The 72,089-nt window shown below is 42.3% G+C and overlaps 1 protein-coding gene across 4 annotated transcripts; it reads right to left on the reverse strand.

Annotated features, from left to right (window-relative positions):
* Positions 1–7,634: 7,634 nt before the first annotated feature.
* LOC110538282 (protein shisa-9B) lies at positions 7,635–53,859 on the reverse strand. Of its 4 annotated transcripts, XM_090193364.1 has the most exons (5): positions 53,542–53,859; positions 53,112–53,173; positions 43,875–43,990; positions 22,688–22,846; positions 7,635–11,759 (listed from the first exon to the last, which is right to left on the reverse strand). In XM_090193364.1, exons 3-5 carry the CDS (start codon positions 43,972–43,974, stop codon positions 11,341–11,343), a joined length of 678 nt encoding a protein of 225 aa, XP_090049490.1. In that variant the 5' UTR covers positions 43,975–43,990; positions 53,112–53,173; positions 53,542–53,859; the 3' UTR covers positions 7,635–11,340. The 4 variants fall into 4 exon arrangements, with proteins under 4 accessions (XP_090049490.1, XP_090049489.1, XP_021480675.2 ...); XM_090193363.1 differs by lacking the exon at positions 53,112–53,173; XM_021625000.3 differs by lacking the exons at positions 53,112–53,173; positions 53,542–53,859 and adding an exon at positions 45,966–47,092.
* Between the last annotated feature and the right edge of the window lie 18,230 nt (positions 53,860–72,089).

Below are 72,089 nucleotides of genomic sequence, written 5' to 3' on the forward strand. Positions count from 1 at the left end.
AGTCTTATGGCTTGGGGGTAGAAGCTATTTAGAAGCCTCTTGGACCTAGACTTGGCTCTCCGGTACCACTTGCCGTGCAGTAGCAGAGAGAACAGTCTATGACTAGGGTGGCTGGAGTCTTTGACAATTTTTAGGGCCTTCCTCTGACACCGCCTGGTATGGAAGTCCTGGATGCAGGAAGCTTGGCCCCTGTGATGTACAGAGCCGTACGCACTACGGCACAGTACCTTGCGGTCGCAGGCCGAGTGCCTAGCGGGCGGAGGCCGAGCAGTTGCAATACCAGGCAGTGATGCAACCCGTCAGGATGCTCTCGATGGTGCAGCTGTAAAAACATTTGAGGATCTGAGGACCCTCGGACAATGTTAATTTGTTGGTGATGTGGACACCAAGGAACTTGAAACTCTCAACCTGCTCCACTACAGCCCCGTCGATGAGAATGGGGGTGTGCTCGGTCCTCCTTTTCCTGTAGTTGAGGGAGAGGTTGTTGTCCTTGCACCAAACGGTCAGGTCTTTGACCTCCTCCCTATAGGCTGTCTCATCGTCGTCAGTGATCAGGCCAACCGCTGTTGTGTCATCAGCAAACTTAATGATGGTCTTGGAGTTGTGCCTTGCTGTGCAGTCATGAGTGAACAGGGAGTACAGGAGGGGACTGAGCACGCACCACTGAGGGGCCCCCATGTTGAGGATCAGCGTGGTGGATGTGTTGTTACCTACCCTTACCACCTGAGGGCGGCCCGTCAGGAAGTCCAGGATCCAGTTGCAGAGGGAGGTGTTTAGTCCCAGGGTCTTTAACTTAGTGAAGACCTTTGAGGGCACTATGGTGTTGAACGCTGAGCTGTAGTCAATGAATAGCATTCTCACATACAGTGGGGAGAACAAGTATTTGATACACTGCCGATTTTGCAGGTTTTCCTACTTACAAAGCATGTAGAGGTCTGTCATTTTTATCATAGGTACACTTCAACTGTGAGAGACGGAATCCAGAAAATCACATTGTATGATTTTTAAGTAATTAATTTGCATTTTATTGCATGACATAAATGTTTGATCACCTACCAACCAGTAAGAATTCCGGCTCTCACAGACCTGTTAGGTTTTCTTTAAGAAGCCCTCCTGTTCTCCACTCATTACCTGTATTAACTGAACCTGTTTGAACTCGTTACCTGTATAAAAGACACCTGTCCACACACTCAATCAAACAGACTCCAACCTCTCCACAATGGCCAAGACCAGAGGGCTGTGTAAGGACATCAGGGATAAAATTGTAGACCTGCACAAGGCTGGGATGGGCTACAGGACAATAGGCAAGCAACTTGGTGAGAAGGCAACAACTGTTGGCTCAATTATTAGAAAATGGAAGAAGTTCAAGATGACGGCCAATCACCCTCGGTCTGGGGCTCCATGCAAGATCTCACCTCGTGGGGCATCAATGATCATGAGGAAGGTGAGGGATCAGCCCAGAACTACACGGCAGGACCTGGTCAATAACCTGAAAAGAGCTGGGATCACAGTCTCAAAGAAAACCATTAGTAACACACTACGCCGTCATGGATTAAAATCCTGCATTTTCGGTTTAAACTCTACTCGCCGTGTTTGGAGGAAGAAGAAGGATGAGTACAACCCCAACAACACCATCCCAACCGTGAAGCATGGAGGTGGAAACATCATTCTTTGGGGATGCTTTTCTGCAAAGGGAACAGGACGACTGCATCGTATTGAGGGGAGGATGAATGGGGCCATGTATCGCGAGATCTTGGCCAACAACCTCCTTCCCTCAGTAAGAGCATTGAAGATGGGTCGTGGCTGGGTTTTCCAGCATGACAATGACCCGAAACACACAGCCAGGGCAACTAAGGAGTGGCTTAGCCAGTCTCCAGACCTGAACCCAATAGAACATCTTTGGAGGGAGCTGAAAGTCCGTATTGCCCAGCGACAGCCCCGAAACCTGAAAGATCTGGAGAAGGTCTGTATGGAGGAGTGGGCCAAAATCCCTGCTGCAGTGAGTAAAAACCTGGTCTAGAACTACAGGAAACATATGATCTCTGTAATTGCAAACAAAGGTTTCTGTACCAAATATTAAGTTCTGTTTTTCTGATGTATCAAATACTTATGTCATACAATAAAATGCTAATTAATTACTTAAAAATCATACAATGTGATTTTCTGGATTTTTGTTTTAGATTCCGTCTCTCACGGTTGAAGTGTACCTATGATAAAAATGAGTGACCTCTACATGATTTGTAAGTAGGAAAACCTGCAAAATCGGCAGTGTATCAAATACTTGTTCTCCCCACTGTAGGTGTTCCTTTTGTCCAGGTGTGAAAGGGCAGTGTGTAGTGCAATAGATATTGCATCATCTGTGGATCTGTTGGGGAGATATGCAATTTTGAGTGGGTCTAGGGTTTCTGGGATAATGGTGTTGATGTGAGCCATGACCAGCCTCTCAAATCATTTTTATGGCTACAGAAATGAGTGCTACAGGTTGGTAGTCATTTAGGCAGGTTACCTTACTGTTCTTGGGCACAGGGACTATGGTGGTCTGCTTGAAACATGTTGATATTACAGATCAGACAGGGAGAGATTGAAATTGTCAGTCTAGACACTTGCCAGTTGGTCAAGCGCATGTTCGGAGTACATGTCCTGGTAGTCCGTCTGGCCCTGCGGGCTTGTGAATGTTGATCTGTTTAAAGGTCTTACTCACATCGGCTGTGGAGAGCGTGATCACACAGCTGAACAGCTGATGTGCTCATGCATGTTTCAGTGTTACTTGCCTCGAAGCGAGCATAGAAGTTATTTAGCTCGTCTGGTAGGCTCGTGTCACTGGACAGCTCTCAGCTGTGCTTCCCATTGTAGTCTGTAATAGTTTGCAAGTCCTGCCACCGGTGTAGTACGATCTTAGTCCTGTATTGACACTTTGCCTGTTTAATGGTTTGTTGGAAGGCATAGTGGAATTTCTTATAAGCTTCCGGGCAAGAGTCCCGCTCCTTGAAAGCGGCAGCTCTACCCTTTAGCTCAGTGCGAATGTTGCCTGTAATCCATGGCTTCTCGTTGGGGTATGTACGTACAGTCACTGTGGGGACAACGTCATCGATTAACTTATTGATGAAGCCAGTGACTGATGTGGTATACTCCTCAATGCCATCGGAAGAATCCCGGAACATTTTCCAGTCTGTGCAAGCAAAACAGTCCTGTAGTTTAGCATCTGCTTCATCTGACCACTTATTTATAGACATATAGACACTGATACTTCCTGCTTTAATTTTTGCTTGTAAGCAGGAATCAGGACGATAGAATTATGGTCAGATTTGCCAAATGGAGAGCGAGGGAGAGCTGCGTTCACGTCTTTGTGTGTGGAGTACAGGTGGTCTAGAGTTTTTTTCCCTTTGGTTGCACATTTAACATGCTGACAGAAATTAGGTAAGACTGATTTAAGTTTCCCTGCATTAAATTCCCCGGCCACTAGGAGAGCCGACTCTGGATAAACGTTTTCCTGTTTGCTTATGGCGGTATACAGCTCCTTGAGTGCGGTTTTAGTGCAAGCGTCGGTCTGTGGTGGTATATAGACAGCTACGAAAAATACAGATGAAAACTCTCTAGGTAGATAGTGTGGTCTACAGCTTATCATTTCATACTCTCAGGCGAGCAAAACCTTGAGACTTCCTTAGATATCGTGCACCAGCTGTTGTTTACAAATATACATAGGCCCCCGCCCCGTGTCTTACCAGAGGCTGCTGTTCTATCCTGCCGAAATAGTGTATAACCCGCCAGCTGTATGTTATTAACGTCGTCGTTCAGCCACGACTCGGTGAAACACAAGATATTACAGTTTTTAATGTCCCGTTGATAGGATATACGTGCTTTCAGTTCGTGCCATTTATTTTCCAGCGATTGAGCGTTAGCTAAAAGTACGGATGGCACAGAGAGATTAGCCACTCGTCGCCTGATCCTCGCAAGGCACCCCGATCTCCTTCCGCGAATGACGGGGATGAGGGCCTGTTCGTGTGTTTGGAGTATGTCCTTCCCGTCCAACTCATTAAAGAAATATTATTTGTCCAATTTGAGGTGAGTAATCGCTGTTTTGATGTCCAGAAGCTCTTTTCGGTCATAAGAGACGATAGCAGCAACATTATGTACAAAATAAGTTACAAACAATGCAAAAAAACGAATACGGTTGGTTTAGTGCAAATAAAACGGCAGCCATTCTCTCCGGCGCCATCTTTCTAAGAGCAAACAGGGATTTGACTTTGAAGTCTGTAAATTTAAAACAACTCATGATGGAGAATGAGTTGCAGTGTAGCATCCAGTTGGACTTTCCCTCTGCGGACAAATTTTTGCCATACAATGGAAATTATGTTAAATGTTGGAAAGTGGAGTAAATTGCTTTTCTTTGACAGCCTACTGGGAGTGCAAACCTTAGACCGTTAGCTGTTATGAATTACATTGGCCTATTTAAATGAACTTTCTGTTGAATCCATCAGCACTTAGGTGCTTTTGTTTGAACATTTTTCTGTCCAAAATAGTGAGTGGCCCACTTCCTCTCACTGAAAGGCTGTCCTTTTATTAGACTGGACGTTCAGATCTGGAATGCTGCTTTGGCCTACATACAGTACATTCAAGCATACACACACACACACACACACACACACACACATATATACATATACACACACACACACGTTTGTGCTGGGTCACTATATTATTTCAAGAATAGTTTTTCTTGGAAACACATGCCTTTCATCTATGTTCTTTCTCTCTCTCTCTCTCTCTCTCTCTCTCTCTCTCTCTCTCTGCAGTCAAATGAAACACGTCAGTCTTTCTTCCACTTCTGACGTGAGATGTCATGAAGGTTATCCTGCACCTGCAGAGCCTGAGATCAATGAACAAACAACCAGAGAGATGCACTTCCTTTCTTTTTCCAGAACGACATATTTTTATTCTTTGGAGCAGATAGTTCTAGCAGAAAAAGTTGAATACTTTACCAAGATCAATAATAAGATGTCTGTGCTAAGGTTGTTGTTGGAATGTTATATCATAGAAGATATTTTAAACTATGAAGTTTAATCCAAAGTTGGAACCTCAGTTTTGGTCAGTGAACCTATAACCTACCCACTATACACAGACGTCAGTTCAACTTCTAGTTTTGATTTACATTTGGTTGAGTTGTTGAATTCAACGTGAAATCAACAACCATAAAATCACCATGTCATTGGATATAGGTTAAACGTTGAGTGAAAAAAAATACTAAATTCCCTTATGTTCATGACTTTTTTCAAATCCAATTCGTTTTCCATGTTGATTCAGCGTTATCACATTGACTTTTTTGTTTGAAATGACGTGGACATAACGTTGATTCAACCAGTTTTTTCCCAGTATCTTCACTCCGAGGCTAGAAGATATGAAATACAATGGGAAGCCTGGGTGTCAGCATCACAACTGAAGCGGTACATTATAATACAGTAACACCTGCTTCAGTGTGGCCTTAATTACTAGAACATTAACTGTAGTAATAAGGCCAAGCCCACAGCAGGTGAGACAAGGGCAGTTGGAAGGTTGTCTGGTGTCGCGTCATTGTCATTGTCATTAAAGAGGGTTTGTTTAAGAAATGATAACAGGCTGTCACACTGTTGATATACAATGTCTTACTGGGTTTCTAGGTTAATACTCAAGTGTTCTGCAAAATGAAACGAAAATAGCATGGCTTTAGAACAAAAACATCCTTTACACATGGAAAATCATATTTGAGGAAAGAGAGACATCCAGCTCTATTTCATTTGCTTAGCTTTTGAGCGAGGTCGGTTCTTTGAATGTAGTTCCATGATAAATCAGTTTCACCTAATAAGAATCAATGACACAGCCTCATTACCCTTTATGACCCTTAACACCTCTCAGCGAATTACACTTGACCTTAGTGGGACGTTTGTCAGCAGCAGACATTTTAAAGTAAAAGGGATGACAAACAAATGTGCCAAATTCTAAAATTGAGCATAGATGTGTGGACATGAGTCACGGATGCCAAAGTAGTTCTGTGAACAGTGAAGTTTCATTGCGACATGATTAATCAGATGAGCCGTCTGGATTAGTCTGAGTCGGGTCTCTGTTGGCAGCATCTGTGGTCTTGCTGAGACCAGATAATGGTTCTTGAGCAGATGTCCTTGTTTCATAAGCACAGATAGCAAAACAAGGTATTCCAGATGGTCTCAGAACACAACCACTCATAGCATTAGAATGACTGTGCAACCACTTGCTAGTCTCAGCAAGCCTCTTCCAACATATGGGTGCTAAAGGGATGTTTCAGCCAAATTATGAAATTTCATATTTGTTTCCTTACTTTGAAAGCAGTCTACGGACAAGGAGGGACTGCAAAAGAATCCACGCTATGGGTTTGTTTACCTAGCCACTGCCACCAACTGCTAATAGTTACTGGGAGTCCTGTCCTGCACAATGGCATCCCGTTAAAGATAAGACATGGAAAGATTTTCTTTGACTAATTTGACTAATTGCCGTCCAGGTGCCGACTACTCAAGACTGAAGTGCACTTGCGCTAGTCAGTCACACTCGGATCCAGCCATTTAAACAACTACATTGTGACATCCACAGGCTCATTGTCTGCTGGGAGCCACAGGAACGATTCCAGTTCTATATTTATCCAAGCTGAAGCAGGAGATTAGCTCGTACTGACCACTTCACATGAGAGTGACATAGGCACTTCAACAGCTGCCATCTCCATCTGTAATAAGACTGCAGTCAATATTGGCTAATCTCCTATATGACTGGCTGGATGGTGGAGAATTTAAGAGGCCAATGGTAATGACTCAGTCAGGGGAGTTAAGTCTGCAACTGTTTCGAAAATCATCAGTTAAACGTCTCAAAATGTTGCTCACTGTCTTAGAACATTTTTAAAAAGCAAAACTTTACTCCAAATAACTTTATTGTAAAAAGTCCAATTTAATCTGATTAGCTAGATAAACTGGGTTAAATTCGGTAGAAGAAAAACAATTCTAAACTTACCCCACTCAATGGCCAATTTGAAGATGGAAAAGAATGAAGCTGAGTGTCCTAATGGTACATCTAAAGTACCTGTAAAGACCTTCTGTTTGAGCGAACATTTAATGTGGCGCTGACACCATCGCCTCGCTGCTAATGGATGGTGTCGAAGGAGAACAATCTCCATAGAAAGGTCAGCAGAGTTTTGTGTGTTAATAAAAACGTCCAGGGACAGATTGGGCTTTAATGAAGAGCCATCTCAACATGAAGAGAAAGGCAGGGCTCTTCTCCTGCTGATAGATGAGCTAACAGAGCTGCTAAATGATCACGCTAGACAGCCAGGTTAACTCTCACTACAGGGAACAAGGTGTGGCGTAGGACGACTAGGGTTTTATTAGTTAAGTTGAATGCATGGGAACACAATCAGTCTACACTGAATGGTGCAAGTGGATGCTGTTCAAAGGAATTTCTGCAAGTTTACGATGATCTATGCAGCCTCCTGTATGTTCTCTAGAAACGTTAACTGGATGAATGACCGATTGGGTTCTACGTGTTTAGCCCTCTAAGCTAAAGCCTAATCATAGTAAGATCAAGAGAAATGCAACATTCAAATAATGCAACCATGGATATACTGTACCTCACCACAAAAATCTTGTAAAGAAACATATTTATTGTAAATATGATTTTAGATGTGTACAATACAATGGAGTTTCCTCTTCCCAACTTGCACATACATATATGACAAGTAATATTTCATTTTGTTAGAATACAAAATCAGTTGTGCTTCACGAATAACATGATCCACTGACAAAGAGCACCATCGTCTTCCCACTCCTAAAGGGTGGAACCAAGACCACTAGCTGCATCATGAATGCAATTCAGCCTCAGCCAGGGGCACAATTTAGTTCAATGCGGATTAGGTAAATAATGTTTTTATTTAGATTGAGAAATGAGCAAAGTTTGAATGTAAATAGTTAAATAATTTAATAGGGCATGATTTAGAATCAATGGCCATTGTGTTATTACTTTACAGTATGCCATTATGTAGCATGAGGACCAATCAGCTGAAATGTTAATCTACACGTCATGTACATGTTTTATGCTATTATATCAGTGGAAGCTATTTGAGTGAGGGAGTTATACTTCACTACTACACATACAAGTGTTACTGTAGGTTCCCTCCGTGACTAAAATTATGACAAAATATCTTATTCAATGCACTGTGGATGCATACAGTATAATAGGTGCACTCTATCTACAATCAATGGAGCTGTGGACTTCTGCACATGTTTTAACACTGAGAAACCAGATACATTATCTGGTGATTATAGTTTTTTTTAAATGAGCTCTTGTTGGATATGATATTGTTATTGAGAGGGTCCTCTGAAGTGGAACAGTGATTTCATATCATGCTATACAGTATAATATTATGCATCAATCTGTTCATAGACCAGTCAGTATTTGGACAATTAAATCAGGTGCACATTTAATTTGGACACAAGGCACAGACTTATTCTATGGCCCTACCAAAACATCACCTTAACTATGTACTGGACAGCCATACTAAATATGTCTCTATATTTATGACCTAAAGAATCAGCCCTTTTGCAGTCAATGCAAATTTGCAGTACTTTTCCTTGCCATTTTCATTGTCGGACATTGTTTTGTATAGACAAATGTCATACCCAAATACATGCATGTGTACCTTTTTTTTGCATCACTTCACACACATTGGTATTCTGAAGTCTTCTGTCTTATTGGTGCAAATGTTGAACTGATATGCGTTGCATATATGCCAAAAACGGCATATATGACAAGTCTAGTCTAGACAATTCTACATACAAGTGGCTTGCGTGATGAAACAATAATACAACGTGTTGCAGTTTGTGTGACTGTGAGTTACGTCAAGCAATAGCAAAATAAAGATTTGAACATATTCATTATGAGAAATGGTTGTTAGCATATAGCAGCAATCTATAGTATTGGTGCATTACGTTTCACTGACAATGTGATAACACACTCAAAACATATAGTTGTGTGCCTGACTATACAATACATATCTGGTTCAAATGTGGTTAAAAATACAAGCACTTATCGTATAGTAGGCCTTAGCAAATCAGTATTGAGGATTGTTCCCTTAGTCTAATCCAAAAATGTCGACTTGTGTTTTTCCATACTGTACCAACCACAAAATAAAAACTTTTTGTCCACCTCTAATGCTTTCCAAAGTTCTAAGAGTAGGGAATGTGACTCACGTCTATTCTGACCAGATCTCATGTGGTGAGTAAGAGAATGAACGTCAAGCTGCTGGCTGTCACTCCTCCAGCCATTAGAGCCACTTTGTCACTAGTAGACAGACAAATGGACAGTGGAAAGCCATGGAAAGTTGAGAGACATGATTAAGACATACGGACAAAGTGTGGGCTGCTCTTGAATCAGTGGGCAGTGACAAACGCAACACATGGCAAATTGCATCAGAAGCCCTTTATTTAAAAAGCTTTTTTTGGTAAGTGTGGCATGCTAATGCACTGTGTTGCTCGTGTGGGCTCCCAAGAATGGAGTGTTGGGAGAAAAATGTACTATTTTTCATCTGATGACGCACAACTAGCCCAATGGAAAAGACAGGCACATCTTGACCTGTGTGTTTGTTCATGTGTACTCTGAGATGTTTTAGTAGGCTACTCCAGATATTCAAAATGAACACATTTTATTTTTATGTGTATATCTTCTAAAGTTGATGAAAATTTAGATTTTCTTTTTTAAATAATAATAAGAAAAATAAGAAACAAAATAATACTTTTTTAAAAATCAATAATTTGTACATAACGTATTGCAATTTCTCTTTTACAGATGGTTAAAGTTTGATTTGTGCATGCAATGACATCAACTCATGGTGATTTCAGAGGACCTTCTCTGTCTTAATCCAGGGGTTGATCTCATACTAAATGAAATCCATCCACTCTATTTACCCAGGCTTTACCTTTCATGGCTGTTTCAGGAACATCCACAACCCTTTACGGGTAGCCGTAAAGGAGCCCTCAGTAGTTTTCTACTGCCACAACAGTCTGAGCTTGGGGCCTGGCTCTAGGCCATGTAAAGATTTGGTAGTATTGATGGAGGTGGGTGAGAAACAGGTACCACTGCACAATATTAATCCCATACTAATCAATTTTGGAATTATAGGCAATATATTCACTCATTTATTGGCAGTGACGTTACATGTATGGAAAGGACACAATTCCTTCTGTGTTTTCTCTATCATTGTTCTAAGGTACCAAGGTAAACACACACACACACACACACACACACACACAATGCATTGTCGAATGGAAACAGAAATAAAGAATGTTAAGTGATAGATGCAACTCACCATTTTCAACTGACCGCTGTGGACCTGTTTGCAAGATTAAGACATTTAAATAAATTCCACAACTTATGCAGTGGTTTATAAGACGAGCTCTTTGATTTGAACAGTATTTCATAGTTTTCTCAGAGAAAGGCACAGCCCTAACACCAGAGAGAGCAGAGTAGGGTGTGTATAACGTTGTGGCTACAGAACTGGTTTGGTGCAGTCTCATCTACCTCATGCTCTGTAGGCTATGAAGGAGAATATACAGTCCATATCTGAAATGGTTACTGTTTCTCTATAGATGTAATCATGAGCCTGAGGTTCCCGAGCATGAGCATTACCAACAAGTCCCCGCACAGTATATACACTACACAACATCTGAGGAAATGTCAATCAATGTTGAGGAGAACAATGTATCCCGTTACTATCGGCTGCTCCACTCATCTGCTCCACTGCGTCTAGTTCAAACCCACTGGCTTATCCAAGGTGGATTCAGTGGAAACTACATGAGATGATACACATTTTCAGGCCCTTTGAGATCTCAGTTAATACTGACAATAGGAAAAGTCTATTGCCACTGGGCTTTTGTCCAGTTCCAGTCTCTTCCACCACTGCATGGCTCCAGACACATCCTGGCTCATCTGTCCATCAGAGGTCAATCAATGCTATGCTCTGCTCACTGATGTTAGTCTGACTTGCAGTATATGATTTGTTTGTATTAGTTGCAATATAATCATCAATATAGTGATGACCGAAAACTTGGAGGTTTGGAGTATGTTGTTCGGGTCACTCTCCTCCCACTGGCAGGAGTCCCACACATGCCTGTCACATGCACAGTCAGCCACACGCATTAGTAGACACACAGCACCCATAGAGAGGTGCACTCAATCTAGGACCGCTGTCTTACTTCAGCCTCTCTCTCTCTCTCGCTCTCTCTCTCTCTCGCTCTCTCTCTCTTTCTTACAGCTGGGGTTATAGTGGTTATGATGGTGGGGTGGGTTCTCAGATCAGACAGTCACTTCTGTCTTGCTGTTGCTGACAAAGTAGGGCTGCGGAGGCATGTAGTGCTGGCTGCGCGAGGTGCTGTGCATCTCGTTCACCTGCTCTATGGTGCAGTGTTTCTTAGTGCCGTGGCTCTGCCGGCGGCCCACCGTCTCTGAGCAGTCCCAGTTCTTTTGCATCCCCGGGTTGGCGATGGTGTTGGAGCCATAGGCCAGGGTATGGGAGCTGCTGCTGTGGCTGCTGTGGCCCTTGTTGCTTTTGGACTTGTGTCCGTTCTGCTTCAGGGAAGGCTGTAAGGGAGGGCTGTAGGGGTTGCTGGGCTCCTGCTCTATGCGATGCATCGGGTGCATAGGGAGACTGCCCTTGGCTGCCATCTCTACCATGTGCCGCCGGTTGGTGTAGAAGTTGTCATTAACCTTCTCCGCTGGAAACAGACATACACACATACACAAGAGCAAAAAAACATAAATTAAAAAATATTGGAATGACAGCCATTTTGTTAATGTCATGCACAGGCAATAGCAAATGTTCCGGTCTTTGCTTTGGTGAGATTTATTTAGATTAGTTGAGATATTGAAGTATTTGAGGATTTTGGACTGTTTACAAATCTATATTTATGTAAATGCAATATTAATGCCATATTAATCCTAAACTGGGGTAGATGACATATTGGCATGTGGGGTGAAGAACAGTTGAGAAAATGGTAGCTAAAGGTTTTTTAAAGGATACCGAGGTGAATAATGCATTTTGCCTGAGCCGTGTTGAATGTTGTTGATATGGACTGTATATCATCAAGCCATTCGAATATAAATGTAAATGATTTTCCCAACATTGCCATTATCATCTGGAAACATTTAGGCTTTAGCTAATAGTAAACAACCCCCTCCAGATTGGTTGGGGAGTTTGCTCTTTTCAAAGCTGGTTGTGTGCACCATTGTATTGTAATATGCAAATGAATATGTACCTGAGCATTCTGGAATGTTTACTTGATTGCTATAGTATATTTTATGCTATGTGTATAGTATATAATTTAACTATCGGACATAATTTGCCCATAACAGCCACTGACATTGTTACATGGTGTCATTTGACATGTCCAATCTGGTGCAGACCTGTTCTGTAAACATTATCCCCTCACTAATTGTGGAGCAACACCATACTCTACAGCATTAGTCATTTCCCTGTGTGACATTTCAGACTTTCTAATTAAATGTCCTGCCGTTGACCTTTAATCTGTTATGATACCCCGGACGGGGCGGAGGCAGAGGCAGACGGCCTCAGCCTCAATGTTCTGGATCAGACACCGCCACATTAGAGTGAGACTCGTCTCAAACAAGGGAGGAGCAGTACAGAGCTCCCTCTGAACAATGTGCTTTCATAGCATACACATCAATGGCCCACAGCTTAATACATATCAGAGAATCAGAGAGGAGGGAGGGGACCACATTGGTTCTCATAGACTAGACTCAACTCAAACAGTTTGATAAGTATCCCCACCGGCACTCATTCCTCTGTTCTCCCTCCCATCCCCTAGTCACCGGGCAGCTCTCATTAGATACACTACCGTTCAAAAGTTTGGGGTCACTTAGAAATGTCCTTGTTTTTGAAAGAAAAACACATTTTTGTCCATTAAAATAACATAAAATTGATCAGAAATACAGTGTAGAAATTGTTAATGTTTTAAATGACTATTGTAGCTGGAAGTGGGCAGATTTTTTATGGAATATCTGCATGGGGGTAGCTAATCCAAGTGTGTTAGCTAATCCAAGTTTATCATTATAAAAGGCTAATTGATCATTAGAAAACCCTTTTGCAATTATGTTAGCACAGCGGAAAACTGTTGTCCTGATTTAAGAACCAATAAAACTGCCGTTTTTAGACTAGTTGAGTATCTGGAGCATCAGCATTTGTGGGTTCGATCACAGGCTCAAAATGGCCAGAAACAAATAGCTTTCTTCTGAAACTCATCTGTCTATTCTTGTTCTGAGAAATGAAGGCTATTCCATGCGAGAAATTGCCAAGAAACGGAAGATCTCGTACAACGCTGTGTGCTACTCCCTTCACAGAACAGAGCAAACTGTCTCTAACCAGAATTAAAAGAGGAGTGGGATACCCCAGGGCACCACTGAGCAAGAGGACAAGTACAGTAGAGTGTCTAGTTTGAGAAACAGACACCTCACAAGTTCTCAACTGGTAGCTTCATTAAATAGTACACGCAAAACACCAGTCTCAACGTCAACAGTGAAGAGGCGACTCCTGGATGCTGGCCTTCTAGGCAGAGATCCTCTGTCCAGTGTCTATGTTCTTTTGCCCATCTTAATCTTTTATTCTTATAGGCCAGTCTGAGATATGGCTTTTTCTTTGCAACTCTGTCTATAAGGCCAGCATCCCGGAGTCGCCTCTTCACTGTTGACGTTGAGACTGGTGTTTTGCGGGTACTAGTTAATTTTCAAATAATATACTTGGATTAGCTAACACAACGTGCCATTGGAACACAGGAGGGATGGTTGCTGATAATGGGCCTCTGTACGCCTATGTAAATATTCCATGAAAGATCTGCCCGCTTCCAGTAAAATAGTCATTAACAACATTAACAATGTCTACACTGTATTTCTGATCGATTTGATGTTATTTTAATGGACAAAAAATTTGCTTTTCTTTCAAAAACAAGGACATTTCTGAGTGACCCCAAACTTTTGAATGGTAGAGTGCGTTTCCCCCCAGTCTTCATATCTCGTAATGATCAATCTGCAGCTTGACGCCTCTTCACTAGATTAGCAGCAGTCAGAGAGGTTTCATCTGATTGTCTATGATGTCACAGAGAGAATCTGGTGAATATTCCATATGCCCGCCGCCACATCATCCTCTGTGCGATTGTGCCTCTGCAACTCTGACGGCTGCAATCTCATCCAGACCCATTTATGGCGAAGGGCTTTGAAGTTCCTTTAGTTGAATCAGGCAGAATCCATAAAGAGAACCCTGTTTAATTAGGGTGATAAACGCTATCAAATATGTCTCCTTCACTTCTTTTAATTCCCCATCAGAAGCAGAGCTGGTTTCTGATGCCTGTCTCTCTGGTTTATTAATCAGAGCGTTTATCAGCTCTGCTAGCTCACGCGCCTGTTTCTCCTATTGGTCTATGGAGAAAACGACTGACTTTTGAGCATCAATCAGTGTAAAAAAAAACAACCTTAGAGATAAAGTCAACATGCTTAGACATTGCTTTCCTGTGAGCCTAATTAACCATTCCCTTTTTCTAAATTTCAGAGGCATTAGTTCAGCACCATGACATTTTGCTTCAAATGGAGAGCCGAAGATAACAGGGAAAGTCTCTGACATAACTACATGCCGAGGAAATCAGCAATATCCCCTGACACATGACAGCCATATATAAATTAGAATCCCAATCCAATTCACTGTCTATGGCATACACACAATACTGAAAATGCAGAGATCTTCATGTAGACTTGTATCCTAAATGAATGCATCAAAGAGAAGGCTGCTTGCAGAATTGTCATGTTCATCTCAATTATAATTACAGCTTTTTGGAGAATGGCATGATAAATAATTAGCCTAGTGTTTACAGGCAGAAAAGCGGCAGGCAGATCCAAAATATATTCAGACCACTCCCCGATGGGGCTCCCGCTCCTTTATAAATTAGCCAGTTCAGATTGTAAACGTCTGTGAGAAATCCAGTTCTGTGACCTTAAAAAATCACTGGGTGGACAGCGGGAGAGAATAATTGATTGCTAGAGCTTGGTTTATCATTTCCCAAACCTTGGATTTAGCACTCAGGGAATTTAGAGGTGAGGCATAAGACACATTGCAGTAAATAATGGGTCAAGCTGGGATGTTTCATTTATTATACTTGCCCTCTCAAAATGTTTTAGAAAATTAATTTTACAATATATTGTTGAAGGATAATTGAAGAGACATGGTTTCTTGATCCTAATATTGGTTATGTGGTCAATAAGAGCTGACTCTCAATGTAGATCTTTAATAGCTGATTTAGGTACTGTAACAGTGACTGTCCAACATTTCACAGGGTTCTTCATATATGATGTGCAGCAGCAAAACTATAGGAGATATAGAACGTTTTTTTTTATTTACAGTTATCATTGGCACCTAAGAGCAACAAAGGCAAAACAATGGATAGCCTTGAAACATGACATTTGAAAGACAAATCAATTACAGTAATTTTCCTAAAAGCTAGGCTATTTTCCTCCCTTTGTTAATGTTGTAAATTCTACATCTGTTATCCTGTCTAATCTGAAATGAACCGTTTACACAGTGTAAATATTTTTGTTGAGAGCCTCTCTTTCTTTGGGTTTTTTCTTTAAACGCAAAGTGTCACATAAACATGGTGTCTCTCAGTAAGTAACCATACAGCATGCTAGGATGGAGACGGAGACCAGGCTAACTGATAATTACAGCAGGCAGCAGAACATATCTACACTAGCTGCTTGGTGTTTTTGCTCGTCATTCGAGATCTCCATTGTGTTAATTAGCCCACATTTAATCATGTCATTTGAGTGTGATTACATGGAAGTTCGACACTTCAGAGGCGTATGCTCATTTGTGATCTCGGCTGATATTCCAATCCTCACGTCCTCTTTTATGAGAAGAGATGCCTTCAATTTAACAGATGGCCAAATAAATACTGTACCATTCCCATCCATTTCAGTGGAATGGTTTCCCTTTCTCACATGCTATACGTACGTATGAATGATTGATATTGATATTGCATGGCATGTGCAGTAACAGTTTGGACACACCTATTCATTCAAGGGTTTTCTTTATTTTTACTATTTTCTACATTGTAGAATATTAGTGAATTCATCAAAACTATAAAATAACACATATGGAATCATGTAGTAACCAAAAAAATAAGAATGGCACAGGGGAGGATGGCTGCCTTTTTATTGGCTCTTAACCAACCGTGCTATTTTGTTTGTTTTTAAGCAAACTGGCCCCTCCGTCGTGACGTTACCTGAACGCCCATCTGCGGCCCGCTAATCGTTAGCTGTCTTATCGGCTGCTATCTGAATAGGTCTATCGGACAATTTTTCTTGGGTCACTATAACTATATCTATTTTGCCAATTGGATTGATCCCCTCTACCACACGGAACCCCACTAATCTACCGACGGAAACGCAAGAGGTGGCTAAAAACAGACCTCCATCCTATGCCAACTTGCTACCGATGGCCCGGCTAGCTGTCTGAATCGCCGTTACCCCAACCAACCTCACTACTCACTGGACCCTTATGATCACTCGACTAAGCATGCCTCTCCTTAATGTCAATATGCCTTGTCCATTGCTGTTCTGGATAGTGTTTATTGGCTTATTTCACTGTAGAGCCTCTAGCCCTGCTCATTATACCTGATCCAACCTTTCAGTTCCACCACCCACACATGAGATGACATCACCTGGTTTCAATGATGTTTCTAGAGACAATATCTCTCTCATCATCACTCAATACCTAGGTTTACCTCCACTGTATTCACATCCTACCATACCTTTGTCTGTTTTGGTTTTTTTATTTTTTATTTTAGCCCTTTTTTTTCCTCCCCAATTTCGTGGTATCCAATTGTTTAGTAGCTACTATCTTGTCTCATCGCTACAACTCCCGTACGGGCTCGGGAGAGACGAAGGTTGAAAGTCAGGCGTCCTCCGATACACAACCCAACCAAGCCGCACTGCTTCTTAACACAGCGCCATCCAACCCGGAAGCCAGCCGCACCAATGTGTCGGAGGAAACACCGTGCACCTGGCAACCTTGGTTAGCGCGCACTGCGCCTGGCCCGCCACAGGAGTCGCTGGTGCGCGATGAGACAAGGATTTCCCTACCAGCCAAATCCTCCCTAACCCGGACGACGCTAGGCCAATTGTGCGTCGCCCCACGGACCTCCCGGTCACGGCCGGTTACGACAGAGCCTGGGCGCGAACCCAGAGTCTCTGGTGGCACAGCTGGCGCTGCAGTACAGCGCCCTTAACCACTGCGCCACCCGGGAGGATTGTACATTACACCTTGAAGCTATTTTATCGCCCCCAGAAACCTGCTCCTTTTACTCTCTGTTCCGGACGTTCTAGACGACCAATTTTCATAGCTTTTAGCCGTACCCTTATCCTACTCTTCCTCTGTTCCTCTGGTGATGTAGAGGTGAATCCAGGTCCTATTCCCCAGGTGCTCTCTTTTGATGACTTCTGTAACCGTAATAGCCTTGGTTTCTTGCGTGTTACCATTAGATGCCTCCTCCCTAAGTTTGTTTTATTCACTGCTTTAGCACACTCTGCCAACCCGGATGTAGCCGTGTCTGAATCCTGGTTTAGGAAGACCACCAAAATTCTGAAATCTCCATCCCTAACTACAACATTTTCAGACAAGATAGAATGGCCAAAGGGGGCGGTGTTGCAATCTACTGCAGAGATAGCCTGCAGAGTTCTGTCCCACTATCCAGATCTGTACCCAAACAATTTGAACTTCTACTTTTAAGAATCCACATCTCTAAAAACAAGTCTCTCACCGTTGCCGCCTGCTATAGACCACCCTCTGCCCCCAGCTGTGCTCTGAACTGATTGCCCCCCATCTATCTTCAGAGCTCGTGCTGCTAGGCGACCTAAACTGGAACATGCTTAACACTCCAGCCATCCTACAATCTAAGCTTGATGCCCTCAATCTCACAAAAATTATCAATGACCCTACCAGGTACCACCCCAAAACCGTAAACACGGGCATCCTCATAGATATCATCCTAACCAACTTGCCTTCTAAATACACCTCTGCTGTTTTCAATCAAGATCTCAGCGATCACTGCCTCATTGCCTGCATCCGTAATGGGTCAGAGGTCAAACGATCTCCACCCATCACTATCAAACGCTCCCTTCAGTGCAGGCCTTTCTAATCGACCTGGCCGGGGTATCCTGGAAGGATATTGATCTCATCCCGTCAGTAGAGGATGCCTGGTTATTTACAAAGAAATGCCTTCCTCACCATCTTAAGCATGCCCCATTCAAGAAATGTAGAACCAGGAACAGATATAGCCCTTGGTTCTCTCCAGACCTGACTGCCCTTAACCAACACAAAAACATCCTATGGCGTTCTGCATTACCATCGAACAGCCCCCGTGATATGCAACCTTTCAGGGAAGCTAGACACCAATATACATAGGCAGTTAGAAAAGCCAAGGCTAGCTTTTTCAAGCAGACATTTTCTTCCTGCAACACAAACTCAAAAAAGTTATGGGACACTGTAAAGTCCATGGAGAATAAGAACACCTCCTCCCAGCTGCCCACTGCACTGAGGATAGGAAACACTGTCACCACCGATAAATCCACTATAATTGAGAATTTCAATAAGCATTTTTCTACGGCTGGCCATGCTTTACACCTGGCTACCCCTACCCCGGTCAACAGCACTGCACCCCCCACAGCAACTCGCCCAAGCCTTCCCCATTTCTCCTTCTCCCAAATCCAGTCAGCTGATGTTCTGAAAGAGCTGCAAAATCTGGACCCCTACAAATCAGCCGGGCTAGACAATCTGGACCCTTTCTTTCTAAAACTATCTGCCGAAATTGTTGCAACCCCTATTACTAGCCTGTTCAACCTCTCTTTCGTGTCATATGAGATTCCCAAAGATTGGAAAGCAGCTGCGGTCATCCCCCTCTTCTAAGGGGGGACACTCTTGACCCTTATCTATCCTACCCTTCCTTTCTAAGGTCTTTGAAAGCCAAGTCAACAAACAGATTACCGACCAGTTCGAATCCCACCATACCTTCTCCGCTATGCAATCTGGTTTCAGAGCTGGTCATGGGTGCACCTCAGCCACTCTCAAGGTCCTAAACGATATCTTAACCACCATTGATAAGAAGCAATACTGTGCAGCCATATTCATTGACCTGGCCAAGGCTTTCGACCCTGTCAATCACCACATCCTCATCGGCAGACTCGATAGCCTTGGTTTCTCAAATGATTGCCTCGCCTGGTTCACCAACTACTTCTCTGATAGAGTTCAGTGTGTCAAATCGGAGGACCTGTTGTCCGGGCCTCTGGCAGTCTCTATGGGGGTGCCACAGGGATCAATTCTTGGACCGACTCTCTTCTCTGTATACATCAATGATGTCGCTCTTGCTGCTGGTGAGTCTCTGATCCACCTCTACGCAGACGACACCATTCTGTATACTTCTGGCCCTTCTTTGGACACTGTGTTAACAACCCTCCAAATAAGCTTCAATGCCATACAACTCTCCTTCCATGGCCTCCAATTGCTCTTAAATACAAGTAAAACTAAATGCATGCTCTTCAACCGATCGTGCCTGCACCTTCCCGCCCGTCCAACATCACTACTCTGGACGGTTCTGAATTAGAATATGTGGACAACTACAAATACCTAGGTGTCTGGTTAGACTGTAAACTCTCCTTCCAGACTCACATCAAACATCTCCAATCCAAAGTTAAATCTAGAATTGGCTTCCTATTTCGCAACAAAGCATCCTTCACTCATGCTGCCAAACATACCCTTGTAAAACTGACCATCCTACCGATCCTCAACATCAGCGATGTCATTTGCAAAATAGCCTCCAATACCCTACTCAATAATTGGATGCAGTCTATCACAGTGCTATCCGTTTTGTCACCAAAGCCCCATATACTACCCACCACTGCAACCTGTACGCTCTCGTTGGTTGGCCCTCGCTTCATACTCGTCGCCAAACCCACTGTCTCCAGGTCATCTACAAGACCCTGCTAGGTAAAGTCCCCCCTTATCACAGCTCACTGGTCACCATAGCAGCACCCACTTGTAGCACGCGCACCAGCAGGTATATCTCTCTGGTCACCCCCAAAACCAATTCTTCCAATGGCCGCCTCTCCGTCCAGTTCTCTGCTGCCAATGACTGGAACGAACTACAAAAATCTCTGAAACTGGAGACACTTATCTCCCTCACTTGCTCCTTTACACCCCATTATTTTTATCTCTACTCTGCACATTCTTTCACTGCAAATCTACTATTCCAGTGTTTTACTTGCTATATTGTATTTACTTCACCACCATGACCTTTTTTTGCCTTTATCTCCCTTACCTCACCTCATTTGCTCACATTGTATATAGACTTATTTTTCTATTCTATTATTGACTGTATGTTTGTTTTACTCCATGTGTAACTCTGTTGTAAGGGATTTCCTCCTCTTCTTCCGAAGAGGAGAGGTGAAAAGGACCAATATGCGGCGTGGTAAGTGTCCATGGTTCTTTTAATACGAAATAATGCACATGAACAACTGAATACAAAAAAACAATAAACGTGGAATGAACGAAACCCAAAACAGTACCGTGTGGTGAAAAACACAGACACGGAAACAAACACCTACAAACATACAGTGAAACCCAGGCTACCGAAGTATGATTCTCAATCAGAGACAACTAATGACACCTGCCTCTGATTGAGAACCATACTAGGCCGAAACATAGAAATCCCCAAATCATAGAAAACCAAACATAGACTGCCCACCCCAACTCATGCCCTGACCATACTAAATAATGACAAAACAAAGGAAATAAAGGTCAGAACGTGACATCTGTGTTGTTGTATGTGTCGAACTGCTTTGCTTTATCTTGGCCAGGTCGCAATTGTAAATGAGAACTTGCCTACCTGGTTAAATAAAGGTGAAATAAATCAAATAAAATAAAAAATTCACTGTAAGGTGACCGATAAATCCAATACCTGTTGTATTTGGCGCATGTGACAAATAAAATTGGATTTGATTTGAAAATTGTTAAACAAATCCAAATATCCTTGATGACAGCTTTACACACTCTTTACATTCTCTCAACCAGCTTCATAATAAATGCTTTTCCAACAGTCTTGAAGAAGTTTCCACATATGCTGAGCACTCGTTGTCTGCTTTTCCTTCACTCTGCGGTCCAAGTCATCCCAAACCGTCTAAATTGGGTTGAGGTCGGGTGATTGTGGAGGCCTGGTCATCTGATGCAACACTCCATCACGCTCCTTGGTCAAATAGCCATTACACAGCTGGAGGTCTGTTTTGGGTCATTGTCCTGTTGAAAAACAAATGATAGTCCCACTAAGCGCAAACCAGATAGGATGGCGTATCGCTGCCAAATTCTGTGGTAGCCATGCTGGCTAAGTGTGCCGTGATTTTTTTTATAAATCACAGACAATGTCACCAGCAAAGCACCCCACACCATCACACCTCCTCCTCCATGCTTCACGGTGGGAACCACACAGGCGGAGATCATCACCTACCCTACTCTTACAAAGACATGGCGGTTGGAACCAAAAATCTCAAATTTGGACTCATCAGACCAAAAGACAGATTTCCACTGGTCTAATGTCCATTGCTCGTGTTTCTTGGCCCAATAAAGTATTTTCTTCTTATTGGTGTCCTTTAGTAGTGGTTCCTTTGCAGCAATTTGAGCATGAAGGCCTGATTCACACAGTCTCCTCTGAATAGTTGATGTTAAGATGTGTCTGTTACTTGAACTCTGTGAAGCATTTATTTGGGCTGCAATCTGAGGTGCAGTTAAGCTAATGAATTTATGCTCTGCAACAGAGGTAACTCTGGGTCTTCCTTTCCTGTGGCGGTCCTCATGAGAACCAGTTTCATCATGCCACTTGATGGTTTTAGAGACTGCACTTGAAGAAACTTTCAAAGTTGTTGACATTTTCCGGATTGACTTACCTTCATGTCTTAAAGTAATGATGGACTGTCATTTATCTTTGTTTACTTGAGCTGTACTTGCCATAATATGGTATTTTACCAATAGGGCTATATTCTGTATACCACCCCTACCTTGTTACAACACAACTGATTGGCTCAAATGCATTAAGAAGGAAAGAAATTCCACAAATTAACTTTAAACAAAGTCACACATGTTAATTGAAATGCATTCCAGGTGACTACCTCATGAAGCTGGTTGAGAGAATGCCAAGAGTGTGAAAAACTGTCATCAAGGCAAAGGGAGGCTACTTTGAAGAATCTCAAATATAAAATATATTTTGATTTGTTGAAAACCTTTTTGGTTACTACATGACTCCATATGTGTAACTTCCTAGTTTTGATGTCTTCAATATTCTACAATATAGTAAAAATAAAGAAAAATCCTGAAATCAGTAGGTGTCTCCAAACGTTTTACTGGTACTTATATTGTACTGTAAAATATATGCATTTAGTTAGATTTGAAATTATAATGAAATTATATATTACCCCTTTTGATTAGCTGATGAAATCTGATTAGCTATTTTGATTGTGAAGTTAATCAGAGAAGCAGCTCACCGCTTATTCCTGTATTCCCATATCCGCATATCTTAGAATGAGCAATAACTGTGTCTCTTACCGACAGCCTTGAGGGAGGCGTACTTATTGAGCTCTTTCCCAGGTTGCTGTTGCTCATAGGGGCTAGTGATCTGTCCCAGGGAAGGGTAGGGGTGGGGAGGAGACCCTAAGCCTGGCATTAGTGATGATCCTGGACCCACACTGTTCATCTGGTTAGCCTCTGTAGGGAGAGAAAGAGAAAGATGGCAGGTGTCAGTTTGGCAGAACAAGTAAAAAATGTCATTAAATATTGATGTTCCATCTGAGTGATTGAGATTATGGGCCCATATAAATGCTACAATGTATTTAGAAGTGAGTAAATTCGATTGTGCACTGTTGTATTGTTTTCCCACTTAAGTGAGGCAATATTTTTTACATTTTACTGCAGTGGGCTAAATCAGGGTCACACAGTGCTTCGGACTTAGAATGCCCACCCCAACTCACGCCCTGACCAAACTAAAACAGAGACATAAAAAAAGGTCAGGACGTGACATATCAGCAGTATTTTTGAAATCAGTGATTCTTCCTTCCTGTCATTGGTGAGATGTAAGAGCTGATGTCTCCCAGGAAAGCTGTGGAAGTCGAGACCTGCTAGACCCCATGTAGGCAGCTTACACTATCTCATTGACCTGCCAACACAATTGTTATAGTCTCTTCATGTTAGCCCTGGGATACAAATCATTAACCGTCCATCGCTCCAAGCTAGATGGCCCCTCTAGCCAGCTCACTGTGCTAATCCTCTCCCAATCGAATCTCTTTGGTTTCCTCCAAACAAGCCTCAGCCAAAACCAACAGCAGCGTAGCTCAGCCCCCAGCTGATATGTCTCTCAATAGGCCTGATCGAAATCAATTTGACAGATGGATAAGAATGGACAGAGGTAATTGCTTCAGATCCTTGGTAACATTGCACCCCGTGCTGGTTGGCCCTCCCTGGGGACTCAGCTGGAGAGAGAGAGTGTGATGACTGCTCTTTATAAAATGGTACTAATCCAGCATCCAGCATCCAGACATCTGCTTAATTGAGGAGTGCATGGAACCATGGCAAATTGACTGGCCCCCTGCCTGCTGGCATGGCAGAACAACCAGATGTTGTGGGCATCATTTTCAACTGGCCCCGCAGGACCCTAAGGAGGTCAGAAGACAGCAGACTGCACCCACGCCCAGGTGTCAGTTTGGGGGACGGTGAATGCCACCTTAATTACTCAGCAATACTACAGTAGCTATCTACAGTAGAATATCAATAACGTAAAGTTAACTAATTGCTCAATATTGATATTGTGTGTAATAGCAGAGTTCTATAAAATGCATTCCCCCAGTTTGGCTGTAGCAGTTACTGATTGGTCAAGGTAATACTGTACATCCATTCAGCCCATGTTGTTGTTGTATCCGTATTCATGTTGCACATGTAAACATAACTCTCTTCCATGACTGATGTCCACAGCCCACTGTGAGGAACAATTCCAGGACCTTGAGAGAGTAGAGTCATTGTAGTAGACATTGTAAGTGCCCATAAACTGCTGCTTGGGCATGTTGAGAACACTAATGAGTTTTCAAAGTACAAGCAATCTGTTGAGCAGCGGATTGAACCTATGGCACGAAATGCTGTTAGTAACAACAGCTTCCTATGTATGACCACACATTCAACAAGTAAAATAGAAGGGTCCAGCACTGCTTGAAGATCTGGATTCATTCGAAGGCTACTACAAATTGTAAATATCATCTGTTATAAAATGGGAAAATAATGATCTGACTTCTTATGGGCCCTGTCCTACATTAGATATTCATTCGTCTACAATCGTTTTGATTTTCACGGCACCATCAATAAGTATCTGAGTAATATAAAAGCAATATTAAGTAACTGTTTATTATTATTATGATTAATCAAAAGACATAGATTGTTCTATTATTATTTATAGTGAACGAGTATTCATTAAAAAGAGTAAATGAAAAGGAGTTACCTTGACTGTACCTTTGAGACTGAGATAAATGAAGAACTATAAACGTCTGCTTTAGAAAATAGAGATGACAACCTCCAGTTCATTACTCATCTCACAGATGTGAACGTTCAGTAGTAGAGGAACTGGCACCATTTACTCCAGTGTGAATTCTTTTTTAATGTATAATTGTTGTGTTCTTACTACGACACAAACAGTAATAAATGATACTTGAAAGAGCGATAACGTTGACATGACTTTATCGTTCAAACTCAAGTTCAAGCACCGTGCATTAATGCGCAGGCGCAGTCCTCAATTAGTATCAATGCTCTAGGTTCCACAATAACAACATACAGTAGTGCCTATGATAAAAGCGGTATAATAGTATCACAATATATCATACTTAACAAGGATTCCAGAATTCAATCATATCTGCAGTGTGACCACCCTCCTTTCCTTAGTCATGATGATCAAAACAGGCTGTCAACTTGTAAGTTACACATAATAACTGGCCGTGATCGATGGCATATTTGCGCAGGCACACTGAGGCCAATTAACAACTTAACGACTCCTTTTGCAAGTCAACAAGTCAACATTTTCTGAGAGCAGATTTCTCTGGCAAGTTTACACTTCAGTAGATTGGGAGGAAAAAAGGTGAAAAAGGACATACAATCCCCCATTACTTATGCCCCAAATCTTACCAAGCAGTTCGCATAATAGGACTCACATCTTGTTTTAACTGTATGCTACTGTACACCTGCATCTCTCTGCTGCACTGATGGTATGAGGGGAGAATACAGACATGACGATCACTGAGTAGACAACATCAATGTTTGTAATGTTTGAAATGATAAAATACAGGTTAAGTCAAATAAAATGTCTTATCTGTAAGATCTGTTGCATTATAATACCTCATTTTATTGTTGCCATGCAACATCTAATCAGGCACACAAACCACAGTGTGAAAAGCCTATTTTTCTCAGTTTCATGTTAGTTAGTTGATAAGGAGGTCAGTGGACGTGGAACCCTGTTTGCCAGTGCTGCAACTAGTACAAAATATTCCATTCTAATTAGTTCCACAGCTAATATACTAAATACATTTGCATTTACACATTTAGCTGAACACTATCATCTGATTTGGACAGTGGACAATGAGCCGTGAAAGAAATGGATAAAAAGAAAATCAAATCTAGGCTAAAATGGTTCTGTCTGTCTGTGAAAAGACTGATGCCAAGTGGACTGAAATAGATGTTCTGATTTGAAACAGGGTCTTGGTAGCAATGACCATTCGTCAGGGAAGAGATGTCAGCTATCGCTGAAATGTCACCAGAGCTTTTGTTCTCCTCGTCTTCCCGGCTGGCAGGCGATTTGATTGGATTCTAGTCTATTTTTCCCAGACAGTTACTTAATGAATATGCCAGCTTTAGTTACGCATACTTCCTGGCTCATGACTCAGCAGCAGCCACTGGAAGGTTTCTCTTCTCCAGATAATGAACACAATCATCGCTGGATCTACAGGTCCGAAAGGCTGAAGGCAGCAGCGATGTAAGCAAAGATGTCTAATCTGACTAGTCTGACAGCCGGGCCAAGAGTGCTTTAGCCAACAGCAGGTGCACTAATCAATTTTGGTTGGAGAGGAAAGAAAAATATGTTTCATGATAAGAAAAGTTGCATGATCTTTCAGATGTTCAGAACCAAAATGTAGGAATGGATGGCTTGAAATTAATTTATCCCCAGAAAAATACAGCATCGACAGCAAAACAATTGCAGTTCGAAATCAACTTTTGTTTACTAAAAATAAATTATGAAGTTGATCCTTTGTGTTTAATTTGATGCTTATCCACAGGGGAATAAATATGAAGAATGGGAAAAGTTCATAGATACTACTCTAGCAACTTGCCTACTAGATTTGGACCTAAAGGTTCCCTAAGGGCTACTGACTATGATAATCAGAAACTTTGGAAATTCTTTTGAAATACTACACTGCCTCCTGGAAAAAATATTCCTCCTGCTGCACAGTGGTCCCAACAGGAGACGGTTCATGAACAACAGGGGAGTAGAGCTTTCAACAGTGGTCTGGAGGGACCCCAGCATGAATGAATGATGATTGTTGAAACGTTCCAGTGTTTTCTGTGGAAAAGGACAAGGGTTTAAAGAGGAAGAGACCATTGCACAGAACTACAATGTACTTTAAAATGTACTTTAAAAAAAAAATGTACTTTAAAGAGAGGAGAAAATGCTTTTGAATGGAGAATAGGGAAGATGTTGATTTTCCCTAGCGAGTCCAATTAATATGAAAGAGGATAGTGTAGCAAGAGTTAAAAAGTGGGAGGAGGGCAGTGGGAGAATAAGGTCAGGGACAGGAGGCGTGAACCAAACATGAAACAACTGTCAGCACCACTTCAAAAGGACTACTGTACTCTCCTCTCCCACTGAAAAATAAAAGATGGTACAAGTATAACATTCTAACTTTTTTAACAAGTATAAACTTTTAGCTGTTCAGAGTCCACTATGCCATGGTGCAGCCTCTCCATGATAATAAAAATATAATAATAGTGAAATAGGCTAATTAGAGGCTAATTTCCCACCGGTCAAATAGATGTTTCCGTGCTGTGCTAATTACTTTGTAAAAGACCATGAAATGATCCGTGTTGCCTCATTAAAAGATATATACAGGGAAGCTTTACAGCTCTTTCACTACACCTGCTAATAGTGGGTCAGGTATGGTTCTGTGACTAGGTGAAAACAATGAGTGCTTTTTAAGAATCATTGTTCTCTGAAATTACCCCACCTCTGGAAATCTGGAAATCTGAAGAACAAGCTGCTACTTTGGCATTGAGCTGCTAATTTAAGGAATAATACATCCGTCCCTCCATTGTCTGTGTACAATGGATAAAATCCCATTTCATCTGCCAGGCATTGGTCCTCTTTACACACCATTCCATCTAAATTACTGTCCCACTTCAATTCACTTTCCATCTGTCTGCCACTGGTAAAAAAGTGGTACATTTGTGAAAACTTTTGTAAGGTTAAAGACTCAAAGGTTGTTGCAGGAGTAAGTGAATCAACACTACAGACACAGATACCTTTCAAGAACTCATAAAAAATGCAAGAGCGTATTTTGGGAGCTGGATGCCCCAAAGGGATGGATGGTACAATGGGAAGGACACTCTCATTCACAGGTTATTTACAATTGGGGAGTGAAAGTCTGCATAAGGTTCAGTCCTAAGACCTCCAATAACATATACAGTATAATTTATTAGCAATACTTCATCATATTTGATGCACGCTTGTAGTTTCATCAGCTGTTTTGGCATTGCTTTGTTGCATTGAAACATTTAAGATTCAATAAGCATGTACAGAAAATAACCTAATACAGTATTTGCATACTTCCAATATACCTACTGCAAGGAATGTGATTTCAATACTTTGCACAGTTTGTCAGTATTTGATGTTGATTTTCACAAATGAATTTGTCTAGAATAGTCAGTGTGACATTTAACACTGAGCCTCTCGCTGAAACCTACCTCTGCTAGACGGATTTACAGGGTATTAGACAGTGCGCTAGAAGAAAGTCAGTCAGTCACTCTTATTTGCCCTGATGGAAGAAGTCTATATTCCATGTAAATGTGTGTCTAGCCCCTGGCTTTTCTTCTTTATACTCATAAAGGTTGGACAAGCTGAGCGATTAATAGCCAGGCCTTGAAGATTGATGAGAAAAACATTTGACTCACCAGGGTAAATCATGACTTGACAGGTCATTTTATAAGTTGAATTTCCTCTGTTGTAATTTACATAAAATAGGCATATGCAGGGATGGAACATAACTGATCTGGGTGCAGATGATGGCATAAAAACAGTATCTGAATTCCTACAGACTGAGGAAAGCCATTGTCTGTGTAATCCAATCTGACAGGTGGAGCTCACTGTGAGTTAAAAGCAGCAGAAGAATCAATAACGCCTCCTCTCTTCTCCTCTCTCAGAGCATTGTTCACTCCTTCTCTGTGCTCTACCTGCTTCCATTACCTTAAATTCATACGCATTCATCAGCTCACCTCTGAAATGTAGCCTACGCTTCCAGACTCTGAGTGTTATTGAGGGCGACACTTCACTTTGTAAATGTTGATGTTTATGGCTTGATTGGCAAACTAGGTGAACAGGTTTCTCTCCAGAGGCAAGTTTGACTACGCCAACTAAGTAATGGAATCTCCAACTTGCAATGGCCTGTCTCCATAGTTCATACATTAACCAGTTGGCAACACCCACATGAGCAACAGTTCATACTCCCATTATTTATCTGCTGAGGGAGAACAGGCTCTGCTGCACTCACAAAAAGCCTGCATGAAATGAACATTTAATGAATTTATATGCCGGCACTACGTAAATCTAATGTATGAGCTTTGTCTTGTTGCATTACTGAATGAAATTGACGTTCCCCTATGCTAAGAGTATATTGGATGGACAACACAGTTGTTCTGTCAAACTTATTAATTACAGTGACACCATTGTATGTGCTTTATGAATGGATAATTCAGTAAACAGTTATGGAAAAATACAAGCACAGAATAACGATTTGCAAAAGGTACAATTAAATATAGATAAAACATATTCACTATTTTGTGCATTAAGATGAATGTGCTGTGGTCTGGGTGAACTACTTAAAACCCTGTATGATGGCGGGTTTGTGTGCACTATTTGTGATAATGGTCATCTCCATGCCACCAGTTGGGTCAAAGTTGTCCATGCATGGAAGCGTGCGTTTCATTCGTCTATAGAACAGACACAAATGTGGCTTCTACACAATAAATAATATGCCCACAGCAATGCAAAAGCTAATCACTATCTGCTCATCCAAGTGCTTGCATATTGCCTTGTGCTACTTATGGTAAATTAAATAAATTAGTTTAGACAAGAGAGAACTTCATTTGCATTCCATTAGTTGGAGTAAACCCTCATCTCACTTTTCAACCTTGTTGTATCCAGATTCTCTTCTCAGCCTGCGAGCTTGACAAGGTGTTATCATTCATGTCAGGTAACAACAAAGATATAGAACTACAGTTTTGGTATGCAGCACCAGTATTTTTAAAGGAGGTTTGGCCCTTAGGCGGAAGCTTAACTAAAGTGTCTCAAAATGATCACAGCATTCTTTTGTCTAAAACCATTCAACAAGGCAGATATAAAAAGGAAGAGGAGATACAAAATGCCCTGTTAAAAAACAGGCATGTAACTGGATATACAGCTGATGTTTTGTAACTGTTTTCCATTCATCGTTGTAGGTAGTAGTAACCCATTTAAATACAGTTTCCTGTGACACTGTCTTGTGGGGAAAGGGCCTGCCAGACCGTCCGGCCGTGTGTGTTGGCAGCAAGGGAGAACTTTCTTCTCTTCGGCTGGCTGCCTAGAGAGAAAAGAGGCCAAGTGGCCACAGGTGCCCCTTGCTCACACAGGCAGGCCTGGAGGAGAGAGACAGGACAGTGCGTGTGGCCAAGATGGCCCCAGCAGCACACAGGACAGAAGTTGAGTGTAGCCTAGACGCCAGCCAGCCACCCACCCAGAGGAGAGGCAACTAGAGGAGAGGAGAGGGAACTAGAACAAAGCCCTGTCTTTCTGAGGGGATTGTGTCATCTGTGACGGCTGACACGTGTGAGAACTCCCTCTGGACCATTTCACTCAGTGCCAACCAGGCACCCACAACCCCTACAATAGAGGCAGTATCCATCCTAGGGAGGCAGCCCTGGCATGGGTACACTTGGCAGTGCCAGACATGGCTAGGGGACGAGGAGGAGAACAGGCGCATGACTGTGTCCTCCAGATACACCACTCTACCCCCTGTCCAGAAGTTAGTCAAAGAGACAGAAGCAAAACGCCAGGGAGAAAATAACCATTTTAGTGGAGCTGTTGTGCAGTCAAAATAACTACAGTCCTCCCGACAATGTATTCTCAAGGCTATAATCTCAGGGATATAGCAGACTATATTCTGTATACAGGGTACAGGATTTTGTCATGTGTTTCTGTTGGCTTTTTCTGTTGATTGTGAGAAAGGACACTTTGTATGCTTTGTATGCTAACAGGCTTTGTTGTTCTATTGTAATATCTGTTCGTTGTAGCTAGTTGATCTAATGTTACAAATCCATCTGTGCTGCCCTGTTTTCCTGAATCTCACATTCTACTGCAGCTGAACAAGGGGATTAATCTCCTGAACGCTTACCAACCAACTGAAGAGGGCTCAGTCACATAGCTGGTGCTGCTGTTCCTGCCGGTGCAATTATTTACCTCTCATGTCCAGCTGACAAACAAAATTAGATCCTTGTGTGTGTGTGTGTGTGTGTGTGTGTGTGTGTGTGTGTGTGTGTGTGTGTGTGTGTGTGTGTGTGTGTGTGTGTGTGTGTGTGTGCGTGTGCGTGTGCGTGTGCGTGTGCGTGTGCGTGTGCGTGTGCGTGTGCGTGTGCGTGTGCGTGTGCGTGTGAGTGTGTGTGTGTGTGTGTGTGTGTGTGTGCGTGTGCGTGTGCGTGTGCGTGTGCGTGTGCGTGTGCGTGTGCGTGTGCGTGTGCGTGTGCGTGTGTGTGTGTGTGTGAGTGTGTGTGTGTGTGTGTGTGTGTGTGTGTGTGTGTGTGTGTGTGTGTGTGTGTGTGTGTGCGTGTGCGTGTGCGTGTGCGTGTGCGTGTGCGTGTGTGTGTGTGTGTGTGTGTGTGTGTGTGTGAGTGTGTGTGCGCATGCGCGCGTGTATATGAAAGCCATACCTTGATGTCCTCAAATACATCAAAACGACAGTGACGGTGATAGATTTTCCTGTGTGTGAAAACAGAGCACAACCTATTTTTGTTGCAACCAGATGCAAAGCTGGCATGAAAATGGAAATAACATGGGAGGTATGTTGTTGTACAACTGAGGCATTATCTACAAAGAGAGAACTACCAGACCCAGTAGAGATGTAATGCTACTGTACTACTATGACTGAAGGTTGACTGGGTATTACTATGCTGCTCCTGAACTCATGGTGCTGCTCCTGAACTCATGGTGCTGCTCTTGAACTCATGGTCTCCTGGACTAATAAAGTCTGGTGGTTTTGAGGTTGTAAGATGCATGGTTGTGATTGTTTGGGTTTCTATTCTGACAATGACCATTTCTTTCCCAAAGCATCCATTTGTTACAAGAAACGTCTGGTCGTCTGTTGACATGAACTAACTCTGTCTTTGCTGACCTAGTAACAATTACAAAAGGGTAATGGAAGGACAGTCATTTTCACAAACACTATGACACGCATTGTACGGTCAAAAACAGCAATATATTTTTCAGAGGGATGTGTTTCCTATGGTATTGTAGATTGTGGATACTATGATGCCAATGATGCACTAATAATGCTCATGATCTAACATGGGCTGTGCTTCATCTACATTTAAATCTGTTTATAAATGTAGATATTCATCATTTAGCTGGGAGTAAACTTAAACACTTACCACTTAAGAGGGGCTTGCCAGCACTTACCAACAAAGAAAAGATGACCAAAGAACCCTCTTTAAAGAGTAAGTGAAGAAAGCCCCCTTTGAAGCTGTGACCATTCTCAGTGGACATTAATATTAATATTACATTACATCGGATGTTTTAGAACACCCAACAGGGCCCTCAGTGTCATTTCCCAATCACCAGCCAGCACGGAAGCAGAGTATCCTGAGTGGTGTGAGGATGTTCAGAACAAGTGATCTAAGGTATCTGCAGTAACCCCCCATATTATTGAACTACTAAAAAATGCCATTAGGCAGTCCTAAAATAAATCCTTGTCATTGGTCATACATGAGGGCATTGGGTATTGGGGTCTGATCGGCAGCCTGGTATATGATAAACCTACAACTTACTTTTAAAAAAATTGTTGAACGTGGTGTGTTGTTTTAATGTACTGTACAGGGAGGGATTCATGTTAAGCTTTTTCTGATGACATTTTGCTGTAGGTTTAAATGTAGCTTACTAATAGCTATACTGTGACCCATCAGTGAGGCAGCCATAGGCCACAGTGCTGAAGCTCCCATCCTATCGCTAGCTACTCCTGAACCTCTAATTTCCACCACCTACCTGTCAACATGTCGGCTGGCTGGTAATGAACGGATCATTATTCCAGGAGGGGGCACGGAAGAAAAAAAGGGGTCTCTGTTTAAAGAATGATTAATTATTCGCCTGACATGGCAGCACCAAGAACGCCTGAATTCATTAAAGTGAATAATAATCATTTCAGCTGAAGGAGAAAACTCATCTCGTAGGCATACCTTGAGGTACATACAGTAGGCTTGATGTTCAGGGTACTATATGCCTGTGACAACCAGGCATACGTTTTCTGAAAGATACTACCTTGTCCACACATTTCCGTACTCTACTTTGGCGGGTTTAGATGTAAGAGGAGAAAGTGGAAGCGTTAACCCAAGAAAATGCTTATTCTACAGTTGATGTGTTGAAAACGAAGAACTATGCTGCCTATTAGGAATGTTCATTCATTATTAGTATTTCCCTCAAAGCATGATTATTAATATATTTAAGGGTGCCTCAAATGTCTATATGTATAGTTCTCCTCAGGGGAATTTCCCTAGATGAAAGTTAATTTTTATCAGTTCAATCTGAAGTTGTAAGGGGCAGATGAAAATCAGTGTCGGCACAATTGTGTGATGCCATGGATACAGGCATGCACAATCCTATAGGAGTTGACAGTGGAACTGCAAACTGCAAGTGTATAATCAGGTCCTTTATCCTCTGTGGGGAAATTAATTCAAAGTCAGATATAATGTATTCTGCATCTTAAGTTAGTGTAATTCAACAAGAATCACTTTTCTGCTCCTATCTATTTTACCTACAACAGCAAAAGTCCACGGACAGGCCATTTGGTCGTCATACCTTTGTTTCCATGGAGATGTCATGCATATTGGCACCATATGTATTAGTTCCATCATGTGACATAAGGGAATCAGAATGGAAACCACCTGAGCCATATACAGTGCCTTCTGAAAGTGTTCAGACCCCTTGACTTTATCCACGTTTTATTGTGTTACAGCCTGAATTTAAAGTTGATTAAATTCATATTTTATTTGATATATTAATTACACTTTGTATGGTGTATCAATATATCCAGGAACTACAAAGATACAGATGTCCTTCCAAACTCAGTTGACGAAGAGGAAAGAAACCGCTCAGGGATTTCACTATGAGGCCAAGTGTGACTTTATAACAGTAACAGAGTTTATTGGCTGTGATAGGAGAAAACTGAGAATGGATCAACAACATTTCAGTTACTCCACAATGCTAACCTAAATAACAAAGAAGGAAGCCTGTACAGAATACAAATATTCCAAAACATGCATCCTGTTCGCATTAAGGAGCTAAAGTAAAACCGCAAATAATGTACTTTATGTCCTGAATTAAAAATGTTATGCTTGGGGAAAATCCAACACATCACTGAGTACCACTCTTTTATTTTCAAGCATGGTGAAGGCTGCATTATGTTATGGGTACGCTTGTAATCGGTAAAGACAATGGAGTTTTTGAGATAAAAATAAATAAATGGAATTGAACTAAGCACAGGCAAAGTCCTAGAGGAAAACCTGGTTCAGTCTGCTTTCCAAAAGACACGGGGAGACAAATTCACCTTTCAGCAAGACAATAACCTAAAACACAAGGCCAGATATACACTGGAGTTACTTACCAATATGACATTGAATGTTCCTTAGTGGCCTAGTTACAGTTTTGACTTTAATCGGCTTGAAAATCTATGGCAAGACTTGAAAATTGCAGTCTAGCCATGATCAACAACCAACTCGACAGAGCTTGAAGAACTTTAAAAAGAATAATGTGCAAATATTGTACAATCCTGGTGTGCAAAGTTCTTAGAGACTGACCCAGAAAGACTGACAGCTGCAATCGCTGACAAAGGTGTCCAACATGTATTGTCTCAGGGGTGTGAATACCTACAGTTGAAGTTGGAAGTTAACATACTGTCACGTTCTGACCTTAGTTATTTTGTTATGTCTTTGTTTTAGTATGGTCAGGGAGTGAGTTGGGTGGGTTGACAATGTTCCCTTTTCTATGTTGTTTTCTATGCTACGGGGAGCATCCAGCCAGGTAGGGTTGGGCAGGCTCGATGCTCGAGGCCTCCAGTGCGCCTCCATGGTCCGGTCTATCCGGTGCCTCCTCCACACACCAGGCCTCCGATGGAAGGCCCCCACACCAGGCTGTCTCTCCGTCTCCTCCCTACAGGTGTTCCTTTTTCTACGTTGTGTTTTGCGTTTGGCCTGGTATGGTTCTCAATCAGAGGCAGGTGTCGTTAGTTTTCTCTGATTGAGAATCATACTTAGGTAGCCTTTCCCATTTGTGTTTCATGGGTGATTATTTTCTGTTCTGTGTTTTGCTTCACCGTTCAAGACTGTTCGTGTTTGTCGTTTTATTGTTTTTGTTCAAGTGTTCAGTATTAAATAATATATTGACACCTACCACGCTGCGCATTGGTCTGACATTTCTTACTCCTCGTCTGAGGAGGACGAAGACAAGCGTTACACATACACCTTAGACAAATACATTTAAACTCAGTTTTTCACAATTCCTGACATTTAATCCTAATCAGTTAGGATCACCATTTTATTTTAAGAATGTGAAATGTCCAAATAATAGTAGAGAGAATGATTTATTTCAGCTTTTATTTATTTGATCACATTCCCAAGTGGGTCAAAAGTTTACATACACTCAATTAGTATTTGTTAGCATTGCCTTTAAATTGTTTAACTTGGGTCAAACATTTTGGGTAGCCTTCCTCAAGCTTCCCACAATAAGATGGGTGAATTTTGGCCCATTCCTCCTGACAGAGCTGGTGTAACTGAGTCAGATTTGTATGCCACCTTGCTCGCACACACTTTTTTCAGTTCTGCCCACAAATGTTCTATAAGATTGAGGTCTTGGCTTTGTGATGGCCACTCCAATACCTTGACTTTGTTGTCCTTAAGCCATTTTGCCACAACTTTGGAAGTATGCTTGTTGTCATTGTCCATTTGGAAGACCCATTTGTGACCAAGCTTTAACTTTCTGACTGATGTCTTGAGATGTTGCTTCAATACATCCACATAATGTTCCTACCTCATGACGCCATCTATTTTGTGAAGTGCACCAATCCCTCCTGCAGCAAAGCACCCCCACAACATGATGCTGCCACCCCCGTGCTTCACGGTTGGGATGGTGTTCTTCGTGCTGCAAGCCCCCCCCTTTTTCCTCGAAACATAAAGATGGTCATTATGTCCAAACAGTTCAATTTTTGTTACATCAGACCAGAGGACATTTCTCCAAAAAGTGCGATCTTTGTACCCATGTGCAGTTGCAAACCGTAGTCTGGCTTTTTTATGGCGGTTTTGGAGCAGTGGCTTCTTCCTTGCTGAGCGGCCTTTCAGGTTATGTCGATATAGGACTTGTTTTACTGTGGATATACAGTGCCTTGCGAAAGTATTCGGCCCCCTTGAACTTTGCGAACTTTTGCCACATTTCAGGCTTCAAACATAAAGATATAAAACTGTATTTTTTTGTGAAGAATCAAAAACAAGTGGGACACAATCATGAAGTGGAACGACATTTATTGGATATTTCAAACTTTTTTAACAAATCAAAAACTGAAAAATTGGGCGTGCAAAATTATTCAGCCCCCTTAAATTAATACTTTGTAGCGCCACCTTTTGCTGCGATTACAGCTGTAAGTCGCTTGGGGTATGTCTCTATCAGTTTTGCACATCGAGAGACTGACATTTTTTCCCATTCCTCCTTGCAAAACAGCTCGAGCTCAGTGAGGTTGGATGGAGAGCATTTGTGAACAGCAGTTTTCAGTTCTTTCCACAGATTCTCGATTGGATTCAGGTCTGGACTTTGACTTGGCCATTCTAACACCTGGATATGTTTATTTTTGAACCATTCCATTGTAGATTTTGCTTTATGTTTTGGATCATTGTCTTGTTGGAAGACAAATCTCCGTCCCAGTCTCAGGTCTTTTGCAGACTACATCAGGTTTTCTTCCAGAATGGTCCTGTATTTGGCTCCATCCATCTTCCCATCAATTTGAACCATCTTCCCTGTCCCTGCTGAAGAAAAGCAGGCCCAAACCATGATGCTGCCACCACCATGTTTGACAGTGGGGATGGTGTGTTCAGGGTGATGAGCTGTGTTGCTTTTACGCCAAACATAACGTTTTGCATTGTTGCCAAAAAGTTCAATTTTGGTTTCATCTGACCAGAGCACCTTCTTCCACATGTTTGGTGTGTCTCCCAGGTGGCTTGTGGCAAACTTTAAACAACACTTTTTATGGATATCTTTAAGAAATGGCTTTCTTCTTGCCACTCTTCCATAAAGGCCAGATTTGTGCAATATACGACTGATTGTTGTCCTATGGACAGAGTCTCCCACCTCAGCTGTAGATCTCTGCAGTTCATCCAGAGTGATCATGGGCCTCTTGGCTGCATCTCTGATCAGTCTTCTCCTTGTATGAGCTGAAAGTTTAGAGGGACGGCCAGGTCTTGGTAGATTTGCAGTGGTCTGATACTCCTTCCATTTCAATATTATCGCTTGCACAGTGCTCCTTGGGATGTTTAAAGCTTGGGAAATATTTTTGTATCCAAATCCGGCTTTAAACTTCTTCACAACAGTATCTCGGACCTGCCTGGTGTGTTCCTTGTTCTTCATGATGCTCTCTGCGCTTTTAACGGACCTCTGAGACTATCACAGTGTAGGTGCATTTATACGGAGACTTGATTACACACAGGTGGATTGTATTTATCATCATTAGTCATTTAGGTCAACATTGGATCATTCAGAGATCCTCACTGAACTTCTGGAGAGAGTTTGCTGCACTGAAAGTAAAGGGGCTGAATAATTTTGCACGCCCAATTTTTCAGTTTTTGATTTGTTAAAAAAGTTTGAAATATCCAATAAATGTCGTTCCACTTCATGATTTTGTCCCACTTGTTGTTGATTCTTCACAAAAAAATACAGTTTTATATCTTTATGTTTGAAGCCTGAAATGTGGCAAAAGGTCGCAAAGTTCAAGGGGGCCGAATACTTTCGCAAGGCACTGTAAATAAAATAATTTCTTTTTTTTAGCATACAATATAGCTCAGTATTTGTCAGTAGTGTAAAGTACTTAAGTAAAAATACTTGAAAGTACTACTTAAGTCGTTTTTGGGGGTATCTGTACTTCACTACATTCTTAAAGAAAATTATGCACTTTTACTCCATACATTTTCCCTGACACCCAAAAGGATTCATTACATTTTGAAATGCTTAGCAGGACAATAAAATGGTCTAATTGTAACGATATTCGTAGGTGGAAGAAGGTGACGAGGACCAAGGTGCAGCGTGGTACGTGTTCATGGTAAATTTAATAAAGAAACGGAACACTAGAACATTAAAACAACAAAAAAATACAGTTTTATATCTTTATGTTTGAAGCCTGAAATGTGGCAAAAGGTCGCAAAGTTCAAGGGGGCCGAATACTTTCGCAAGGCACTGTAGATACTTTTGCACCTGTTTCCTCCAGCACCTTCACAAGGTCCTTTGCTGTTGTTCTGGGATTGATATACACTTTTCAAACCAAAGTACGTTCATCTATAGGAGACAGAACACGTCTCCTTCCTGAGCGGTATGACGGCTGCATGGTCCCATGGTGTTTATACTTGCGTACTATTGTTTGTACAGATGAATGTGGTACCTTCAGGCATTTGGAAATTGCTCCCAATGATGAACCAGACTTGTGGAGGTCTACAATTTTGTTTCTGAGGTTTTGGCTGATTTCTTTTGACTTTCTCATGATGTCAAGCAAAGAGGCACTGAGTTTGAAGGTAGGCCTTGAAATACATCCACATGTACACCTCCAATTGACTCAAATGATGTAAATTAGCCTATCAGAAGCTTCTAAAGCTATGACTTCATTTTCTGGAATATTCCAAGCTGTTTAAAGGCACAGTCAACTTAGTCTATATAAACTTCTGACCCACTTGAATTGTGATACAGCTAGTTATAAGTGAAATAATCTGTCTGTAAACAATTGTTGTAAAAATTAGATGTAGATGTCCTAACCGACCAAAACTATAGTTTGTTAACAAGAAATTTGTGGAGTGGTTGAAAAGCTAGGTTTAATGACTCCAACCTAAGTGTATGTAAACTTCCGACTTCAGCTGTATGTAAATTAGATATTTCTGTATTTTACTTGAAATACATTTGCAACAATGTCTAAAAACATGTTTTCAGTTTGTCATTATGGGGTATTGTATGGGTGAGAAAAAATATATTATAATCAATTTTGAATTTAGGCTGGAACACAACAAAATGTGGAATATGTCGAGGGGCATGAATTCTTTCTGAAAGCACTGTATAGCATGAATGATCTGAAGCACCGGAAACCACTGTCTCTTCTTGTATAAAAGAGTGGAATGTGAATGTCAAAGCCCTTCGAAAAAAATGAATAGCCATGATCTAATTATAACATAGCTCTTTCATAATCAATTAAAGGTCTGACGAGGGTTAATGAAGGTTTCAAAATTGGTCTTTGAAACAAAGGCCTCATTACTTGAATGAACTTGAAGTCTATGGCCATAACAATGAGAGAAAGCTTTCCCACTGGGCAAAGACATCAGTGCAACGTCTAATTTTGATTTACATTTGGTTTAGTTATCGAATAACTTGAATTCAACATGAAATCAACCAAAAATGTCCTCCTGACATTGGATTTAGGTTAAAAGTTAAGTGAAAAAAATACTAAATTCCCTTATGTTGATGACTTTTTGCAAATCAAAACAGTTTTCCACATTGATTCAATGTCATTACATTTTAATTTTTGGGTTGAAATGACTTGGAAACAACGTTGAATCAACCCGTTTTTGCCCAGTGGGTTGCTTAAAATCATATTGTACAATTACAAAAAAGCACAATATGCAGATAAAAAAGGCCAAGAAAAAAACTATTATTTTTAATGATACCTTGATATTGACACAAGTAAGCCTTTCACCATGCTAATGAGTCTCTTTCAATTGAATCCTCAATGCAGCAAGTGTTCTGTGTAATATAACATCAGATTGAAAACCCAGGAGGAGATGTTACTCAAAAACATGCAGCCTCACATTAACCTAATTACTTGTCCTGCCACCTCTTCAGAGCGCTACTATCTCACAAGACACAGTTCACACACAGACAGTCCTCTTTGGTAGTCAATGCATCCCATGGGGTGTCACATATACCGTGGGGCAAAGAAGTATTTAGTCAGCCACCAATTGTGCAAGTTCTCCCACTTAAAAAGATGAGAGAGGCCTGTAATTTTCATCATAAGTACACTTCAACTATGACAGACAAAATGAGGGGAAAGAAATCCAGAAAATCACATTGTAGGATTTTTAATGAATTTATTTGCAAATGATGGTGGAAAATAAGTATTTGGTCACCAACAAACAAGCAAGATTTCTGGCTCTCACAGACCTGTAACTTCTTCTTTAAGAGGCTCCTCTGTCCTCCACTCGCTACCTGTATTAATGGCACCTGTTTGAACTTGTTATCAGTATAAAAGACACACGGGGGGACCTAGTGAATGACCTGCAGAGAGCTGGGACCAAAGTAACAAAGCCTACCCTCAGTAACACACTACGCCGCCAGGGACTCAAATCCTGCAGTGCCAGACGTGTCCTCCTGCTTAAGCCAGTACATGTCCAGGCCCATCTGAAGTTTGCTAGACAGCATTTGGATGATCCAGAAGAAGATTGGGAGAATGTCATATGATCAGATGAAACCAAAATTGAACTTTTTTGTAAAAACTCAACTCGTCGTGTTTGGAGGACAAAGAATGCTGAGTTGCATCCAAAGAACACCATTACCCACTGTGAAGCATGGGGGTGGAAACATCACGCTCTGGGGCTGTTTTTCTGCAAAAGGACCAGGACGACTGATCCGTGTAAAGGAAAGAATGAATGGGGCCATGTATCGTGAGATTTTGAGTGAAAACCTCCTTCCATCAGCAAGGGCATTGAAGATGAAACGTGGCTTGGTCTTTCAGCATGACAATGATCCGAAACACCGCCCGGGCAACGAAGGAGTGGCTTCGTAAGACGCATTTCAAGGTCCTGGAGTGGCCTAGCCAGTCTCCAGATCTCAACCCCATAGAAAATCTTTGGAGGGAGTTGAAAGTCCGTGTTGCCCAGCAACAGCCCCAAAACTTCACTGCTCTAGAGGAGATCTGCATGGAGGAATGGGCCAAAATACCAGCAACAGTGTGTGAAAATCTTGTGAAGACTTACAGAAAACGTTTGACCTCTGTCATTGCCAACAAAGGGTATATAACAAAGTATTGAGATAAACTTTTGTTATTGACCAAATACTTATTTTCCACCATCATTTGCAAATAAATTCATTAAAAATCCTACAATGTGATTCTCTGGATTTTATTTTCTAATTTTGTCTGTCATAGTTGAAGTGTACCTATGATGAAAATGACAGGCCTCTCTCATCTTTAAGTGGGAGAACTTGCACAATTGGTGGGTGACTAAATACTCTTTTGCCCCACTGTATGGACATAAGCCTCAGACTAGATTAGATACCCTGCATAATTCACATCCAGTGGAATAGCCTGTCTAAGTGAGAGCTTCGGCTAGCGCAGTGTGCTTGCTTTACATGTGTGATAATGAGATTCATTCACCAGAATAACACTCTTCAGGCGCTTCAGCCCAAAGGGTTTTATTCCATTCCGATTGTATTGATGCTGCATGAGGCAAATTTGAAAATCTATTTGAATTAAATTATTTCCCTTGTTCTGATTGTATCTTTTCTTTTTTTTACACCACTATGGCAACCCTGATTATGCTCTCTAGTCTAGTGGCTGAGGTTTCTTACTAGTCTTGCTGAGATACCATGCTACCATAAAAAGCTCTGTCAATTTCCTGACTTGATGTCTGTCTACTAAGCTGCACACAGTGGGTTACCTCATTCAAAACAATCACACACTGTGTTGCTGCCTGAGAGTATGTGCCTGCCACCAGTCAGACTCAGCACGAGCGACTTTAAGCACTTTAATGGTATTTCAGATTGGAGAACCTCAGTAATGTAAAGTTTTTTTTAGTCCCAGTGCTCTATGAAATGGCCCTGCTCCCAGCACAGTCACACACCCCACTCTCTGGGTTATTACCGCTCAGCCTGCATGGAGATGGAGTCAGCTCTTTAACAGCACAACACCTGGGTGTCTCCCCTCACACACCTCCCTGCGCCTCTCCACATCTTCAACAGGGAGCTCACTGGATGAGGCTATTCACACTGATACAATAACCCATCACATCTTCTCATGAAACAGCAAGACACTGCTCTGCCTGTGAGATATTTTACAAGAGAACAGTCAGTGTGGGAACGGGTGTGAATAGCTACTCAAAGAAACCTGTGCTGTCATCCCACTTTATTGAATAAGGGTCCCAGTTAGCTTAACTAAACAACACTACCTCTGTTCCAATACAGCGCACACCTTAATAGTGATCAACTGCTCCTTCTGATTCCATAATGCCCACATTATGCCAAACCAATAAAAAACAGTGTTTTGAATTCTAGTGGAATCACACACTGCTTTCACCCAATCCCTGGCCTTCTAAGGACACCTGAAAAGCTCTGTCACACTAAATTACACATCCCTTTTGTGTGCCAACACAGTGGAGATTGAAGAGGTCCTTGTTGCTTCAACTTGTTGTGATGGACTAAGAGATATAGTGTTGTGCTAGGAGGAGGTGGGAGGGCCACTGACAAAGGAAGAGATTACCCAGAACCCACCTCTCCACTCATCTACCCTCTCCAATCCACAGTGCTATTGTGTGAAAACGTATGGATCCTTCCCAATACTGTGAGGAGAGACAATGCCAATGTGTGTCCATGCAGCCCACCTGATTGCAGAACTGGGTCTCCAATCCCTTTGGTAATTCCTACCCAAGGGATGGGAGAGAAATATGCCAGCTCTTCACGTGAATACAAGCTACAAGCTTCAATTATCAGTGGAAGCTACATTCAGCTACACTCAAGAATCTAAGTGGAGGCTCTTGACCCAGAGCTGCCTCATCCACTTCAGTTTTTGACAACAAACAAAAAAAACACACTGCTGCCATATGCTTATGACGTCAACATAAAACTAGTATTCCCATTATCATTCTCTCCAAGTCCAATTTGTCCGTCTCACACAAACAAACAGCATGTTTTTCATGTCATACATTGACACTCCTTTTCAGCATGAAAAATGCCCTACCACAAGTAAACATGTCATTTTACTTCTCTCCAACAACAGACGGCATGCGTTACAATCACTTCCAAACAAGCAAATGGGGAAAAGTCTGTCCATTGCCATTAGTGACTAAAGCCTAGCCTGTGTGATTGCAACTGGCAGCCTGAGACATGCAATCCATAATAAAATAATACATCCTGCATCATCCATGTGTGTGTGTGTGTGTGTGTGTGTGTGTGTGTGTGTGTGTGTGTGTGTGTGTGTGTGTGTGTGTGTGTGTGTGTGTGTGTGTGTGTGTGTGTGTGTGTGTGTGTGTGTGAGTGAATTCTTGCGGGTCTGTGTATAGATGTGTGCCTGCCTGTTTGGGAGAGACTAAAAAGAGAGGGATGAGAAAGAAAGAGCCAGTTGTAAGAGATGGAGAGCAGCACAAGACTTATACTCCTGTTAGTCAGCGGCGGTTGATGATGATAATTATCCCAGTGTGTTAAATGATTACTGAGGCTGTGAGTAATTGCTTCAGCAGCTCACAGGACTCTCCAAAATGGACTTCTTTCACAACTCTCTTTTCTGGAGCAGCTAAATCAGGCGAGCCAGGAAGGCAAAGGGTGGTGGTGAAGAAAGCCTTTTGAATTTCACAGCTGCCTCACTACAACCACAAAGACCAATCGGAGACTGTTGGGCACTCCAATAGGACTCCAGCATAGAATTGATGAAAATAAAAATGTCAACGTTCTCTTGCGTGATAAGGTTTACTGGTGGTGGCTGTTTGAAACATTGTGTGTGTGTGTGTGTGTGTGTACTGAGGTAAAGACTGTGCATGATTTGTCTGATCACAGCAGTCAGACCCTCAGGCATCTGCAGATGGCATCCTGTTTATACCATCTCTGTATCTCAATCATGACCATACCCAATTCATTGCAGAACTTCACATAATACACAATGCATCTTACCATTAGTTGTACTTTCCAATGTGTATCAAACTATTGTTATGGTGGCTATTCTCTATGAAATGAGACATTGGATGGAAGGGGCCGACTTACGGAGACTGTTCGCAGGTACCCTGTTGGCTTGCATGTTGTCATAGTGCTGTCCATGCACTCCAATGTCTTCTGAGTGTTCTCCTGGACCAGGCTGGCGCATCACCTGAGCTAGAGCCCTGGCAAAACACAAACACCTCAATCAGCTGGTTCACTCAATAATAAAGCATGACATGGAAATCAAAATAGCTACGAAATCTAGCAAAATTACAGCAGCTCAAACGCTGTAAACCTCAATATATATCTGATATTTATCGGAAATCCTTACAGGTCTTAATGTTTGAATAATGTAGATTAAATCAAATAAATTACTCTCATGCTTGTAGATGAACTAACAATGACAATTATCATATGCTCAAAGGGGTTTCATTGATATGCACAGTACCATTTATGCTATATTGGGTTAAGTGGGATCACCTTCCTTTGTGCATTGATAATATAGTTGAGAAATATGACAAATCACAATAGGGATCACAAGGCATGTTGAGACAAAGGAAACCCACTGAGCACAGACGTCAGTTCAACGTCTAATTTTGATTTACTTTTGGTTGAGTTGTCAATTAACGTAAGTTAAACGTGAAATTAAAGTCCTCACATTGAATCTTTTTGTTGAAATGACATGGAAACAACATTGAATCAACCAGTTTTTGGGGGAAGTGAACCTTAAGTTTGCTTCCCCCAAAAAAGAACAATGAAGCTAATTAAAATGCTGAAATCTAGGGCAGTGAGATAATTAAAAACAATTGCAGGTGTAATGGAGTAAAAAAGTGGCTTTTAATGGCACCATGTTGGTAGATGACATCAAGGGAGATGAGAGCATGGCTCATCACACACTATTACCTACAACACATCTGGTTTTACCAGGACGTAGTGAGCATGGCTCATCACAGACTACTACCTACAACGCCTCTGGTTTTACCAGGACGTAGTGAGCATGGCTCATCACAGACTACTACCTACAACGCATCTGGTTTTACCAGGACGTAGTGAGCATGGCTCATCACACACTATTACCTACAACACATCTGGTTTTACCAGGACGTAGTGAGCATGGCTTATCACAGACTACTACCTACAACACATCTGGTTTTACCAGGACGTAGTGAGCATGGCTCACCACACACTACTCCCTACAACACATCTGGTTTTACCAGGACGTAGTGAGCATGGCTCATCACAGACTACTACCTACAATGCCTCTGGTTTTACCAGGACATAGTGAGCATGGCTCATCACAGACTACTACCTACAACGCATCTGGTTTTACCAGGACGTAGTGAGCATGGCTCATCACACACTATTACCTACAACACATCTGGTTTTACCAGGACGTAGTGAGCATGGCTCATCACACACTATTCCCTACAACACATCTGGTTTTACCAGGACGTAGTGAGCATGGCTCATCACAGACTACTACCTACAACACATCTGGTTTTACCAGGACGTAGTGAGCTCATTATTATTCAGTATAGAGTTCTCAATCCTTCAGAATGAAAAGTATGGCATTTTGAAGGAATCTCAAGACATCAGCCAATTGGACAGGTATTCACAGTCACTCACAAATAAAATATAGTAGGCTGCATAGGTATTGCCTATGATTGCCAATCAAATTGTGGTCAGAAGAACTGACTGATCATGCATATTTATTCTATATTTTAACACTTCCCACTAGGCAAAAACATATTGGATCATGAATCAATGTTGTTTCCATGTGTATGTGACCAATACAATTTGATTTGATTTGATTTCAACCAACAAATCTATGTGATGTGGGAAAAATGACTGGATTTGAAAAAAGTCATCAAGGTAAGGAAATGTCATATTTATTTCACCCAACTTTTCACCGAAATGTTTTGTTGATTTTTGTTGCTGATTTCAACCAAATGTAAATCGAAACTAGAAGTTGAACTGACGTCTGTGTCCAGTGGGTTATCATCTATTATAACAACACAGCATCTTTAATGCATCTAAATATTTTAAAGAAACGTCTGACACCCAAATAAAAGTTAAATTCCTGCATTCATTTAGGCTATCCAAAGTTGTTACTGCATTGCGCACAGGGACTGCTGATGTTGTTTACTGTACACACACCTTGACATGTTTTCTCTGTGTGGACGGTGCGCCTTTTCAAGTCCAAGTTTTGTGAAAATCCCAACGAGGGCCATTATGGCAACAACTCCACATATTATATACACAATTAAGTTTGTTTTATCTTTTGTGGGGTCATGAGTGGGGTCTTTTTTCTTAGGCGGGGGTCTGCCTGTCATCATCCACGGCGGGGTGTCATAGTTTTTGCAGGTGGTCTGGTCCAGCCGCGAGCTTGTAAACTCACAGCAGAATCTGAAGCCACAGGTCCCGCAACAATACAGGTAACTGCCGGTCTGGCACACAAACGGCGGATCCCACTGGCCCATCACATCGTAATAACCCCGGCACCTGTCCTCAGTATGCGGACTCTCCGAAACGCTATTCTTTACGTTCAATTTTGACTCGTTGGTACCCGTTTGTACCATAATAAAGCCGTCTAGCTTCTGCCCTGGCTCCCCCTCCGCGTCGCATACAAGAACTTTCAACAAAAAGTAGCCAAGCAACAACCCCGCGCTTCTCATCATGTGCGTCCCTTTGTTACTTTTCTTCTCCACTGTAGACGAAGGAAAGGCGATGACCAGGTATCATAACAAGCTTGTACGCATAATCCAAGAACATGAAACACAGCCATCCGCGATGATTATCATGATTACGCAACGCAACTTCTGCGCGTAATTGTCCATCAGCGCACGGTGATGTTGTATGGGAATGTGTGTAAATGTTATATCTGTTCCAATTGCTTATTTTAAAAAAAATGATGAGATCTTTACACCGATGCGACAACAACACTTTTACAGTTGCTACAGGTATCTTGAATAGGTTTAGACAATTTCTCTGCGCTGCGCCACAGACATCCTCCGTTGATAGTCGGAGTCCTTATTGGTAGTTCACTCCAGGCAGTAGGAATATTACCGAACCAATTACCGAGAGAGTGGGAGAGTGGGGAAGGAAAAGGAGGTGGAGACACTTGTGGTAGGTGGGAGAGAGACAGGCAGAAAGAGAGAGATCTGATGTATGCAATCTGTTGTTTATATACAGAACAACATGCTCATGCTCAGATTTCATTTTTTTCATAGTAGCCTACTGCAGGCTATATAAAAATATATACTGTATTCAGACAATACAATACTGTCCGAATATTTATTTATTTATATGCCTAAGAAGTCGCAGGGTGCATTTAAATGATAGAGTTGCAATGCTGCTGTTGTCTGTCAAGTCAAATGTGATTTCATGCATGTTGTATTTGACTGCTATTTGTGGCCGATATATTGCACCTTATTTGTATCATTATGTATTGTTCAATAGGCCACAACTATGAAAAAAGGATATAGCCCAAGCAAACAAGGTGTGATTAGTATTGTTGTGACCTTTGTCATTGTAGTGCTGTAACTGTATTGTCATTTGAGGTGATAAAATATGCATAATCAATACAATTCGTCAGACTAATGCATTTGATTTGTATACCTCTACATTTTGGAATTTGAATGTATATCCCTTGATTGTACCACACACAAAAGGGTGTGGTACATATCATTATTTCTGTAAGACTTGATTATTGAGAACAACTCCCCGTGCTCCTACACCTGCATTGCTTGCTGTTTGGGGTTTTAGGCTGGGTTTCTGTACAGCACTTTGAGATATCAGCTGATGTACGAAGGGCTATATAAATAAATTTGATTTGATTTGATTTAGTAAAAAAATCCTAAAGGTTTCCAATAGAAAAATCCTATTACAATCCAAAAGTAAATCCTAGCAGATTTTAGAACCTATCCTATAGGATTGTATTCCCATAGAATCCTATAGGGGTCCATTTGGACTGGTTCCAATAGTTTTTATTTGATTGGAATCCAATAGGAGTTTTAGACTAGGGAGATGTTTTCAACATTAAAGTGCTTCAGAGGTTTCAACACTCACAGTAAAAGTCCAAAATAAATAATTGCATGATCATGCTATTTTGTGTGTGGTACAATCATGGGAGATACAATACATTCAGAATTTCAAAATGCAGTGGTGTAAAGTACTTAAGTAAAAATACTTGAAATACTTAAGTAGTTTTTGCTGGTATCTGTACCTTACTTTACTATTTATATTTTTTGACAACTTTTACTTTTACTTCATTTCATTCCTAAAGAAAATAATGCACTTTTTTACTTCATACATTTTCCCTGACACCCAAAAGTATTTGTTACATTTTGCACGCTCAGCAGGACAGGAAAATGGTCAAATTCACAGACTTATTAAGAGAACTGCATCTAATCTGGCAGACTCACTAAACACAAGCTTCATTTGTAAATTATGTCTGAGTGTTGGAGTGTGCCCCTGGCTATCCTTAAATGAAAAAAAGAAAGAAAATGGTACGGTCTGGTTTGATTAACCCTTCTTAAGGGTAAACAATGGCCCGCCACTATGTATAACAGCAGAGAAAACCCCCTAAATTATTTTTTTTCAACTGGAAATTGGATGAATCTTCCTAGAGTGACCCCAACATTAGAAAAAGTGAAACATCGCCTTTGTCCATATTTCCATGAAAGCTGTACACCACCAGGGTACAAAGATTGTCTTAGGGTCATTTTTGACCACAAAAACCACACACACACATACACATACACACACACACACACACACACACACACACACACACACACACAGGTGCAGCATCTCCCCTCCACGACCCCACACGACTGAAGTTCACAGACAAAGTAAAAATATTTTCAGACAAAATAAACAACATTTCAGACAAAATAAGCATTTCTTGAAAGCATTGTTTACTAATGGGGGGTCGATAAAGGTGCTGCAGATGACAGTCCCCACAGTTCTCTCTGCTGAAGCCACGAGTGCACGTTTCAGTGGCCAACAGGTCATATATCTGATTTTTTCAGATGTCCAGGAGGAACAAGAGAACAATGATTTAGAAGAGGAGGAGGAGGTATATGAAGAAGAAGACGGGGAATAATACAACCCAGAGCACGATGCATCATCTTCAGATGAAGAAGAAATCACCCAAGCTGAAAGAGAGACATTTTTTGTCAAAGAACAGCAAAATAATATGGTCCTTGTCATCATATGACAACCAGGGCAGGATGGGAGCACAAAATGTCATAAGGACGACCCCAGGGCCCACAAGACATGCAGTTGCCCATGTCCATAACATCGCCTCAACATTCTACATGTTCATCACACCAGCCATCGAAAAAATCATCCTGGAGATGACACATTTGGAGAGTTTCATGGAGACAACTGGAAAAGGATGGAAGAGATTGCCCTGCCTGCTTACATAGGGCTGCTAATCTTAGCGGGTGTGTATAGGTCCCGAGGCGAGGCTACATGTAGTCTCTGGGATACAGAGAGTGGAAGGGCAATTTTCCGTGCCACGATGCCACAGAAAGTCTTTCACACTTTCTCAAGAATGCTACAATTTGATAACCATGTGTCAAGACCTGCAAGACGTGTGAGAGACAAACTGGCGGCCATAAGAGAGGTCTGGGAGGAGTGGGTGGAGCCATGAGAGGTCTGGGAGAAGTGGGTGGAGCCATAAGAGAGGTCTGGGAGGAGTGGGTGGAGCCATAAGAGAGGTCTTGGAGAAGTGGGTGGAGCCATAAGAGAGGTCTGGGAGAAGTGGGTGGAGCCATAAGAGAGGTCTGGGAGAAGTGGGTGGAGCCATAAGAGAGGTCTGGGAGAAGTGGGTGGAGCATCTGCCATACCTCTACAACCCTGGGCCTGAAGTAACAGTGGATGAGCAACTGGTTCCATTCAGAGGTACATTTTTATTTTCATACCTGTAATGTAAGTGATATTCAGTGTAAATGTTAATATGTATTGCTGTGATATCATTGATTTATGTGATTGTTTTCTGTGACACTGATACTAATTACTGATAGTAATCTCTTTTGCCCAAAGGTTGCTGTCCTTTCCGGCAGTATATGCTCAGCAAGCCAGCAAAGTATGGCATCAAGACATGGGTGGCCTGTGACGCACAATCCAGCTACGCTTGGAAGATGCAAGTCTACACAGGGAAGCCGACCAGTGGAGGCCCGGAGAAGAACCAGAGGATGAGGGTTGTACTTGATGTGACAGATGGACTGAGGGGGCACAATGTCATGTGACAATTTCTTCACCTCTTATGAACTCAGCCAGCAGCTCCTGAAGAGGAAGATCACCATGGTTGGCACAGTTAGAAAGAACAAGCCTGAGCTCCCCTCTGCACTCCTCGAAACAAGGGGGAGAGAGGCCTTCTCATCAAAGTTTGCCTTCACCCCCACCACCACCACTTGTGAAAGCTGTTCAGGGGGCTGAATCTTGTCCTGATCCACCTGAGGCTGCAGCTGGGGCAGGCAAGAGGAGGAGATGCCAATTCTGCCCCCAAAGAAGGACTGTAAAACAAACACTATGTGCTGCACATGTGAGAAATACAGTGGGGCAAAAAAGTATTTAGTCAGCCACCAACTGTGCAAGTTCTCCCACTTAAAAAGATGAGAGAGGCCTGTAATTTTCATCATAGGTACACTTCAATTATGACAGATTAAATGAGAAAAGAAAATCCAGAAAATCACATTGTAGGATTGTTAATGAATTTATTTGCAAATTATGGTGGAAAATAAGTATTTGGTCATAACAAAAGTTTATCTCAATACTTTGTTATATACCCTTTGTTGGCAATGACAGAGGTCAAATTTTTTCTGTAAGTCTTCACAAGGTTTTCACACACTGTTGCTGGTATTTTGGCCCATTCCTCCATGCAGATCTCCTCTAGAGCAGTGATGTTTTGGGGCTGTTGTTGGGCAACACGGACTTTCAACTCCCTCCAAAGATTTTCTATGGGGTTGAGATCTGGAGACTGGCTAGGCCACTCCAGGACCTTGAAATGCTTCTTACGAAGCCACTCCTTTGTTGCCCGGACGGTGTGTTTGGGATCATTGTCATGCTGAAAGACCCAGCCACGTTTCATCTTCAATGCCCTTGCTGATGGAAGGAGGTTTTCACTCAAAATCTCACGATACATGGCCCCATTCATTATTTCCTTTACACGGATCAGTCGTCCTCGTCCATTTGCAGAAAAACAGCCCCAAAGCATGATGTTTCCACCCCCATGCTTCACAGTAGGTATGGTGTTCTTTGCATGCAACTCAGCATTCTTTGTCCTCCAAACACGACGAGTTCAGTTATTACCAAAATGTTCTATTTTGGTTTCATCTGACCATATGACATTCTCCCAATCTTCTTCTGGATCATCCAAATGCTCTCTAGCAAACTTCAGACGGGCCTGGACATGTACTGGCTTAAGCAGGGGGACACATCTGGCACTGCAGGATTTGAGTCCCTGGCGGCGTAGTGGGTTACTGATGTTAGGCTTTGTTACTACTTTGGTCCCAGCTCTCTGCAGGTCATTCACTAGGTCCCCCCGTGTGGTTCTGGGATTTTTGCTCACCGTTCTTGTGATCATTTTGACCCCACGGGGTGAGATCTTGTGTGGAGCCCCAGATCGAGGGACATTATCAGTGTCTTCCATTTCCTAATAATTGCTCCCACAGTTGATTTCTTCAAACCAAGCTGCTTACCTATTGCAGATTCAGTCTTCCCAGCCTGGTGCAGGTCTACAATTTTGTTTCTGGTGTCCTTTGACAGCTCTTTGGTCTTGGCCATAGTGGAGTTCGGAGTGTGACTGTTTGAGGTTGTGGACAGGTGTCTTTTATACTGATAATAAGTTCAAACAGGTGCCATTAATACAGGTAACGAGTAGAGGACAGAGGAGCCTCTTAAAGAAGAAGTTACAGGTCTGTGAGAGCCAGAAATCTTGCTTGTTTGTAGGTGACCAAATACTTATTTTCCACTATAATTTGCAAATAAATTAATTAAAAATCTTACAATGTGATTTTCTGGATTTTATTTTCTCATTTTGTCTGTCATAGTTGAAGTGTACCTATGATGAAAATTACAGGCCTCTCTCATCTTTTTAAGTGGGAGAACTTGCACAATTGGTGGCTGACTAAATACTTTTTTGCCCCACTGTACATCTGTAAAGTCCATGCACACACACTGCATACTGTCCTACATGTTCTAATTAGAGTTGATTGATTTATGTTCTTCACGTTTTAGTTTTGTATCTATTATCTTATCTTATTCTTATTTATTGTTGTTGTTTATACACCTTGTCGGTGGGGGAAATGGTTAATAAAATGGGAGAAGACTAGTATTTTGTAGTTGATTTCCTGATTGTACAGTATAGAAGAACATGTTGCTCAAAAAGTTCAAGACTGTTATTGTTTCCCTTCAATAAAATGCATTCAAAACTACTTTTTAAACATTTCTGCTACTTTCTTAGGCTATAGAAGTGCTATCGCTTGCTAAAAAAAATGTCTGTTTACACCTATGCAGTACCTTTAGCAATAATAATAATAATAATAAACCTCTACTTGAGTAAAGAAAGCAATTATGACAGGTGTGTTGTAAAACAAATGTGTGGTGTCCACTGATTAAATACAGTCTTTCTGCATTGTGAAGAGGGAAAACCAAGATATTCACAAAGTTTGGGATGAATGACAGGTTGTTTCTTCATGCAAAATAGGGGGTTTAAAATTCAATTAAGCTTCTTTATTTTAGGGGTTTAGTTAAGGTGGGTCATTTTTTACCCTTAGGACAAGGGGAGTAGACAGAATGTTAAGACTACACAAGGGTTAATATAAGGAATTTTTAATTATTTATACTTTTAATTTGACTTTTGATACGTAAGTATAGTAGAGCAATTACATTTACTTTTGATACTTAAGTATATTTAAAACCAAATACTTTTAGACTTTTACTCAAGTAGTATTTTACTGGGTGACTTTCACTTTTACTTGAGTCATTTTCTATTAACCTTTCTGATCTCCCCATCCCGGATCCGGGTTCGTGAATACAGACTCAAGCTCATTACCATAACGCAACGTTAACTATTCATGAAAATCGCAAATGAAATGAAATAAATATGCTAGCTCTCAAGCTTAGCCTTTTGTTAACAACACTGTCATCTCAGATTTTCAAAATATGCTTCTCAACCATTGCAAAACAAGCATTTGTGTAACAGTATTGATGGCTAACGTAGCATTTAGCATTAGCATTCAGCTGGCAACATTTACACAAAAAAACAGAAAAGCATTCAAAAAAATCATTTACCTTTGAAGAACTTCAAATGTTTTCAATGAGGAGACTCTCAGATAGCAAATATTCAGTTTTTCCTGAAAGATTATTTGTTTAGGACAAATCGCTCCGTTTTCTGCGTCACGTTTAGCTATGAAAAAAACCCTGTATCCAGGATTGTGTAAATCTATCAGCAAGCTCATTAGCATAACACAACGTTAACTATTTATGAAAATCGCAAATGAAATGAAATAAATATGCCATCTCTCAAGCTTAGCCTTTTGTAAACAACACTGTCATCTCAGATTTTCAAAATATGCTTCTCAACCATAGGAAAACAATCATTTGTGTAAAAGTAGCTAGCTAGAGTTAGCATTTCGCGTTAGCATTTAGCGTTAGCATTAGCGTTAGCATCCAGCACGCAACATTAACAAAAACATAAAAGCCTTCAAATAAAATCATTTACCTTTGAAGAACTTCTGATGTTTTCAATGAGGATACTCTCAGTTAGATAGCAGATGCTCAGTTTTTCCAAAAAGATTCCTTGTGTATTAGAAATAGCTCCGTTTTATACATCACATTTGGCTACCAAAAAAAATCCATAAATTCAGTCCTCAAAACGCAAACTTTTTTCCAAATTAACTCCATAATATCGACTGAAAACATGGCAAACGTTGTTTAGAATCAATCCTCAAGGTGTTTTTCACATATCTCTTCATTGATACATCATTCTTGGACACATGCTTTCTCTCCTGAATCCCAGGAGAAAATGCCCGCACCTGAAGATTACGCACAAATTTAGACAAAGGACACCGGGCGGACCTCTGGAAAATGTAGTCTCTTATGGCCAATCTTCCAATGATATGCCTACAAATACGTCACAATGCTGCTAAGACCTTGGGCGAACGACAGAAAGTGTAGGCTCATTCCTTGCGCAATCACAGCCATATAAGGAGAGAATGGAAAACAGAGCTTCAGAAATTCTGCTAATTCCTGGGTGATGCATCATCTTGGTTTCGCCTGTAGAATGAGTTCTGGGGCACTTACAGACAAAATCTTTGCAGATTCTGAAACTTCAGAGTGTTTTCTTTCCAAAACTGTCAAGAATATGCATAGTCGAGCATCTTTTCGTGACAAAATATCGCGCTTAAAACGGGAACGTTTTTTATCCAAAAATGAAATAGCGCCCCTAGAGCATTACTTTTTCTCAAGTATATGTTGTGACATTGTGTTAGTTAATGTGACGACTGTTGTTCATCGAATGATTAAAGTTTCTAATTGCGTGATTAACTGAATCAAGCAATTATCAACTCATTAACCTGGGGCACCATGGGAAAACGAGTTTTTATTGAGTTTCTATTTTCCAAATGAACTCAAAGAATATCAGAATATCGATTTTAGAACAGCCGCTAATTAACCAGTTGCCTCTACCAGTCTCGTTCTGAACGTCGTATAGCCCGTGAATCTGCACGGACCCGGGTCTCACCAATGAATTCGTACCACACCAATCTTAGTTGAATATTTATTTACTAAAAAGCTAAAATGATGATAAAAGATACACATAGACAAAACACATTATAGGATGTTGATTAGAACTTAGTATAACGGGCCAACACATTATGGCGCGTGTTACCCACAATGAGGATTTCAAAAGAGATAAATTTGTCAGCTATGCTATTCTAACCCTAGCCTTGCCCCAAACTGCCGCTCTTATGGGTCAGAATATAATGATGTAATTACGTGGGGATGATCTCAGAGGATTCTCTGCGTAGGCCTTCAGCTGTTCGATGACGCACTACTCCGGCTCACCTCCCTGATCGTCCTGATTGTCCTTTTGGGCTGAGGAGTCTGTTCCCCCACCCTTTGCTCTGAAAGGGGTCTTCTGAGGACAGACAACTCTGTAGCTCAGAGCTCACAGCATAGGAATGAAACCCTTTAGATACCACGATTCGATGGGAGATGGAGGCTAGGTGGTTCGACTTGAATTCACCTGCTTAGACACAGCTACTCATCCGTAGCTTGGGTAGAAAAGGATTTCTTTGTCTCCAAACTTGCATTGCGTTCTGGGTTCGTTGACTTTTTAGACCTTGCTGCAGCTGGGGTCACATAGTCTTCCTGTAAATTCTATACTCACAGGTTTTATACCCTTGGGTCAGAAGTGGGCGTAACTGCCTTTTGGGCAATTCTCTGGGCCTACCAAGTTAATGAGGCAAGGTCTAGATAATATTCAAATCCAATTTTAGACAACTAACTTAACATTTCATCTTTCCCAAAACATTCTCTTTGATTTGGATATTTTCCATACAACGTACAATGTATAAACATCAAACATCTAATAGGAAAACTCTTCACATTACAATGTTTTCGTAATAACGTCATCAATTAACCATTAATAACAAAACAAAAATGACATACATTTTCATATTCCATCTAGCGTCATGACCACCATTGTGGCTGACGAAACCATTGTTCCAAAGTCCCTTTATTTCATGTTTAATGATCTGAGACTGGTTCTCCATAGTAAGAGGACAAAGGAATTTGTCTGTGGACCTGAGATTTAACAGGGACGTGAGGGGTCATAAAACCCCCCACATCTTCAGACCCCTAGATCTCTCCTCCTCTGTTGGGGTTGAGAGATAATCTGTAGGGTTGTGGTCTCCTGTAACCTGACCTGATCAGGACAGTCAGGACATATAACAATTTGGTACTTTTTCCACCCCTGCCAAAATGTACAGTCATTCAAATCAAATGCATTCACAAAAGTGTGCCCCTAACCGATAGGATTCTATTTTAGAATCCTATAGGAGTACAATAGGACTAGTTACAAAATCTGAAAGATTTCTTTAGGGGGGGAATCCTATACTACAGGTCAAATGTAAAAAAATTTAACATATATTTTTTAGGAGATGAGAGTTATTATTTTTTTTACAGGACAGATGTAAGTAGAGGTGTGGAGACAGATATAGAGAAGGGTACAGAAAGTGCTTAAGGACACAGGCAGTCAGCCGAGCCTTGGCTCAAACCCCTGTCGCCGAGGGGGCATGTGGTCCGGAGTCGGGAGCTTGGACCGCTACAGCAGCACGCTGATAGGACTTATCAGTGAGATTATGATCCATTAAGAATTCAATGTTTTTTTTCTCCTGTAGGATTTCTATTGATTTTGTCGATTGCAATTGTATAGATATTTACATTACATTCGAGAGGATTTATCCTCAAACCATGGCTATACACTATAGTTAACTTCACTGCTTAATATAAGGAGCACCCACCCTCCAAACCTTTTATAAAAGTACCTACAGTATGAATGTGGCCAGTAACACATGTGAACTACTGTATAATAACATCATAATCAACGAATATTGAACTACCACCATTGCCACTTTAGATGGTGACCTTATAGTGGGGAACCGCGGCAATATCCCCTCTACCCATTAGCTGTCTCGTGCAGCCCCCCCCCCCATGGTCCAAGGGACATAATGTGAGTAAACATTTGCATCTGGTGCATCTGCATCACACGTTCAAGTTATTGTGCCAACAAGTAACAACAATAGCTGTGTAACTTATTGAGATTGTCTGCAATGTTCTTCACATTTGTGTCAAAATGGTGTACTATGTGGGATTACAGCCAAACAGCAGAGAGCTTGATTAACAATTTGATCTTAATGTAATCTTAATGTGGCACAGGTCATCATATTAAAATTTATCACAATATCTGGATCAGGTGTGTCACTAGATTGGAAATGGTAGTTACATCCAGGAGGGAGATAGGGAAGCTGTGTAGAGAGCGCCTTCTAGGGATGGAGGGAGGGTGGGGGTACAGCTCTGGGGGGAGGGGGGGGGGCAGGTAGGGAGGGAGGGAGATGAGTGGTACAACCCTGGGAGGAAGGAGTTGGGGGGTCTCATTATCTTCAGGTTTTTCTTTTCCTCTACTTATCCCAACATAAAGAAGGGAAAGGGAACATTCTGGTTTTTGTATGCATAGCTGACTATTATATATTAAATGACAGAAATGCTCTTATCTTTGTGTTACTGTACCTAAAAATGTAATTTCCTTCTAGTTTTTATTTGCATGTAAGCACTGTATAGATACTGTGCATTCAAAATGTTGTGTTATTATAACATTGTATGTAGCATTGTATGTTATATTGTAATGTCTAAATCAAAGACAAGAAGTTGCCTGAACAAGAATCGAATCAAATAACTTAAGTCTACCTATAGGATTGCAAGAATCCTATAGGATCCAATAGGATCACTTTTGATTTCCAATAAGAAAAATGTAGTCCAATAGGATTCCGATAGGATTCTGATAGTTACACTATCATTGTGTAATTATCAGAATCTAGGGCTTTTGGGTGTAACTATCATTACAAGGGCTTTGGGTGTATCGTCATCGTAGCAGTTGGACACCAAAGGATATTTTAGGAAGGTTTCATTACTTGGACTTTGTAATTGATTTGTAAACTACTGCTGTGGAGCTGGGACATGACTTCCCAAGATAACAGTAGGCTACTATAGCACTTTATAATTCAGGTTGAATTGAGGGTTGTCATGGGCAACGGCCAGGTCAATGAGACACTTCAAGTGGTACTTGAGAGTCACTATGGGGGATCATTGGGTACAGATATTGCCATAGAAACCAGGTGAATAATAGAAAACAATTATTATATTCCACTCTCATTACCTTAGCAAGTTCTTCTCCAGGCTCTGTCCATTACTACATTTTTTCCAGCGGGGAACCATGAGGGCCTTCTAGGCCTTCAGAGGTCTAAGGATTTATAAAAAAAATAAAAATGTTGTATTTATATTTCATCTTTACTATAATTGCAATGAACTTCTGATTTAATTTCTTCAGTTTGTGTTGGAAAGAGAAGGGTTAATAGTGAAGAGAAAAAAATATCCAATCAGGATTTTCTTTGGTGGTCTTTGGGTAGAATAATCTAGCTAGCTCAGCCAGCCATTGACTAGACCTTCAGAAGCTGGAAAGAAGGCCTCTGCCATTCAACACTGACAGCGCAAGATAAAATAATCAGTGGCGCGAGCGGTAGATTTCCTGAGCTAGTAACTTTAGCTAGCTTGTGTTGTAGTGTGACAATGTTAGCTAGCTTGTGTTGTAGTGGTGTAACAATGGTGATGGAGGCTGCAGCAGCTGTTATCAACTTCTAGGTGGATGCTGTTGCTAATTTGTTAGCATCACCATTTCAAGATTAACTTTCAAACTTCTTTCAAATTTAGTTTACAAATGATCATCATCTGGTGAGTGGCACTGTTTTTTTTGTTACAGTTCGCTTGCTGTTAGCTATCCCTTTGAAAAGAATGACTGAAAACATTCGCAATGGGAAGTAACAGCTGATTTGTTCATTTCATTTAGACCTACTAGAGTGAATGGGCTGCTTATTCTTTAACATTATTTGATGCTGTGTGTGACTGCTGTCGCCTGTTTATCGGCCCGGTCTATGTGTTTGACCAAAACTCTCTCTCTCCTTCAGTGCCATGGAGTGCATAGGTATTACGGTCGCTGTCTTTTCAGCACCATGAGCCTGTCACCTTTGAGGTGACACGGTTGTTTAAACAGTGTGTTCTTTGTTTTGCTGGTCACACAATTTCATGCTTTGTGTCCATGCTGGTTCTGTCTCTGTGTGCGCGGCAGCCCGAAGCATAGCCAGGCCTGTTTGATTAATTCACAATGTCATCAGAACATAACATGTTCAGTGATGCTGCGTTTTCTGTTATTTTCTTGATTTTTGAGTTTGATACAAGGTATTGGAAGATTTTTGGTTCCTCTGAAGGCCTAGTTCCTGTCTTATAGACAGGTTTCACCACTGCATTTTTCTTAAACTTGAAGAAATGGCTGATGTAAGTGTAACAGTTTAACTTTAGTCTGTCCCCTAGCCCATACCCGGGCTCAAACCAGGGACCCTCTGCACACATCAACAACTGACATCCACGAAGCATTGTTACCCATCGCTCCACAAAAGCCACGGCTTTTTCTGTAGGGGAACCACTACTTCAAGGTCTCAAAGCGAGTGACGTCACCGACTGAAACGCTATTAGCGCGCACCACCGCTAACTAGCTAGCCATTTCACATCGGTTACATAAGGTTGTAACACCAAACCTAATACTTATTGTGAGTTCAATCGTCAGTGTACTCTAATTCCCCATTTGTAATTTAAAGGACATTGATAAAAGATCAGTTGCAAATGTGACAATCTGGGTTCATATCCTGGTCTTACCACAATAAGCTTTACTGTTGGGCTTGGGGAGCTAGAACAAGCTCATCTCATGTGTTCACTGAACCATCTGTTTTACAGTCTTGAACTAATGTAGTAACAGTAGTCAATGTAATTAATGACATGCAAGTTGAAACATAAAATAATAATTGAAAAAGCATTTTATAAAACATTTTCATAATGGCTGATAAAAATAACAGGCTTTTAAGAAAATTAGACCATTTCCTATTGCTAGGTGTTGTTTCAAAGTACTACATTCCAAATTTCAGGTTAAATGAATCTTTCTTATGCAGCATGTTACAAATCCATTATGTTTTGCAAGTAATTGAACAACAAAGGCACAACCTGAACTATGAGCGATCAAGGGCCTCGTTTATAAACATTGCGGAAATACAAAATATACCCCCAAACCATGCGTGTGCGACTTTTCCCGCAAAAGTTGGCAAAACTGAACTCAGAGTGAGAATGTCCTTAGCTCCATGCAAACTTTAGACCATGTGTTGACACATTTTCTAGTGGTTAACGTATTGTATTGTAAGCAATGGCGGCTCGTCCATTAGGGTATTGTTAGGGGCAGTGCCACACTTGAGATTGGTCAACAAAAAGGTCAACATATATTTTTCAACAAAATATATATGATATAATTCAAGGATTATGTTTAAAATGTCCATAGAAGTGTTGTTAATTTCTGTACATTGTTCAAAACAAGCTGCTTAGTTACCTACTGCTCCGCTATCAGGCAGCAGCTTCGGGCGTTTGGCCTTCCGCCAGCGCTTGGACTGCATTGTCAACTACAGCATACATTCCAAGCTATAATATTGCAGGATTTCATGATGTGGTTTTCTTAGCACTAAGTAAATGGACCGTCTTGGGTCGTTGAAATGAATGCCCTGGTTCTGGGTCTGTCCTATCAGATACTGAACAGATGGGGCTAAAGAGCAAATTGAACTTGTAAATAAATAAATCATGAAAGTCATTGGGAGCCTTGGACTTGAACCGAACATCCACATCAATCAACAGTTGAAGGACAGAGGGATACACTATCTAGAACCTTCTTGTGGATCTGGTAGGACACCAATTCATGTCGCTGTGGCTGTGCCCAATTCACAACTCTGTTTTTTGTTCCCCCTGCCATTAGATGCTAGTTAGTGGGCACTACAGTTGTGGACAGAAATATTGGCAACCTTGCACTTTTTTCAAGTAACTCACAATTTTCCCTAAAAATAAGTTGAAATTGACCAAAGTATTTTGTCTCCATAATTCTTTATTTCAGTGTTAATATTTTTTTTTAAAACATTGTTTTTGATTTAGAACTGATTTAAATCAGAAATGGCATTGACAGAATTATTGACACCCTAGACTTAATGTTTGGTGGCACAGCCTTTGGTCAAATAACTGCAATCAAGCGCTTCCTATTGCCATTGATGAGCTTTGTCCACCTCTGTACTGGCAGTTTGGCCCTCTCCTCTCGTGCAAACTGCTCCAGTCCTCCCATATTTGAAGGTTGCCTTCTCCTAACTGCTGTTTTCAGATCTCTCCACAAGTTTTCAATGGGAGTTAGATCTGGACTCATTGCTGACCACTTCAGAACAGTCCAGTGTTTTATATTGAACCATTCCTGAGGGCTTTTTTAAGTGTGTCATTGTCCTGGTCATTGTCCTGCTGAAAGACCCATGACCTTCGATGGAGACCCGGCTTTCTGACACTGGGTACGACATTGCACTCCTGATTTCATGATGCAATGCACACGTTCAAGGCACCCAGTGCCAGAGGCAGCAAGGAAACCCCAAAACATCACTGAACCTCCTCCTTGACTGACTGTCGGGAAGGTGTTATTTTCTTTGAAGTCGTCGCTTTGTTTTCTATAAACATAGAGATGGTGTGCTTTACCGAAAAGCTCAAATTTGGTCTTCAATGTCCATTTTGGCATGTTCAGGTGTGTTTTGGCAAATTGCCATCAGGCTTTCTTATGTCTCTCTCTCAGCAGTGGGGTCCTCCATTTTACCCCCTTTCATTGAGTTGGCAACAGATGCTGTGAGTTGAAATCATCGTACCTTGTGTCCGAAGGTCAGCTTGAATCTGTGTGGCAGTTGATCATGGTTCTTTCTCCACCAATCGAACAATTCTTCTCTGCAATCTTCCATCAAGTTTTCTCTTGTGTCCACGTCCAGTGAGTTTGGCTACAGTGGCATGGGCCTTAAACTTCTTGATAACATTATGTACGGTGGAAACAAGAACATTAAGGTCTCTGGTGACTTGTAGCCTTCAGATTGTCTATGCTTGGCTACCATCTTGTGTCTGACCTACTCAGTTAATTCTCTTGGTTTGTTTATTTTCTCCATGCTCATTGCAGTGACACAAAACAGGAGAATAAGTCCTTTTCTCTATTCCAACTGGTTGAATTAGTCATGTTTATATTGCAGGCACCTTCAACTCTCCACAGATAAGTTAAATTCCAAAGTAAAGCAGAATCACCTGCTCAAAATCTAATAAGTTCTATCTGTAACGATGTGCGCTGAGAGTTGAGAAGCAAGTTCAGGGAGTGAGAGTTTTAGTAAATAAACACAACATAATACAAAACAAGAAACACGGACAAGGCACAGACATTGTCATGTTGTCTTGTCTCTGTCCTTTCCCTTCACCCTGTCTCCCTCTGCTGGTCGTTGTTATGTTACCTTTTCTCCCCCTCTTTTCCCCAGCTGTGCCTTGTCTCCTCCTAATTACCCATTCACCCCGTTCCCCACCTGTTCCCTTTTTCCCTCTGATTAGGTCCCTATATCTGTCTCTGTTTCTGCTCCTGTCCTTGTCGGATTCTTGTTTGTTTGTTTATGTGTCTCATGCCTGAACCAGACTATCATCGTGTGTGCTGCAACCTTGTCCTGTCCTGTCGGAATCTACCTGTCCATCTGAGCCCACGTATGTTCGTCATTAAAGTACTCTGTTTGTTAATTCGCTTTTGGGTCCTCATTCACGCACCATAACAGAAGAATCCGACCAAGAATGGACCCAGCGACTTCGGATCCTCTCCACTCAGCCGTCGAGATCCAGGGAGCGATGCTAGGCAGACACAAGCAGGAATTGTCTGCTGCTCGACATGCCGTTGAGACCCTGGCCACCCAAGTCTCCAACCTCACAGAACAGGTTCACCATCTCCGCCTCGATCCACCGGCCACTTCCAGGGCTTTCGAATCTCCGGAGCCCAGAATCAATAACCCGCCGTGTTACTCTGGGGAGCCCACTGAATGCCGCTCGTTCCTCACCCAGTGTGATATTGTGTTTTCTCTCCAGCCCAACACTTACTCCAGGAGCACTGCTCGTGTCGCCTACGTCATATCTCTCCTTATTGGACGGGCTCGTGAGTGGGGCACGGCAATCTGGGAGGCAAGGGCTGAGTGTATTAACCAGTATCAAGACTTTAAGGAGGAGATGATACGGGTTTTTGATCGATCTGTTTTTGGGGAGGAGGCTTCCAGGGCCCTGTCTTCCCTATGTCAAGGCAATCGATCCATAACAGACTACTCTATTGAGTTTCGCACTCTTGCTGTCTCCAGTGGCTGGAACGAGCCGGCCTTGCTCGCTCGTCTTCTGGAGGGTTTCCGCGCAGAGGTAAAGGATGAGATTCTCTCCCGGGAGGTTCCTTCCAGCGTGGATTCCTTGATTGAACTCGCTATTCGCATTGAGCGACGGGTTGATCTTCGTCACCGAGCTCGTGGAAAGGAGCTCGCGCTCTCCGTCGCCTCCCTCTCCGCATCACTACCATCTTCCTCTGCCGGCTCGGGTGCAGAGCCCATGCAGCTGGGAGGTATCCGCATCTCGACTAAGGAGAGGGAACGGAGAATCACCAACCGCCTCTGTCTCTATTGCGGTTCCGCTGGTCATTTTGCCACTTCATGTCCAGTAAAAGGCCAGAGCTCGTCAGTAAGCGGAGGGCTACTGGTGAGCGCTACTACTCCTGTCTCTCCTTCAAGATCCTGCACTACCTTGTCGGTCCATCTACGCTGGACCGGTTCGTCAGCTTCCTGCAGTGCCTTAATAGACTCTGGGGCGGAGGGCTGTTTTATGGACGAGACCTGGGCTCGGGAACATGACATTCCTCTCAGACAGTTAAAGGAGCCCACGGCCTTGTTCGCCCTGGATGGTAGTCCTCTCCCCAGGATTCAGCGTGAGACGCTACCTTTAACCCTCACTGTTTCTGGTAATCATAGTGAAACCATTTCTTTTTTAATTTTTCGTTCACCTTTTACACCTGTTGTTTTGGGCCATCCCTGGCTAGTTTGTCATAATCCTTCCATTAATTGGTCTAGTAATTCTATCCTCTCCTGGAACGTCTCTTGTCATGTGAAATGTTTAATGTCTGCTATCCCTCCTGTTTCCTCTGTCTCTTCTTCACAGGAGGAGCCTGGTGATTTGACAGGGGTGCCGGAGGAATATCACGATCTGCGCACGGTGTTCAGTCGGTCCAGGGCCACCTCTCTTCCTCCACACCGGTCGTATGATTGTAGTATTGATCTCCTTCCGGGAACCACCCCCCCCCCGGGGTAGACTATACTCTCTGTCGGCTCCCGAACGTAAGGCTCTCGAAGATTATTTGTCTGTAGCTCTTGACGCCGGTACCATAGTCCCCTCCTCCTCTCCCGCCGGAGCGGGGTTTTTTTTTGTCAAGAAGAAGGACGGGTCTCTGCGCCCCTGCATAGATTATCGAGGGCTGAATGACATAACAGTGAAGAATCGTTATCCGCTTCCTCTTATGTCTTCAGCCTTCGAGATCCTGCAGGGAGCCAGGTTTTTCACTAAGTTGGACCTTCGTAACGCTTACCATCTCGTGCGCATCAGGGAGGGGGACGAGTGGAAGACGGCGTTTAACACTCCGTTAGGGCACTTTGAATACCGGGTTCTTCCTTTCGGCCTCGCTAACGCTCCAGCTGTCTTTCAGGCATTAGTCAATGATGTCCTGAGAGACATGCTGAACATCTTTGTTTTCGTTTACCTTGACGATATCCTGATTTTTTCACCGTCACTCCAGATTCATGTTCAGCACGTTCGACGTGTCCTCCAGCGCCTTTTAGAGAATTGTCTTTTCGTGAAGGCTGAGAAGTGCACTTTTCATGCCTCCTCCGTCACATTTCTCGGTTCTGTTATTTCCGCTGAAGGCATTAAGATGGATCCCGCTAAGGTCCAAGCTGTCATTGATTGGCCCGTCCCTAAGTCACGTGTCGAGCTGCAGCGCTTTCTCGGCTTCGCGAACTTCTATCGTCGTTTCATCCGTAATTTCGGTCAGGTGGCAGCTCCTCTCACAGCCCTTACTTCTGTCAAGACGTGCTTTAAGTGGTCCGTTTCCGCCCAGGGAGCTTTTGATCTCCTCAAGAATCGTTTTACATCCGCTCCTATCCTTGTTACACCTGACGTCTCTAGACAGTTCGTTGTCGAGGTTGACGCGTCAGAGGTGGGAGTGGGAGCCATCCTTTCTCAGCGCTCCCTCTCTGACGACAAGGTCCACCCATGCGCGTATTTTTCTCATCGCCTGTCGCCGTCGGAACGTAACTATGATGTGGGTAACCGCGAACTGCTCGCCATCCGGTTAGCCCTAGGCGAATGGCGACAGTGGTTGGAGGGGGCGACCGTTCCTTTTGTCGTTTGGACTGACCATAGGAACCTTGAGTACATCCGTTCTGCCAAACGACTTAATGCGCGTCAGGCGCGTTGGGCGCTGTTTTTCGCTCGTTTCGAGTTCGTGATTTCTTATCGTCCGGGCTCTAAGAACACCAAGCCTGATGCTTTGTCTCGTCTCTTCAGTTCTTCAGTAGCCTCCACTGACCCCGAGGGGATTCTCCCTGAGGGGCGTGTTGTCGGGTTGACTGTCTGGGGAATTGAGAGGCAGGTAAAGCAAGCACTCACTCAAACTCCGTCGCCGCGCGCTTGTCCTAGGAACCTTCTTTTCGTTCCCGTTCCTACTCGTCTGGCCGTTCTTCAGTGGGCTCACTCTGCCAAGTTAGCCGGTCACCCTGGCGTTCGGGGTACGCTTGCTTCCATTCGCCAGCGTTTCTGGTGGCCCACCCGGGAGCATGACACGCGTCGTTTCGTGGCTGCTTGTTCGGTCTGCGCGCAGACTAAGTCCGGTAACTCTCCTCCTGCCGGCCGTCTCAGGCCGCTTCCTATTCCCTCTCGACCGTGGTCTCACATCGCCTTAGATTTTGTCACCGGACTGCCTTCGTCAGCGGGGAAGACTGTTATTCTTACGGTTGTCGATAGGTTCTCTAAGGCGGCTCATTTCATTCCCCTTGCTAAGCTTCCTTCTGCTAAAGAGACGGCACAAATCATCATCGAGAATGTTTTCAGAATTCATGGCCTTCCGTCAGACGTCGTTTCGGACAGAGGTCCGCAATTCACGTCTCAATTTTGGAGGGAGTTTTGCCGTTTGATTGGGGCTTCCGTCAGTCTCTCTTCCGGCTTTCACCCCCAGTCTAACGGTCAAGCAGAACGGGCCAATCAGACTATTGGTCGCATCTTACGCAGTCTTTCTTTTCGCAACCCTGCGTCTTGGTCAGAACAGCTCCCCTGGGCAGAATACGCCCACAACTCGCTTCCTTCGTCTGCGACCGGGCTATCTCCTTTTCAGAGTAGCCTCGGGTACCAGCCTCCGTTGTTCTCATCTCAGTTCGCCGAGTCCAGCGTCCCCTCCGCTCAGGCTTTTGTCCAACGTTGCGAGCGCACCTGGAAGAGGGTCAGGTCTGCACTTTGCCGTTATAGGGCGCAGACTGTGAGAGCTGCTAATAAGCGTAGAACGAAGAGCCCTAGATATTGTCGCGGTCAGAGAGTTTGGCTCTCCACTCAGAACCTTCCCCTTAAGACGGCTTCTCGCAAGTTGACCCCGCGGTTCATTGGTCCATTCCGTATCTCTCAAATCATTAACCCTGTCGCAGTGCGCCTTCTTCTGCCGCGATATCTTCGTCGCGTCCACCCGGTCTTCCATGTCTCCTGTGTCAAGCCCGTTCTTCGCGCCCCCGCTCGTCTTCCCCCCCCCCCCCCCATCCTTGTCGAGGGCGCACCCATCTACAGGGTCCGTAGGATTTTGGACATGCGTCCTCGGGGCCGTGGTCATCAGTACCTAGTAGATTGGGAGGGGTACGGTCCTGAGGAGAGGAGTTGGGTTCCCTCTCGGGACGTGCTGGACCGTGCGCTGATCGATGATTTCCTCCGTTGCCGCCAGGCTTCCTCCTCGAGTGCGCCAGGAGGCGCTCGGTGAGTGGGGGGGTACTGTCATGTTGTCTTGTCTCTGTCCTTTCCCTTCACCCTGTCTCCCTCTGCTGGTCGTTGTTATGTTACCTTTTCTCCCCCTCTTTTCCCCAGCTGTGCCTTGTCTCCTCCTAATTACCCATTCACCCCGTTCCCCACCTGTTCCCTTTTTCCCTCTGATTAGGTCCCTATATCTGTCTCTGTTTCTGCTCCTGTCCTTGTCGGATTCTTGTTTGTTTGTTTATGTGTCTCATGCCTGAACCAGACTATCATCGTGTGTGCTGCAACCTTGTCCTGTCCTGTCGGAATCTACCTGTCCATCTGAGCCCACGTATGTTCGTCATTAAAGTACTCTGTTTGTTAATTCGCTTTTGGGTCCTCATTCACGCACCATAACAGACATGACACAGGAACAGAAACAATGACGACTGGGGAAGAAAACAAAGGGAGTGACATATAAAGGCAGATAATCAAGGAGGTGATGGAGCCCAGGTGAGTGTCATTATGCACTAATGAGCGTAGTGCTGGTGAGAGGTGTGCGCCATAAACGAGCAGCCTGGTGACCTAGAGGCCGGAGAGGGACAGTACCCCTTCTCCGATGCGCGGCACCAGACGCAGATCCCGGGGATCAGGAGTGGACCGGTCACCTCTGCTATCCAACCCGCTGAGAAATGGGAGCCTACAAACCGGCTGAGGCCTCCCAAGTAGCTCCGCTCCAACACCCGGACCCTACATCATCCCAACACCATTTGTTTTTTAAAAACCTCCCTGATGCTTCCCTTTGTTGAGTCGTCATTCTGTAACGATGTGCGCTGAGAGTTGAGAAGCAAGTTCAGGCAGTGAGTGTTTTAATAAATAAACACAACATAATACAAAATAAGAAACACAGACAATGCATGACACAGGAACAGAAACAATGACGACTGGGAAAGAAACCAAAGGGAGTGACATATAAACATACTACCCACCATTGCGACCTGTATGATCTCGTTGGCTGGTCCTCACTACATATTCGTCCCCAAACCCACTGGCTCCAGGTCATCTATAAGTCTTTGCTAGGTAAAGCTCCGCCTTATCTCAGCTCACTGGTCACCATAGCAACACCCACCCATAGCACGTGCTCCAGCAGGTATATTTCACTGGTCATCCCCAAAGCCAACAACTCCTTTGGCCGCCTTTCCTTCCAGTTCGCTGCTGCCAATGACTGGAACGAATTGCAAAAATCACTGAAGTTGGAGACTTATATCTCCCTCACTAACTTCAAGTATTGGCTGTCAAAGCAGCTTACCGATCGCTGCAGCTGTACGCAGCCCATCTGTAAATAGCCCATCCAACCAACTACCTACCTCATCCCCATATTTTTTTCTGCTCTTTTGCACACCAGTATTTCTACTTGCACATCCTCATCTGCACATCTATCACTCCCGTGTTAATTGCTAAATTGTAATTACTTCGCCACTATGGCCTATTTATTGCCTTTCCTCCTTACTTCATTTGCACGCACTGTATACAGATTTTCTATTGTGTTATTGACTGTATGTTTGTTTATCCCATGTGTAACTCTGTGTTGCTGTTTTTGTCGCTCTGCTTTGCTTTATCTTGGCCATGTCGCAGTTGTAAATGAGAACTTGTTCTCAACTGGCCTACCTGGTTAAATAAATGAAGGTTAAATAAAAAAATAACATAAATAAAGGGCAGGTAATCAAGGAGGTGATGGAGCCCAGGTGAGTGTCATAATGCGCAAATGTGCATAAAGCTGGTGACAGGTGTGCACCATAAACAAGCAGCCTGGTGACCTAGAGGCCGGAAAGGGAGCACACGTGACACTTACTACTTCTAGAAGTTGCCAATAAAAATGTCCGGGCCATTTTAGTAGGGGTTCAACTGCAAACCAAAAACATACATATGCATACGTGGATACCAAATATATTTTTATTTCAACAGTTTTCTGGAAGAAATGTTTTTGTGTGCCAAATATTTATAGAAATGTTGTGCCAATATTTTTGGCACAACTGCATCGGCATGCCAATTTCAAGTCTAACAAACATTACTGGTGAGCTCATCATTTGGCCTTTCTAGGGAGTTTTTCCTAGCCACCGTGCTTCTTCACCTGCATTGCTTGCTGTTTGGGGTTTTAGGCTGGGTTTCTGTACAGCACTTTGAGATATCAGCTGATGTACGAAGGGCTATATAAAATAAATTTGATTGATTGATTGATTTGATCATGCTTGTGACATTATGCTAGCTAGCTATCCCCAGTTAGCTTGTTAATTGGTTTTCACTTCTCGCATCGACGGTAAGTATTTCACGGTAGTCTACACCTATTGTATTCAGTGCATGTGACATAACATTTTATTTTATGCGTTTTCCCTGTGCTTGTGAGTGTGATCGATGCACTGTTAAGCTGGCTAGCTGCTCTCTGCTTGTTCTAAATATAGAAAACATTGGCAGCATGGGCAGTCGTGGTGATTCTGTTTACACGCAAAAGTGAAATACAGTATACAGTAAATACAAAGTATGTGGACAACCCTTCAAATTAGTGTATTTGGCCATTTCAGCCAGACCCGTTTCTGACAGGTGTATAAAATCAATCACACCACCATGCAATCTCCATAGACAAACATTGGCAGTAGATTGGCCCGTACTAAAGAGCTCAATGACTTTCAACGTGGCATTGTCATAGGATGCCACCTTTCCAAAAAGTCAGTTTGTCAAACTAGAGCTGCCCCAGTCAACTGTAAGTGCTGTTATTATGAAGTGGAAACGTCTAGGAGCAACAACGGCTCATCTGCAAAGTGGTTGGCCACACAAGCTCACAGAATGGGGCTTCCAAGTGCTGTAGCACGTAGCGCATACAAATTGTCTACCGAGCTCCAAACTGCCTCTGGAAGCAACGTCAGCACAAGTACTGTTAGTCGGGAGCTTCATGAAATGGGTTTCCATGGCCGAGCAGCCACACACAAGCCTAAGATCACCATGTGCAATGCCAAGCGTTGGCTGGAGTGGTGTAAAGCTTGCCGGCATTGGACTCTGGAGCAGTGGAAACATGTCACGTGAATCACTCTTCACCATCTGGCAGTCTGACGAATGAATCAGGTTTTGGTGGATACCAGGAGAATGCTACCTGCCCCAATGCATAGTGCCAACTGTGAAGTTTGGTGGAGGAGGAATAATGGTCTGGGGCTGTTTTTCATGGTTTGAGCTAGGCCCCTTAGTTCAAGTGAAGTGAAATCTTAACGCTTCCGCATACAATGACATTCTAGACAATTCTGTGCTTCCAACTTTGTGGCAACAGTTTGGGGAAGGCCCTTTCCTGTTTCATCAAGACAATGCCCCCAGGCACAAAGCAAGGTCCATACAGAAATGGTTTGTCGAGATCGGTGTGGAAGAACTTGACAGGCCTGCACAGAGCCCTGACCTCAACCCTAACGAACACCTTTGGGATGAATTGGAACGCCGACTGCGAGCCAGGCCTAATCAACCCAACATCAGTGCCCAACTCACCATTCTTGTAGCTGAATGGAAGCAAGTCCCCACAGCAATGTTCCAACATCTAGTGGAAAGCCTTCCCAGAAGAGTGGAGGCTGTTTAGGCCGCAAAGACGGGACCAACTCCATATTAATGCCCATGATTTTGGAATGTGATGTTCGACGAGCAGGTGTCCACATATTTTTGGCCATGTAGTGTATGGGTGTATATTTTCTGTTGTTCAAATGCACAGATCACTTTATATATCTTCTCAAAAAACAACCGGTAATTTGTAAACTTGGCATGATTATTCTTTTGTGCTTTGCTGACAATATGACAATCCCCCCTGCCCCGGGTATTCAGCCAATTACGAGCTGCCACTGATTGCAAGCTTAGCAGGCAAGTAAGTATTTTGTGCAAATGGGGGATTTGATGACACACTTATTCATTAAAAAAAGTACAACAAAAACAGAACACATAAAGATGCAGCTATTTGCCATTATTGAGAAGAGTGAACATCTAGGCCTATGTGTATTATTTTTGGAATCTAAAATAATTAGAATTTTTCCTGATTATTTTCATAACCATTGTAGAATAAATTCCTCATTTTTTCTGGCTGTGATCAGTTCATGTTCCTGAAGTAGCCACATAACACATTTCTATGCGCATCTCTCATTTAACTGGGCATAGTAGCCTAGTAAATAGGCTATGTATTTAAGGTTTTGCTGTATGCTATCCCATAGAGCAACGCTTATAATACACAGTCGAATTTAACTGGTGACCAGACAGTTGATATTTTACATTGAAGTATGTAGGCTGCAGCTAGCTACTACTGTAAGTGCTGTCATTTCCATTTTTCTGAGTAGCCTAGACAATGTTTCAGAATTTGCGAGCAGTCCACCATATTTAGGTTGGTGGAAAAGTCATTGGAAGACATTAAATTCTAACGTTCTGCAGACAGGTCCACAAGAATTTGCCATTGCTTTTTCTTTCAGAAACTGTCACAGTCCTTTGCCACATACAGCATAAGTTAGTGCAAATGATAAAAAGGTTCTGCCAACAAATTTGCCATTGCTCTTTCTTTTAGAAACTGCTGTGGCCCAACTCCAATAGTTCCAAATTATACAGCGTTATTGTCACCATAAAAGGTGAATGGAGGACGTTTTCCAGGCGGTCTGTTGATGCTTGTTCACATGAGCACAGTTTTACGGCAGGTCTGATTTATAACGGGAGACATACGTGTGTAGTATGCGCCGAATGTATCATTCTCAATATGTGCATTCTAACACAGGCTATTCATTTTCAAAAATGACATGCGCAGATATTTAGTGGGAAATTTAAGCAACGGTTATAAATTAGGTCCCAGGCGTGTAGTGTCGATAACTTAATTGCTTCAAACTCAGAAAATGCTTTGAATAGCATTAAAAGTTTCCCCTTAAGTTTTTGGTAATCATATTCAGAGCAGCTTGAACTGCTGTTTTTCCTCTCTATGTGTGGTAAATATAATATATGCATCCTTAACAACTAATTACTTCTCTCTTTAGTCTTTTATTACCAAGAAATTATAATGAAGTGGTCTTGTCATGCATGAATTTGCAAAAAAGTTATGGATTTAATAATTTCTTTTTAGTGAGGCTGCTTTTATGTAAGATTATGATCAGCCTTGTTTGAAAGTACCATCTGCCACCTGAGAAATCTCACTCATTTTGGTGTTTGAAGTCAGTTCGTCCAAGGCACCGAAAGCCTACTTTTATTTACAATTGGCTGTCATGGGAATATGGGCTGCTGGTCTTGTCTATTCGTATCTTTAAAGTTCCCTGTAAATAGTTCAGACGCTCCCCAGGGATGTTACTTTTCAAGTTTGTTTAGAGTAACAAACTGCAGCTTTATTAGAGCCTCAGAGCCTCATAGACACAGGCATCTCCTCATCACAACGACAGATTGTTAAGTAACAGGACATGTGACTGCAAGGTTCGGAATAACACTGTACTCTAGTGATTCAATCTGGATACAAGTGCATTACACATCTTTCACGGGCCCACACTTGTCGATAGGTGGTTCATTAATTAACCTTACACTGAACAG

This window comes from Oncorhynchus mykiss, chromosome 12, assembly GCF_057628025.1.
Source record: "Oncorhynchus mykiss isolate SJ-2025 chromosome 12, ASM5762802v1, whole genome shotgun sequence".
NCBI lineage: Eukaryota > Metazoa > Chordata > Actinopteri > Salmoniformes > Salmonidae > Oncorhynchus > Oncorhynchus mykiss.

What these genes read in the sequence shown, in the direction of transcription:
- LOC110538282 (XM_021625000.3), bottom strand. Translation starts at nt 46,486, where the DNA reads ATGATGAGAAGCGCGGGGTTGTTGCTTGGCTACTTTTTGTTGAAAGTT. An exon ending in CACAGAGAAAACATGTCAAG is followed by an intron (nt 43,991 to 45,965) that starts GTGTGTGTACAG and finishes GTGTTTTGCCAG; the next exon opens with GGCTCTAGCTCAGGTGATGC. An exon ending in GGTACCTGCGAACAGTCTCC is followed by an intron (nt 22,847 to 43,874) that starts GTAAGTCGGCCC and finishes CTCTCCCTACAG; the next exon opens with AGGCTAACCAGATGAACAGT.